The sequence below is a fragment of the Trachurus trachurus genome (assembly GCF_905171665.1).
Source record: "Trachurus trachurus genome assembly, chromosome: 10".
NCBI classification, from domain to species: Eukaryota; Metazoa; Chordata; class Actinopteri; order Carangiformes; family Carangidae; genus Trachurus; species Trachurus trachurus.
The window spans coordinates 8,955,242-9,027,330 of NC_139894.1; the positions used below are offsets into that span (position 1 = coordinate 8,955,242).

At 42.0% G+C, this 72,089-nt stretch overlaps 2 protein-coding genes across 2 annotated transcripts; both read left to right on the forward strand.

Annotated features, from left to right (window-relative positions):
• Positions 1-34,684: 34,684 nt before the first annotated feature.
• On the forward strand, positions 34,685-37,357 carry LOC310992961 (cathepsin Z-like; the record flags this gene model as incomplete). The annotated part of the gene is made up of 6 exons (XM_083981189.1): positions 34,685-34,806; positions 35,301-35,464; positions 36,352-36,531; positions 36,605-36,755; positions 36,895-37,057; positions 37,232-37,357. 6 exons carry the CDS (start codon positions 34,685-34,687, stop codon positions 37,355-37,357), a joined length of 906 nt encoding a protein of 301 aa, XP_083837315.1.
• A 6,626-nt stretch (positions 37,358-43,983) lies between these two features.
• Positions 43,984-46,660, forward strand: nanos1 (nanos homolog 1). The gene has a single exon (XM_083980388.1). It carries the CDS (start codon positions 44,115-44,117, stop codon positions 44,820-44,822), a length of 708 nt encoding a protein of 235 aa, XP_083836514.1. The 5' UTR covers positions 43,984-44,114; the 3' UTR covers positions 44,823-46,660.
• The last annotated feature ends 25,429 nt before the right edge of the window (positions 46,661-72,089 follow it).

Here is a 72,089-nt window from a genome sequence, read left to right on the forward strand (position 1 = left end):
GTCACCAAGCAGGAGAAAGACCTTTACTGTAGTCACAAATATAATAGATGAGTGAATAAATCTGAAAGTCCACAGCTGACAAAAGAAAAAGAAAAAGAAAAACTAACTCTGAAACATTTCAATAGAATTCAAAACAATTCAGTTAAATTCATTTCGAGAAACTTTATTTGTACCTAAGAGACTATTTAAAGGGCACATAGATGTAAAAACAAAAACCCCACTCAAAAACAAGAACACACAGTGCAAAACAAACTGTACATGTTCAGAAAAAAACAAGACCGTGTCATCAAGAAACTTAAAAAAAAAAGCAATTATGCAAAACAAACAGACATGTTATTAGTGCAAATAAATAACTGCACATGTAAAAGCATGCATGAGAGGAAACTTTAGTGGAATTAATAAATAAATAAACTTGTGCATATGCAGAATAAGAGACCCTCCTCTACTTCTTTAACTTTACTGTGGAGAGTTATTTGAATTGTAGAGAAAAGAAAGTTGAGAGGCATCATCTGCATCTGTAAGTACATTTAATTAATTTCTAAACTCTGCTCCAGTTGATAAAAGGTCAAGTGATTTTAACCATATTCACTAGAAATACAATATTTTTATGTGTCTGATTGTTTGTTTTCTTTGCAAACACTTTATTCTGCTTTTACACTTTGGTTGCAAAAAAAGGAGTAGCTACACACTGGATGTGTGACAAATTATTTCTGTAAAGGGTTTTGATCTTGATCTGTGGTGTTTTGTGGGGTAAGATTTGGTGGGTAGAAATACATCAAACTTAAGATGTGAATAAAGGAAAAGGGCAAAAACTGGGAATGTTATTAGTTAAATATTCAGTGGGGGAAAAAAATACAAAAAGTAAATTATGTCATGTCGAGTGGGAGTTCTGTGGTTGAGACTTTATGTGAATTATTATTCTGAGAGCTCATTCATTTTTGCTACAGTCTCGCTGAGAAATGTCAAAAGAAGTCATTGCTCCTGACAGCAGAAATATTAACAGCAAGTGGTGTGGAAGTCACAAACTATGAATAAAACATTACGTGTCGTGTTTGACAATTCCATCACTGCTAATAAAACCATGGGCGTGCTGGGCTTTTGCCAATCATCATACTGACAACATTAATTGAAATGGCGACATAATTAAAAATCCAATTAATCATTCAACTTTAACGGACAGAAAATGTAAAAAAAGAAAAAAAACTGTAGGTTGACCTTCAAAATTGAATGTGATCTCTGCCCATTCACATCAAGGGGAAAGAAAATCCATACATAAATATTTTGGCCCTTTCAAATTAATTAGAGAGGGACATTGTTTGTGCCCAGAGACAATTGTGCAAACATTAATTTGGGGTTGAATGGTTTGTGACCGACCAGCCAATTTAATTATGAACAGTCATTTGCAGATAAGGCAATTACTGGCAGTTACTGTAATTTGATGCAGGTGATTGCAAAAGAGCCGGAGGATAAATATTGAGCAAATCCTAAAAATAGCCTCGAAATAACAAGCAAAAACAAATTAGACAAATTGCTTCATGTAACATCTACGGTGTCTTTGAAGGCCAAAATCTGTCAAACAAAAACATCAAAGTCAAGTTTAAACTGAATCCATCCCTCAAAGAACATGTGAACCTTTCATTTCGTTCAAAAACATTTGCTTTTTATCCCTGGCAGCAGGAGCTTGGGCATCGTGTCGATCCATGTGATCGATCGCTGGAGGTCTGGGTATAAGTCTAATCCCATCTCCACCCCCCTCCCCTTCCGACATCCACCTCAGGGCCCTGTCGCGATCCTGTTTCCAGGACGAGCCCCGACTCCTGTGCCACTGACACACAAACCATTTGAGCTCAGCACACATCCCAGGATAAACTCATCCGGACACATTCAGCCACAATAGTGTCACGCTCGGAGCGCTGTCATGGCCTGTTGAGCACGAAGAGGGGTTTTGGGTGGCAAGGGCTGTGAAATAACAGTGTGGGGGAAGGGCTGAAATACTCTGGAGTGTATTGACTGTCTTTTGCTGTTTGCTCATACGCACAGATGTCCGTGCCCAAAGAGTCAGATCTGGAGATTGTGTTTCCTTAGTTCAGGTTGAGCAGTGTTTTGTTGACAGCACATCTAAGATGGCAGGCAAATCTTATTGTGCAATTTTCCAGACATTTTCATTTACAATATTGTAATTTTGTATATGTAGGTTTTGCTGTTGCTATGTAGCAAACATCAGCATTAGCAGCTGTTTTTTTTTTTTTTTTTTTTAACTTGTCTTGTTTTAGTCTCTGGAGGTGAGTATGCACTTTCTGATAGCAACATATTCTAGCCTCCAATCTGCCATGAAGATGTTATGCTCCTAAGAGGAAGTATAAAAACCTCTTGATGGTGAAACTGTTGCCACAATAGTCTTTTTTTATTAGATTTTATTGTGGCTTTGTTGTTTTACCTGTCATCATTGTACAGCAGTGTTGTTTTGTCTCTTTATCTCTTCCTCTCTCTTTCCTTAGTGTCTGTTGTGTCTTTAAATGTCAAGCACCAACACTATTTGCCTGTTTCGGGACAATAAAGATTTACTTTACTTTTTGCATTATGTAGGTTTTGCTGTTGCTACGTAGCCAACATTAGCGTTAGTCTACATTGTCTCTATTAGCTGTGTCCCAATGCTGGGGCTGCATCCTTTGGACAACCCATCCCATGCGGTCTACAGAGGCAATGTGTCAGTCGTTTGTAAATGGGATGGTCTAGCCCTCGGAGCATTTCCTGATTTCCTGAAAGTGGAGGCTTTTTCACACTTCAAACAGCTCCTTAGCCCCTTGCATTGGGCTATGGCCTGTAGAACCCTGTGCAGCGGTAGACCAAGCCTCAAGCCAGTCACAAAGTGTGGCTATCGGGGCTACAGTGCAGGGAAACCTCAACATTTCGATAGCTAGCATGCTAGGTGGCTAATAATAACCAGCGCACAAAGAATCTTGGGATACGGGAGGCCACAAAGGATAGGTGCGGTGCGTCCTCCTAGAGCAGGTGAGGGAAGGTCGGATTTGGAGGAGCCTTGAATTGGGACAGGCCTTGTTGCGACGCTGTGATGTAATTGGCGTTCAAATGCTGTTTCCGAAGAATGCAGCCGCATTAGGACACAGCTTATTGGGTATTTTTCTGTAGAAGTTAGCATGCTATGTCAGCATGCACTATCCGATAGCAACTCATTGTGGCCTCTGATCTGTCCTGAAGATGTAGGTGTAGCCGATGTCGATCTGTGGCTCTCTGCGTTGTGTTTCTCACGGCCTGCCCTAGGTGGGGTTCGATCCCACGACCTCCCGCACCGGAGGCGACGATGCTAACCTCTTCGCCAAGAGGTTGACAACCGCTTGGCAGGTTGGTCAGCACGTCCTTTATGGGTGGAGTGAGTGCACATCCGTTACACTCACCCCCGCTGAACTCACTCCACCCAGGGCATCCGGGTCACGGCACCACTGTAGCCGATGTCGATCTGTGGCTCTCTGCGTTGTGTTTCTCACGGCCTGCCCTAGGTGGGGTTCGATCCCACGACCTCCCGCACCGGAGGCGACGATGCTAACCTCTTCGCCAAGAGGTTGACAACCGCTTGGCAGGTTGGTTAGCACGTCCTTTATGGGTGGAGTGAGTGCACATCCGTTACATAGGCTAGCACTGCACAGAGGACATTTGCATTATGAAGACAATGGCCGAAGCTCTAGTTGAGTGACAATGACCACCACCACCTGCTGAAAGGAACCACATTCAGCAGCAGAAAGAAGAACTGACAGGCAGCCCCTGTATGCACAAATAACATGACTTTAACATCCTCACAGAAAAAAAAAGACAAATCAACACATACAAGAGATTTTTTCTATTATGCTGATTTCACCAGGGCTTTTATGTAAGGAAAACAGGTCTGTATGTAGATGAATTCAGGCCTGCAGAGCATGTGAAAGCATTTGTGCACTCTAATATGACCCAGTGTGCCGTGTGCGATAAGCAGCTGTGATCAACAATACTTCTAATCAAAGCCACAATGAAAGGGGATGACATTTGTCGTCACTCTGCGGATCTCAACACCGATTTTATGTATCACTTTGCTCGGTGATTGCTCCATTGTCTACGTCCCTGTGCAGACGCGAGATGAAGGCTGTAGTCAAACGCTGAGGCCGAATCACCGTGCATGTCTGCTGAACTCAAGAATCATCCCTTTTATGTCAAAAAAACGCCGACCGCCTCCTTATCCAGCAGACACTTCAGAAAAGCAAACAATCGGGTCTAGGAATAGCAGAGGTATTGTTGCGTCCCCACGTTTCTCATAAGGCCCCCCTCCCTTCTCCTCTTCTCCCTCCTGAGTTTCAATCCAAACCTGAATGAGGCCCAGACAAAGAGGAGCTGTCAGTGGTCTGCTAGACGTGGTGGATTAAGCAGAGAAATGAAGACCTGTCGTAGACTTTAGCCAAATAGACTCCCTGTATCTAAGAGGCAGTGGCAAGGAGCCACATTTCTTTCATGACAGGCTTTTAATGAGCTCTAATTAAATATCCATGGGCTCAGCAATTGTCCAGGGGTAAGAGGTGGATCGCTGGCCACCTAAGACCAGAATAACAAGAAACAGGAGAGATAAACTCTGCTGCACCCTCGCTGCCTTTCATTCGTGTCCTATCAACAGCGGTGTCAAGGCAAATGGAAATATTGTCACTAAAATATCAGTACTTTATGGTTTATATAAACCAAACAAGATTAAGAGTTGAGCCCATAACAACTCTAACAGGCTGGGGGGCTGTAATGGTCATTAAAGGAAAGGGAAAAACTGTTGTAAAAGACTTCGATAGACTGTGAATGTCTTCCCCTTTTTATGTGTTTCATAAAGCACTTTGAATTTCTTCATTGTCGAGAGGTGCTACACAAATAAACTTGCTTCTTGCTTCATCAAATTACTTGGCAATTTGTCCAAACAATCATTAAACCACAACTATAACCCTGCCTGTGGCATCTGGAGATCACTAATGTCTTTACAGTTAATCCTCTGGGAACCATGAATGTCTACACCAATCTATCAAGTAGATGTATGTTGAAACTTCATCCTGCTGGTGGTGCTACAGATACCAGGGGTGATCACAAGTCATTAAGGACACAATTTACTGTTTGTATTAAAAATTCATGGTGAACCACACAAATGTTGAGATATTCCACAAAGATCCAAAATATCCCAGTGACCTTGGTTGGCATAAAGGGATCACAGAAGTCATCTGAACTATGATCTACACAAACTTCATAACAATTAGGCTTTTTTTTAAAAGATATTTCAGTCTGAATCAAAGTGGTGAACTGACCTGCTGACTAATGGTGCCATCCCAACATAAACATAGGTTAAAAATATATTCACGAAAGCACAACTTACATACTTCTTCTTGTAAGTGTTGAAAATCCCTTCCAAAAAAACAAAAAACAACTAAAGTAGTTTGTTTTCAGTCTGCATCATCAGTTGTGCTAAACATTTACCAACCGCCATATTTCAGAAACTTCCTCACTCCCTTGCAGATCTCATTTCACCTTTCTGGTAACCATGTTAATTAGGACTGACACCAAAAGCCACAGACGAACATGTCCTGAGTCAATTTTCCTATCCTTATAAAGAAAGAAGAGCGTTACTCAAGTTTAGCTGGCTCCCAAAATCTCAACTAAACCCTCGTAACTTTAAGGTAACCGTGAAGAAGTCATATTTTTCCTTTTTCCACCACTTCACTATAACTTTCATGGCTGCTCTTTTTATTGTTTTTACACCGACAATCAAATGTCAACAGGTGGAACTTATTAACTTAGAGTCCTATGGCAGACCCCGCCAATGCTTTGCCAGTATGGACCAATGTTGTTGTTGGTAGATCCAGGCCGCCCTGGGCCCAGATCCTGCAGTAAGCCGAGCAAATAAAACCACATTTGGACGGAACGACCTGGCTCTGCTGGTCTTTTGCTAGTAGAGATTTTTTATACTGATGTGGCCATTTTTGTACTCTTCATCATGCAATGATATAGACACAAAAATACCACATTGGGATGAGATTAGAAGCTTTGGTTGCGTTTAAGTTGATAACCAATGCTTGATTTGGGATTTCCTAGGACATACAGAAGGACATGTCATAATTTACTGGTTCAATAACACCGTGCTGACCTCATGATTGCTTTGATAATGTGTAGCTAAAGTCTTATGTTCACAAACTGCAGTGGCTGTACAACAGTCTGAAACACTGAGACTGACGGTTCATCCATTGCCTTCCTGCTAGTTTGACACTCAACCACACACACACACGTGCACACACACCCTTGGACACATATACTGGCACACAACAGCTGTCGAGTCGTACTGTGCTACTGTTGCCTGAATGTGCGTACGCAAGTTCAGTTACACTTAAATCACACTCACACACACACAGACACACACCCTGTTGACTCAGCCCATCTGCTCATGATTCTGTCACCTGCAGTTATTTTAAGTTGAACATGCTGTTGCCAATAGCAACCACTATGACTGACATTGTTACATCCTCCATTTTGTCAAATCTGTGATCAAGCATTGATGAGCATCTCTCAGTTCAGCCCCTTGTGGGTTTTTAAAGGCCAGCTCTTGTTTAGCTGGCTACAGGTGGCTTGTGTATCTGTTAGCAAGGTTGATGTGAATTGTAAATTGATATTTACAAGTTTCACATTAAAAAAAAAACTTCCTGTGAATAAAAATGTTTGATTAACTAATCTAACAATGTCCTGAACCAGTAGCTTAGAGTTGATCCGTTAGATTAAAGTGTGAAACTGGAAACGTGGGGTTGGGTGTCTCGTTTCTTTGCAGGTTGAACCAAGGGATGGATCAAGATGTCCATCATGTGCTTACAGAATAACAGGAAAACAAAGGCCACCTGTAATGTCTTCATCTCCTCTTTCTCTGCGATAACTCATTCTCCTTCTCAGTATTGTTGGAGGAAGAGTTTTTTGCATTACAGTGAAAGTGAAGGCCTTGAAAAAGCCTCGACGTGGAGCTTCCGATTCATCACTTTGTGTCACATTCCTGTGCACGATCCGTGTGAACACCTTCCAGCAAGTGTAATTCCTTCCGCCTGACTGTGTTTTATTCATGGGTGCCTCTCTCTGCTCCATTAAGCAGCCGAGGTGCCTCCGCTCCGAGAGGACGCATAGCATGTGGTACAATTAGAAAAGAGGTGATGCGGTACTATCTGTGGAATAATCATTTTTAAAGAATTGAAACTGCTTGAACAGCTAAATTATGTAGCTTATTATTGCACTTATTTAAATCTCAGAGGAAGTTGATAGCACCATCATAGTTCCATACTAATGTCTGTTTCTGACAATATTAAGACCAATAGACAACTGAGCTGGTGTAAAATTAAAGCTGCAGGATATTAACACAAGTTAGCTCAGTTCACATTAGGGATCACCAATCCGTCAAGGTTAGGGAAGCTTTGTAATCGTAGCTAAAACGATAAATAGACAAGTTTAAGGGACAATCTAGATCATGGTTTTTACATAACAAATAACTGTGAATTTTACATGAGAAACAAAAGGTGTTCTTCAGTGTTTAAGTTATATGCCCGCAAAAAACAAAGCCAATATAGAAGTGCTAAAAATTGCAGTTCCTTAAGTGGCCACTGGGGGGTTGATCTAAACGTGAGTTAATATCCATAGACTCTTATGTTAAAGTGTTTTTTTGTTAATGTTTTTATTTAGTTTGGCACAATTGGGGTTGTGTCACTTTGACTGACAGGTGGATGTAGGTTCCACCTCTTTTTTGGGCGGCGGGGATTGGCTAAGGTTTAGCCAAAATCAAGTGCTGCCAAGATGGCGACAGCTGAGCAGCCCACTCTGAGCTCCAGTTACTCCTTTTCAGAAACCTGTGGAGCAGGAGCTATTCACCCCATCCATCAACCACAACGTCCTCTCCTCTCCAAGATCTCTAACTCTAAAACATGACATCCTTTGCTCACCAGATTTCTGTTTTCTACAAAAGTTGTCATTTGAGCATAAAAGTATGTCCTCTTTTTTCAAAAGGACTGGTGCTGTCACTTCTCCTGGGAAGTCTTTCCTTTCATTCTTTAATCTGTCTCACTCAAAAAAGGGAATCTGCCATCAAAAGCAGCTGGGAATATGTAAAACCATAACTCCACCTACATGTCATAACACCGCTCTCTCCTTCTATTACACCGTGCCTTTTCCACAGAGCTGCAATCTAAAACTACTTATCCTCACAAAAAGCTCTCTGAGTTCAGCCACTGAAGTAAATCAGCCAATGAGATTATTTCTGCCTCAGCAGCTGAGAAATGTTCCTAATTCTGAACTTCACCAAATATGCATTTGGCTAAGACGCCGTGGCCGCTAACCCGCTGCTTTTTCCCATGAATCTCTCTCTCCCCTCCCTCTCTCTCTCTCTCTCTCTCTCTCTCTCTCTCTCTCTCTCTCTCTCTCTCTCTCTCTCTCTCTCTCAGTGCTTGTGTAAGTAAGAGTTATATTTCTATTAATGGTTTGCCACGCTTTTAAATCAAATTGTTTATGGATTGTTTTGATTCCTGCAGTTGATATGAGAAGGACGGAGAGGGGGAGAGAGGAGGCAAGGAAAGAATGTGTAGTGAAAGAGATAGAGAGAGAAAATAGAAGAAGGACACAAGAGAGAGAGAGAGAGACACACAAAGAGAAAAAGACGCCTGCACACTTGTCTGAACTGAAGATCTGTCTCATGACTTAAACATTCAGGGGGATAAAATATGCCCCCACTGCAGGGATTCTTTTCCCACTTAAACCTGCAGCTTCAGCAGTGTGAGCGGCATCAATGGAGTATTGTATCAGTGTGTTGTGATCATATTGTGCTGTCTCATGGCTGGCTGCTGGTTGCTGGAGCTGCAGCGATCACACTGTGGAGGGGGAAAGAAAGTGGTAAAATAATACTTTTATGCATCTGCAGACAGAGCATAGTAATGGGTGTATAATGAACCAACCTCAAACCACAGTAACATGCCATGTGATGAAAAGCCTTCGCAGGTCTCTCCTTTTATAGAAAGAGACAGCTCTGAGAGCGAGAATGGCATCTTATTATATAAATCCAGTGACTTCTTCTAGCAGGTGAAGACCTTATTGCATGTCCGATACTAACCCTATTTCCTGTCACTCTCTACATATTGCACACAGGAGACCATTGTTTACCCCTCTGGGAGAAGTATGCCAGATATGCCCGAGCTACTTGAATGTCCTTGAAAATACACAAATACAATCCTGGCTTTTAGATCCTATTGCCTCCAGAAATCCAAATATCAAAGATCAAAATGACCATACATCAAAGTTGCACATACAGATGGGTGATGAATTTATTACAATGATAAAATATTAAGTGTCTTATTAAGGTGTTGTGCTCTTTATGATAGATTCTCCAGACGCCTGAGGGATGAGCACCGTTCTCCTAAAACATATTCCTTCATTGGGTGTTTTGACGCTGATGATGGAGAGGGCTGATGATGATGGAGAGCGCTGTCTGAAGGTAAAGTCACATCACAATTACATCCTGCTTATGTCTAGCATCAGCTGCAGTTGTGGTCTGTAGTGTTGTGGTACTCAAGAAAGACCACGTTTCCAAGGTCTTGGTCTTGTCCCGTTTTCGGCCGAGCCTGACTCGGGCTTCTTTTTCTCAAGACCAGTCATGACCACAGCTGCAGTGACATCTTTTGTTTTGGCAAATGTCTCTCTCTGTCACTCGCTCACTTTGGTTTATGTAATGTAATTCAATAACTTTAAGAAAATTAAAATAGTTCTACAAAAGTATGTGCTTGTGTAACCATCTGAAAAAACAAAAGTGGGAGACTTTAGCAGGTTCTGTGCTGTTATTCTGTTCAAGCTAAATTATGTAGCTTATTATTGCACTTATTTAAATCTCAGAGGAAGTTGATAGTACCATCATAGTTACTAATACTAATGTCCAGTGGCGGCTGGTGGTCAAATTAGTTGGGTGGGCTAATAAATAAATTATACCCATTAAATGGTTAACACAGCTAAAAGTTAGGGTTATCCCATCAACAAAAAGTATAGCAACTAAGTAGGCCTACACACTGCATTAAGTAGAAGGGTCTAGTCCAAATAAAAAAAAAACTTCACCTGGTTATCTCACACATACACACAGTCTCTCTCTCTCTCTCTCTCTCTCTCTCACGCACGCACACGCACACACACACACACACACACACACACGCACGCACGCACACACACACACACACACACACACGTACGCACACACACACAAACACCTACACACACACACGCACACACACACCCGACGATATTGCTCAATTAAAAAAAAAAAAAAAAGACGATATATGCAGCTCATATCGACGGCCTTTCTGGTCTGTTATCGCCATGTCATGGTGCTCCCAGTGAGTTTAGAAACTAGATTCTCCACTTCGTTCATGTTAGCAAAGACAGTTTAGAGCAGTAAAGTATGTTAATGCTACCTGTGATGCTAGCGCCTAGCGCCGCTGTTTCTGTCTTCTCCCTCCTACAACAACACAACTTTTCCTCCGGTTCCTGTCATTGGTCTGAAAACAGCGGTGTTGGGCTAAATGAAATTAGCCCCAATGACAAGTGAACCAAGGGGGCGGGACATGACGCCTGTCAATCATTGACCCTGCGTCAGCCCGCTGCTGATTGGTCAGAACCGATCGGCCTGTGGGCTGAATGAAATTAGCCCCAACAGTCGGTCAATGGCGAGGGCGGGACCTGGCACCTGTCAATCATCCACAGTCGGAAAATGAATGAGAGCAGACTCGGTGAGCTGGGGCTGATTAAAATTAGCCCATTTAGAGATATCCTGTGTTTTTCTTGAAACTATTTAATATTGTTGCCAGTTCCGATTTTACTAAGACTTAAAACAATCTTTTGTATGTTATTAGGAGAATATAATATAGGCTATATATAATATTTTTTCCTCATCTTTTGTTGTGTAATGCAGGGAGGGCTTAGCCCCACTAGCCCATTGATACCAGCCGTCACTGCTAATGTCTGTTTCTGACAATATTAAGACCCATAGACAACTGAGCTGGTGTAAAATTAAAGCTGCAGGATATTAACACAAGTTAGCTCAGTTCACATTAGGGATCACCACTCCGTCAAGGTTAGGGAAGCTTTGTAATCGTAGCTAAAACGATAAATAGACAAGTTTAAGGGACAATCTAGATCAGTTCCTTAAGTGGCCACTGGGGGGTGGATCTAAACGTGAGTTAATATCCATAGACTCTTATGTTAAAGTGTTTTTTTGTTATTGTTTTTATTTAGTTTGGCACAATTGGGGTTGTGTCACTTTGACTGACAGGTGGATGTAGGTTCCTCCTCTTTTTTGGGCGGCGGGGATTGGCTAAGGTTTAGCCAAAATCAAGTGCTGCCAAGATGGCGACAGCTGAGCAGCCCACTCTGAGCTCCAGTTACTCCTTTTCAGAAACCTGTGGAGCAGGAGCTATTCACCCCATCCATCAACGTCCTTTGTTTCAATTAAATATGATACAGATTTTTTATATAAGATTATCTTTTATCTCTTTTAGCTGAGGAATAATGTAAATATCAAGCCACATGATTATTATGAGTACTGACACTGAATAAAGTAATGGTCTTGAAAATGGTTTGGTCTCAGCCTTGGACTTGGTCTTGGTCTTGACTTGGTCTGGGGTTAGGTGGTCTTGACCACAACACTATTGTGGAGGATGCATTCAAGTAGACTAGACATCTATTGACTTACAGGTCAGAGTTCAGCTTTGTTCAGCTTTGACTGTGACACTGTGCACGGTTTTGACTCATGCACTTGTCTGCAGTTGTTTTGATCTGTATCTGTGCACACACTCTTTTAGTTTGTAGATTTCACGGTCTTGACAAACTGCTTAGGCTCAGCTTTGGAGAATTTTTTTCCCCAATAATCTAAAATCAGCTGCAGGCTTTACTTTACATGTGCAGCCCCTGTGGGTAATAAACAGCACAGGAACTTAATGAATTCTGGTGAGATGGCAAAACAATACGATTATAAATGCAATCAGCTCTTTTCAGTTGTAGAGCTGAGGACCTGCAACGTGGCCAACAGGGAGGCACATACACACCAAACAGCAGGAGAGCAGCAGCACTGTTAATAGTTTCTGTTTGGGCTTGTGGGCTGTAAAAAAAAAATCATGTGTAATTTCAAATTCTGTCCAAACAGACAATATTAAAATCAACACTGCTTGGCCTCACATGAGCTTGATGGACTGAAAACAGTCAGGCATGACCATGAACTCCACAAACTCTGTCATGACTTCATGCTCAGTAAACAGTTGTGACCTCTCTTGTCAACCGTGCGAGTCTAGATGTAGTTTATTAATGATTTTTCCAGGAGTTTAACTGTTCGTTCACACATTTTCAGACATGAATTTGCCCCAAAAAACAGAAGTGGTGTGACTGTAATGAGTCAGAGAGAGAGGATCTCAGGAGCATTGCTGCTGTTGCTAACACTCAACAAGATGTGGAATGCAGTGAAGGTCAGATTCCATTAGAGCCGTGTTATACAACCCAGGGTGGGTGGGAGGGCACAGAGGAGGGCTTTCACTCGCTTGCCTTGCTGACTTCAGAAGCACCACAAATTCCTCAGGGGTATTTATCTGTAGCCAGGTGATTTCCAGGCCTGACCATCCTCTGATACTCAAGGGAGCCACAAGGGAGGGAGGGGTAGGGCCAGAAAGAAAGGAAGGAAGGAGGAAAAAAGAAGGGAAAGCCCTGGAGGAAAGACGAGAGTTTATCTGCGCCCAGGTGATTCTCAGCTTCTTCTTTAAAAAAAAAAAAAAAAAAAGAGTTTCAGGAGGGTGAAAGTTCATGTTTATTGTACCTGCATCGCTTGTGTGACTCACAGGTGAGTTAGAGGTGAAGGAAAGAAGGAAAATGGAAAAATAATGAACAATTTGTGTGTAAGACAATATATATACTGAATGAATGCTTTTTAACATTTTGACACAGAGTTCTCAGACGACCAGAGTTTCTGTCCAAACTAACACACTTGAAAGTAAATTAGCAGTCGCTTAAAGAGGAACTAAGCAGGATTTCTCCCGTGGCTATGCTACATTTTTACCTTAATTAAAAAGCTGTGGACTAATTGTGATAGTGAAATGATATTTACCTGCGTCTCATGGCTGAAAACCAACCTTGCAACATCAGTGTAGTTACTCGGTCACCGCCCCGGTGTCCCAGCTCTCGTCTCTGCGGCACTGCGACACAAATGCGCTCCGTAACCCACAATCTTTTGTTTATGATGGTTAAAACTACACAAATACACACGTCATAACATCGTATATGTTATATAACGTTATCCACCGTTCCATGTATTGATTTTTCACCAGCTTCATTGTAAACAAATGCACATGGTCGAGAGGAGCGTTATCAAAACAGTGAAAAAGCGACCAGACTTGCATAGTTCCCCTTTAAAGGAAAACAGGAAGTAGATCATCCACTCTGCAGTTTATTTAAATATCAGAAACAAGAAGCAATAAAGACAGCTGCTGCAGTGTTAAACTACATTTAATTTGTATTTCATTATCTATGATGCTTTGAGCACTTTTTAATCAAGGTAGATGCAGTAAGGTCCAATCAGAGAGGGACATAAGATGTCATTGTCTCCAATGGTCTCACCCATGTTCTCACCCATCCTGTAAATACTGTAAATACATACATATGAGCATTGAGCGTCTACGTCATTGTTCCCAGTGATGTCATCAGGACTACAGCTACTACAAACTAAAACGAGGCCAGCAGCGTTTACAACATCTCTGTTTCTGGTGCCCAAAAAGTCCTGAGGATGCAGAATCGTAGTAAGAGATTCATTTCAAAACAAAAGCATAATAGTGTCTCTTACACTCTCTCTCACACACACACACACAGAGACTCACACACAGGCAGTATATCACACATCTCTGCTGCCCTTGTGACAAAGGCTACAGTGCTATCTCTGATGCCTAATCCACAGCAGCATGGGGATACTCGGAGGCTCATGACACAAATTGAACATTTCAACATGGCGAGCAGGAGTGCAAGGACCAGACTTACCCTATCAGAAATCTAAATGACACGTCCTTTGTGCCAATTCCAGTGTACGCTCAGGAAATGGAACATGGGATTGTGGGAGACATCTGTTTTATGTCCTAAACCCCTCAATACGACTCTCACTTCTTTTATCCCACCCCCCCACCCACCCCCCCATCATCACTCCCACCTCTGTGATAACAAAGGAGCTCCAGTGTTTGTCGAGCCGGCCGCGCCTTCAGTTTGATACACTGAGACATTAGCATTTAGATAACCCCACTGAACGCAGGACGTGAGGGAATTGAAAACAGGAACCGAATAAATACTGTGAATAATCAGAAGCTACATTTGGAATTAACATAAGTTTGTCTTTAATCTTTTAAAATAAGAAAAGACCAACAACTGGAACATCTGGTTGGTTTCGCTCGCACGGAGCTCTGCTCTCGGTGAAAGTGAGTTCACCTTCATCGTAATCAAGTCACAGATGGTTTTTAGTCTTTTTTTCTCCTTATTCACAGAAATAAAGTCCATTAAAATAGAATTAATATTACTAAAGCTAAGAAACCTCCGATTATGAAATGAATCATATCCATACATTTAAGTCTACACTATATGTTTTTATCATCATAATAATGAAATCTTCATATTGAACCTGCTCATAAACTGTTAACTGCATTTATTCTGCTCTTTATTAAACTTAGGAAAACATTCACATTCAATCAAGTATTAAATAAGTCAGTATATAACCAGTTAAACTCAGTCTTAATTTCCCATCTGGTCCAAAAAGTTAGCTTGACTCAACATCATCTGTGGTTTTAAAGTCTTCTGTCTTGTAGGCCAAACCATCCGCCTTAATCTACACTCAATATCACACTGCCTGGACTGGAAACAAACAAACAAAACAACACTGCAAGTCAAGAAGAATTTCCTACAAAACATTTTTAGCCAAACACGTCAACAGTAGCAGCAGACGACAGTTTGTAGTTTAACAGCAGCACAAGATGACGTCGTAAAGTTACTAAACTGATTAGTTATATCCGTCGATATCAGATGTTTGTGAACATTCGTCGACTTAATCAAATCAAGTGTTGATGTATTTTAATGATAATGAGGTTAGACTTTTAATTATAGGATAAAGAATGTACATCCGATCCATCCATTAAAAAATGTGTCATCCCATCAAAACAAAGTGTTGTGCGTAGGAATATGGAAGTTCGGTGGTTTAGAAAAAAGTAGTACCAAATGAAACTTCTGTTCTGAAGATAACATGCTGATATAATGTTATAATCTTCTACATGCAGTGAACATGATATTTTATCGTTTCTGTGGGTGTCTTTTAAACACTGATTCATATCTGACTGTGCATGACCAACTCACACAACCTCATATCAAATACCCTGAACTGTCCCTTTAAGTTAGGTCAAATAGTTTTGTCTTAATTGTTTCATCAACTGAACACCAAGCATTGTCAGATGAAGTAGATTATTCCAAACTTTGGTCTCCATTTCAAAGCTCATAGTGAACTTTTAGTCCAGTTACTCTCTAAATCTGTGTCACCTCTGTCCCATTCAAATTGCCAATTTAAAGCAATCAAAGATGAAATAAAAGCTAATGGTCATCAAATCAGGCAGCAGCTCTGTCTAAAAAAACGTTCCCTCATGGGCGTCAAAACGTGCCGTAAAACTGGATAATATGCAAACCAGTTGTGTGCAGGGATCTCGTGGGCTTTATGAGATCTGCCCTGATTCATCACTCGTGATTCTTCCCCTGAGCTTGTACATTATTTTCACATCGAGTCCCCTTTTTTATTTGATTTGAGTCACCAATCAGATTGTGATGAAAATGGCTGGAACCTGACTGAGATCGATCTGAGCTTCATGCTGAGAAAGACACAGCAAAAAAAAAATCTCTTAAAGGGGCACGACGCTCATGTCGACTACTCTGTAGTCATTTTAAACATGTTCCCAAAGGGTCTGATTTTCATTTTCACTACTATAAGAAGAAGAGAGAAAAAAAGGCGAATCCCTGGATTTATTCTTAATTAAAACTGAAACAAATCAGAGCGAAGTGAAATCCCTGTTTCTTGATCTACTTCTGCACTTTTTAAAATATAAATATATATATATAAATTTCACATTTCATCCGAGCTGCACAGGGAAACAGGGAAGTGTTTGGCGCTTCACAGAGACCATGAGGCAATCTGTATTCCAGTCACCTGCTGAACAACATTAGGAGCATGCTAGTAGTCTGTGGACAAAGACAAACCCAACACACAGTCCAGACCAGTGCATATGGAGCCATGTGCACACACACACATACATACATAAACACAATCAACCACACACATGCTTTCAAAAAAAAAAGAAAAAAAAAGCCTCATTGAAATAAATTGCAGCCTCTCCAGCAAGCTGCACCTACAGCAGTTTCTTGGCTTCAGGAGGAGGAGGAGGAGGAGGAGGAGGGGGAGGAAGAGGGAGAGGTTTGAGGGGGGTGAGAGGCAGCAACAGATGATTAAAGCCTGACAAAAGGTTAGCAGACGTGACAACAAGGCTGCAAGTCAATCAGCGGGGCGCAATATGAGCACCTTGACCAGCTTCCAAGTAATGGAGAGAGAGGAGAGGAGAGGAGAGGAGAGGAGTGGAGAGAAGAGGAGAGGGGATAGGAGGAAGAATGGGAGGAGGAGGGGGAGGAGGAGGAGGAGGAGGAGGAGGATGGGAGGGATAATGGGAGTAACGTGGCACAACACGATCAACTTTCAACATCCCTTTGAAGTCCAGAGTCAAAATTTGCTCCCCCAGCTAAAGAAAAGAAGAAAAAAAAAGAAAAGAAAAGAAAACGACAGCATTTCCACTGGACAACATTAGTGATTAACAGGTATTAGAGGGGTTTTTTCTCTCTCCCCCTCCAGCTCTTTGAATAACAACAGGTCAGATCAAGCATTCGCAACGAGGAAAACCTGTCTGCGCTTTAAAAAAAAAAAAAAAAAAAAAAAAAAGTCCCCGAGGTTTGGTTTGGACAGGCCTGTAGTAGTGATGGCAGGTGGTAGTTAACATTTCAAAGTATAAGCCCACTGGATTCCTATGATAATTTTTTTTAAAGGTGGTGGTGGGGGTGGAGGAGGAGGAGGAGGAGGAGGAGGAGGAGGAGGAGGAGGAGGAGGAGGAGGAGAATGGGGAAAATAAACAAAAGAAGAGGGGACCACAGGTAGACAAAGACTCAACCTGAACTGAAGGTGTTGTCGTCGTCGTGGTGATGGAGGGAGGAGGAGGAGGAGGAAGAAGAGGAGGAGGGGCTTGGGAGGATCGAGGAAGAATTTCCGAGCTGTCACATGCTGCTATGTTAGGGTGCAAAAACAGCTCACTGTGTTATCACAAGGGCATATTGTCATTGACGCATCCGCTGCCGCCGCTAGATTTATGGCGGGTGAGTCGAGAGTGAGCTATTACCATTGGTAATTGATGGCCTGTAGGTGTGTGTGTGCAAATGGGATGGCGAATATATGTATATGTGTGTGTGTGTGTGTGTGTGTGTGTGTGTCAGCGTGCGCTCTGCCTCCACCCAAAAACACCCTCCCTCAGTGCCAACAGCCACCACCACCGTCACTGCTACCCCTCCACACACACACACACACACACACACACACACACACACACACACACACACACACACACACACACACACCCCACCCCCCCCTCCAGCCTGTCAATGGTATGGGCCTCCTGATTGGGGGCCCTGGGCTCAGTCGCCACGGAAACTGCACCAAAGCAAACAAAGGGGTGGAACGGAGCCGAGGGAATACGGTGACACAAAGGGGGGCTACCTAGCGCACAGTGGAAGATTTCAGGAACACACAAAGACACACACACACATGCACACATGCACACACATGCACATGCACGGCGAGCCTTGGGTTGACGTCGTTGTTGCTGTTGTTGTTGTTGTTGTGCCTCTCATTAACACGACGCCACTTCTTAACACTCAGCGCTGGAAATCTGCTGCTGCTGTTGCACAAGCCTCCAGATTTCAAATTAATTCCCTCCCTCCCTCTGTTTCTCTTCCTCTCTCTCTCTCTTTCCATCCCTCCCTCTATCCCTCCCCTTCCATTGGAGCTGCTTTATTAACATATGCAAATGACAACGTTGGAGTCGTGATTAGTTAAAATTGCACGAATTTCCCTGTGATTTGCCCGTGCCTGTATTTGTGCGCGCGTGAATGGAGTCGGTCCAAAGTCGCTCCAAAATTCACCCTCTGCTTATCTCTGCGCCTTTTGTCAATCAAATTGCAGTGGCTGACTGTAAACCGATAAAGCTTTGATACCACTCTAAATCCCATTGAAGCCGCGGTATAAAGCAGCATTAACACCCCGAAGACGGATTCACACCAGACATAACAATAACAACAAAACAATAAGGTTATTAAGATTAGCTATTGTTAATACACATTAACCCGATTAGAGCAAATTAAATTCCAGAGCCCTAAATTCATATAAAAGTGATTAATAAGCCTGAGATGGAGGGATTTAAAAATGTAACGTGTCAATCAAATTATTTAATATTTCCTCCTCCAGCACAGGCCCCAGAATATAGGAAATAGTAAGAATAGGACATAAAAGCAGACATGGGGACATACAGGAAGTCATTGTGCTGAAGCAGGGGATTACATTTTGTCAGGGGCCTGTGGTTGGTCCAGTCCGCTGAGACTCATTAAGAATGGCCTTGACATTAAGGGCTCTCTCTCTTTCAACCTGTTTGCGGCCATGATGCTGAGATCAAACGGAGTGCTATAGGTGAGGGCACTCTCAATGGCCTAAAGCTGGTCATTCATCCTTTTTAAAGACAGGAAATCAGGCTAAATGGAGCCTCGGCTCCTCCTCCTCGCCGCTAAAGAGGCTTCTGAAGCTGCAGAGTTTTTGCTAGTAAAGAATTTCAAGTGGTCATAGGCCTTTGAGGAGGGGGGGTGGTGCAGAACCAATAAAACCTAGGATTACTTGTGTCAAAGAAACACACCTGCATTTCATACATTGTCGGGGTGCTTTCCTAATCACTAACCCCAGGCAAGCTGAAATGAAATGCCGCTTCTTTTTCTTTCTTTTTTTTTTTTGGTTCAAGGGGAAATTTAACCCAAAACAGCTAAGTTTTAGAATATTTTTCATGTGTTTTTACTTGTCTCGTATGCATTTTCTAGTGTTTATGCGTGTGCGGTTCAAATACCACAGGGGAAATAAAGGCCTTTTGTTTGACTGAGCTGACACTTCTTTGACTTTTCAGCCTAGAAGTCGGCGTGTTGTGGTTTTTCATCCCGTGCGGCTGCTCATGCTGGCACATGAAGGAAATATTACCTCAGTGCATTACAGCTCCGGTTTACTCCTATACCTCTTGATCAGTAACATTTCTCTCGGTTTTGCCATAAGTTACATGAAAAGGTCAGCTGAATGTATAGAAAACAGTAGATTCAGTGTCCAACATGAGAAACTGATACCAGTGCAGATATTCTCTGAATAAATTTGATTTTAAAGGTCCTAATGTATCCATGTGTTATTTGATTATAACGCAGCTCTAGGTTTAAGTATCAACACCCAAGTCCACAGAAAAGGACACACAGCCTGTGTTCAGAAACTGAGCCTTAAAATGAGCTGTCAGCACTTCTGTAACTTTGTGATGTCACAACAGCTATGCCCCAAGCCCCGCCCACTCAGACTTACCATCCAACATCGCAGGAGTTGGTTTTGTCTGCTTGTTTTCTATTCAATCACTCAGAAAACTGTCTCAGTGAGAGCCTTTCTCTTTTCTGAGATGGTCTTTGGTTATTAAAACCACAAATATATCTTCTATATATCTATGTATCAATATCAATATCAGAAATGGTTAAATTTGTGACCTTTAAGCTGTGTAAAGAGGAGTATCATGCTAATCAAACTGTGTGACACCAGTTATAATAATCTTTTACAGAAACAAAGGAAAACAAATAAAACTGAAAGAAAAAATGACTTGAGTTAGGGATAGGCTACATATGTTTTAAGGTCAGTTTGAGCCACTGTGCACAAGTCAACTAGCTAACTATAGCCACAAAACTGACTGTGGTCAAATCTGTGCTCCTTAACGATAAGGCAGTGCTTTCAGCTGCAGTTTAGTTCAGTAGAAACCTGTCACAAAAAATCCCCAGAAACATCAAGTAGACCATTAAAAGTGCAGAACATGGTGATGCTCTCCAAGCTGATATCTCTGCAGTGGAAAGTTTCCAAAGATGACAAATATGCTTCAGGGAAATGTGTTTTAAATGATGCAATAGGCATCAAAAACATTTCCATGTGATTTAATTGTGCAGCCATAAAAATAAAAAAAATCAAGCATTTGTAAAAACATTATATAGCTTCGTTTTAAAGACCTGGAACAAATTGATCCAGATGATGAATAAACCTTAAAATGGGCTTAAGCAGAAATGGGGGAAATTGGATGGTAACCATAGTTAGATATGCTGTCACATGCCAGTGTGGAAGTAAAATGAATTCTGGTTAAAGACAAACATTAATCCGATTTAGACTAATGAACCTATTCGTCCTGTGGATCGAGGTCCAGCTCTGTGCGGTGAATTATCAGCATCTTGTATCTGGCCTCAGGACTCGACTCTCCACTTCAGCCTCTCTCTCTCCCCCCGGACTCTGTTTCTACCTCGCTCTCTGTCCGTGACAGATGTGTGATTGATACCCACGGTGCTGGGTGATGTGCTGTTTCTAATTTTAGCCCCACGCTCACTTGGGAACCCTCCGCAGCAACAGGTAAATTGGACCCGCGCCGAAGCCACAGTCCATTTGTACAGTAAATAGGCACTGACAAATTATTTTCCATGACAGCCACAGCCCGAGATATAAATGATGTTGCATGTTGCCGCTCACACAGGGGGCACAAACACAATCTAACAATGTGTATTTACGTAGCCCGAGTCAGCGCTTTCACTCGTGCGCACGCTAACGTTCAACATTCATTACCTGTGTTGTAGCAAATCCCATCTATGAATCAAGATTTGAATGAATGAATGAATGAATGAAGGTCGTTCCCCCTGTGACATTTAGATGTTCTTGTGTAATGAGAGGAACCAGGTGAAGATAATATTCCTAGCAGCGATTAGTGGAGAATGAAATATCTGCCCCTGGAAGTAGAAACGACCCTGAATGAGGCTCGTAACATGAGCCTGATGTCCAAATAACATTAGCCCTGAATCTGATGCTCAGTGCAGCCGAAAAGCAAAGCTACGATGACCAGACCTGCGGCTCTTTTCTGCCAACTCAGAAAATACAACATTGTCTGAATTATTATGTATTTTCGTCTGCAGCTGTGCCCCAATTCATGGGAACTGTGCCTGTGTGATTACCAGGTGTGCTCAGCTCCTGTGGCCTTTGCAACCTTGACAACATGCAACTATTATTTACTAAACCTTGAGGTTTTAAGGCCCTGGGGCTTTGTTGTGCCGTTGGTGTTAACACTAAAGCATTGGTGTTGTTTTCCACCGTATTAGTTTCATATTTGGCATGCAACGAATGCCATCAAAAGAAGAAAAAAAAAGCTCTTTAACACAGATGCTACAGTACGTACTATAAACAAAACATCAACATAGCAGCATGAACTAAGAAACGTGAGGAGATCAGTGTCTCTTCAATCCTGGAAGTGGCTCTGGAGCAAACCACTGTCCATTGTAACGTTTGCCATTTCATTTCATTTCGATTTATTCCATTCATAGTTTACATACTTAAAGCAGATATCAGCTTCACGGCCGTTTCGGCTAATGCTGCGTTCAAGGCAGGCTTTTGAAACCGTAAGTTACAGCTTCAAGTCACAACTACGACTTGGTAGCGTTCCAGGTAACCCGTAGCTCGTGTTTTTACCATCCTGTTGTCTGTGAAAGTTCCCTATAACGGCCACTCGTAACTTCCGACCCGTGAACTCGTACCAGATCGAACTGGTATGACTTCACAGGAAGGAAAAACACAAAGTACGAGTTTCTTTGAACGCACCATGAGTTAGCAGCCCCCGCCCTTGTCAGGCATCAATTGGTCCTCGTGCTACGTCACCACATTCACGCGCATCCCTTGGCTGCACACACAGCCCTTCATGCCGTTCTCTCTCCTCATTGGATAACACTTGTATCCCACAAGGAAAATTTTCTCCTCGGGTTACTGCAGAGCAGAGTGACGGAGAGACTCGTGTTTAGGCTGAAATACTTCATGTAAGTGATTGCTGACGGAAAATAGGACTATTTAGGACTTATATTAACAAAAACATTCCACTGATATCTGCTTTAACATGATTGCATATTTACGTGATGTACACGTTTGCCAAAAGCCTGTAGCGACTCTGCAGATGGCTGTAAAACTCCTGCTAACAGCTACAGTAACATTAGTGTTTTCATTCCCCATAGTGTCCTGTACGAGAATAACAACCAAAACAGTACAAATGTGCTGGTGTTTCACATCAGCAAAAGATTTGACCTCATGTATCGTGAAAAGCCTGAGTTGATCAACAGGTTGAACACAGTCAAGCCCACAGTTACTGAACCTTCAATTTACTTGAATAATTCTTTGTCTCGTTTGTTTTGAATGGGAAAAAAGTACTTTTTGTTTTAGGCCATATCGCTCTAGTACGTGCAGTATAAGGTGATTGGACAACCTGTCTAATGGATGTTTACACATCTCTTCAGGTTTAATCCACAGATGTGCTCAAATTACGCTTCAGTATCTCACCTGTAACTCCAGCAGTGAGGCTGTTTCCTCCTCCACTGCTGCTCAGGCATCAGCCCAGTGAACCAGAAGCTACAATTTTATTTTTTGTCCATGTTTAATGAATGAAGAATCAGGTCACAGCCTCGCCGCTCGATGACACCGGCTCAACAGTGAATCACACTCATAACAACAACAGCAGCCACACAGCACAACAGAGTCAATGCTGCCTTGGAGCTTTTAGTGCCTGCACTGATGTAATCAATTATTTTTGCAGAGTGTTTAATCGACTTGTGTTTTCTTAAAGAGCTTAGTATGAGGGAAACATGATGAGAAAAAACAGCTTTCTGTAACATGCAATATTGATATGTGTAAAACATCGCCCGCAGAGAGCGACAACCTCGAAAACACAAACAGAAACCTTCTTACTCTCTTTCACACCATCCAAATATGTAATTCGCTGTTTTGAGAATAGACTTTCCTTTTCTTTTCTTTTTTGAATCACACCGTCACAGAGCCAGCAGGAGGAAACTGGGTCATTTTAATCATTTGAATCTCATAAAGTAACCAGGCCAGCAATCTTAGCAGGTACATGTAGGTCAGAGTCCATCTTGGCTCCCGTGTGGTTTGTGACCGCAGCTTTCCCCTCGACTGTCACTCGTGATTAATCTGCTAATGTCTGCATGCAAATTCTCCAAATGGGCCTCCTCCGTGTGACTGTACAACTAATGGGTGTCAGCGGAGACTGTTTAGCCATGCCATGCATATGTATGAGCTTGTATATTTAGCAGCCAAGTTGCTTTTGATCACCGTGGAGCAGAATGAGCGGGGCTCAGATGAATTGCGGTCCAAAGCCGAGGCACATTAGCAGCTGACCACCTGCCTTTCACTCCGAGCAGAAATAACAGATGCAGCAGAAACAACGTCACCACCGCACTGTGAAAACTGCAACTTGTGTTCTTTTACATAAATAACAATTAGAGGTTATTAAGCCCTTAGAAACTTAATTATCAGCATTTAAAGTAAAAACAGTCTCAGTCTCAATCAGCGATTCAGTACAGAGACAATTAACTCTGCTAACTTGTATTTAGTTGTTTTATCATCACTTTTTTTTTGCAAGCCATTGATCTAAGTTATTAGAAACATTATTATATTAGTCGCAGAGTTCTCAGCATGCACAGCATTAGAGTTACAGCTCTTCTGCTTCTTTCTCATGTGAGGCTCCTGAGACATGGGTGACACTGAATAACAATGTTCCCTGGGCTTATTAGGACCAGTTTTAGTTACTGGGACGACTGGCATTGCTGCAGAAAACTCTCATGAGGGAATAAAGATTTGAGATTTACAGATGTGAGTCTGTTAGATAAAAGAAGAAAAAGAAAATCTGAGTGGAATAAAATCAAAACCCAAATTTGAGAAGTTAGGTTCAATTTCTTGAGTAAAATTTTGAGTTTTCTAAACTTTTTTCTTTTTTACAGAGCACAGTGTAACACAGAGGTGCACAGTAATAGGCTTGTGTTTCTTTAAGTGAACGGACAGACACTACACAGCGTGACGTTCGCTGTTATAAATGTATTTGACAGTAAAATTAAGCATCAGTTTTTTCACTCATTTCATTGACATGTCAAACTGGGTCACGTAATGCTACAGAAGCGTTGTCATTTGTGGTACCTGTGATTTTCCTGCTATTACAAGTCAAAATGTCTGACCTGAAAATTGCCTCTGATAATACAGTAGCCTATCTATATTATTATTCTCAAGTGCAACTGGAAATTTAAAATGCACAGTATAGCATCATAATCCTTTTGTTCTAACAGTGAATATGTCATATTATTAGTGTAAAATCTGGGAGTAGGATATGATTAAACCTCCTAGTAATCATTCTAGATATGATTTTTTTTTATGAAATCAGAGAACCATGTTAAATCTGAATGCCTCATTCATTTAATATCAAACTTAAAAATTCAGCACATACTCTCCACGCTTCCCTGCAAGTCTCCAAACACAAATAAGCTGCTGGAGTGTTTCTGGACAGACACTGGGACACATCTGGTGCTGCTGCTGCAAGCCCCTGTCTGGTATTTAGTAGATATGAAGAAATCTTTCGATTAGAACTGGGAAATTGCTTCTGTCAAGACCACTCAACGGGGGCAGATAGCTCTTGCTTGAGTTGGGTCTCAATTTGGGAAAAAAAAGAGGAGTAATCTAACGTGGCATCTCTAACGTTCATCATGGAAAAAGATGGAAAGGAGCGGATATGTCTGGTGTCAGAAGACTGTGGGTTTTGTATTTTTCTTATGCTTATTATGAGAACAGACATGTCCCTGATGTGTTTAGGTGTGTTTAAAGCTGTCAAACTACCTTTTTATACTTTCACTCTTCTTGATCAAAGGAACGTGAGATTGTCTCGACTGTAGCTGAGGATCATTCAGATTTACAAAATAAAATCAAAGCCTCCTCAGCTGCACAGAGAGAAAAAAAATAGTCATTATCACAGCACTGCGGATGTAGCCTGCACATGCTCCAATTAGACTCTTTAAATGTTTAATAAGCACAATCAATGTGCAGAATGAAATCTGCCACACGGGGCTTCAAACTGAGTTGTAGGAACTGTAACTCACTCTGTGGGTTACCTTTACCTTATGGGTGGAAGAAAAAAAAAAGTCCTTTGTAAAGTACTCAGGCATTCCTTTTGTAACCACTTTAATGGCCAATGCCTCCTGGTCAAGAGGTGGTCGCTGAATAGACTAATTCTGCGGGATTAGTCCTCTGTAGTGGTGATCTAGCCAGCCAAACAAATGTGACCTTACGGTGCAGAATCTGTGCATGCACAACTATACACTGACTCCATAGGAGGGGGCAGTTCAGTCAAGGGATTAGTGGGAATCAGCCACTGAGGCATACCCTGCCGTTTTCAGATTCTCTTTCTTGACTTTGAAAGACTTGTTTAACAAAAATCACATCACAGAAAGCAGGGGGAGAAAAGGTGGGAGAGGGGGTGAGAAGGGAGAGGAGGGATGGTGGCAGTACTATAGCGAAATACCAGCCGAATGAAAGAAGAAGGAAAAAAAAGAGGAGACTCAGGGTGTAAGGTAAACCTATAGACAGGAGAGCTGAGCAAACTCATAACATCCACAGTTTGTGCTCCGGGGATGTGTTTTTAGTCTCCAAGGGGCCTAAGAGGAGAGTGGTTGGGGGGATAAAAGCACAGAGAGGTGGACATGCTAGAGCTGCAGTACACAAAACACAGGCTTCATGTGTGTCAGGTGACCTTTTGTTCCCGGCCCGGGCTCAGTTCTGCAGGACTGCACAGCCAAATAAACAGTAAATGTTCCAGAGGGTAGTTTTTTTTTGCTCTACGAGCTTAAGTAGCATCTGACAGACGATACTGGGAAGGAAAGATAATGAAAACACAACTTTCCTGCTCTGTGTCACTAATGAATACAAGAGAACGATTCCCCCTGTGTGTCCAGTTTCTAAAAGCTTTTACATTTGCTTTTGTTAACACTCCAAAAAATCCTCTGGCAAACAGGAAGTGGAGCCTCGTTTTACATTTCTTGTAATATGCTATTTCTAGGTGATGGAGTGGAAAAGATGGAGGTGGTAGGGGGTGAATGATTGGAGAGAATGAAACAACATTGATTTTGACATCTCTCACCCGGTGTAGCATGGGTGCACATTGAATTTCCCCTCCTCGTACAGCTGAGCAGTGCACACCGTGATTTCCCCCTCCAAGCAGCGAGCATGGGAAAAAGAAAAAAAAGGAAAAGAAAAGAAAGTGTTTAAACATAAACAAACCAATCAACCAATCAATAAACACAGCGAGCCCCGAGGTGCTGCTGAGAGACTAATAAACAGAACCAGAATGAGGGAGATGGCACGAACAGGAAAAGAGCTCCACAGACAGAAGCTCAAACATCATTAGCCGAAAATCCACAGGAAGACGTCACAGCGCTGTGATGGATAACTTCACTCTGCAGCTGAGGGCGACACAGAGTTACCACCTCAAGAGGAAATAACAATCCACACAAGAGTTTAACCAGGGACATATAACAAGTTGCTGAACTCTTATAACCATTTGAACTTGATAAGCTGCTGTAGCGCCACCAAAGGAAGTGGACAACTCACCATCTGTGAGATTTGATTTGAAATTGTGAAGCACCTGGACACAGAAAAAAACAAGTTTTGCTTTTAGAAAAATGAAATTGCAAACGCTCTGTGTCAATCAAATGAAGCTGCACTCTCTCATCTCTCTCTCTCGCGATATTATTATTCCAATTAAACATGACAAGGGATTTCCAGCCGTCTGCCTCTCCTCGGTCGGAGCTGGCTCCATGGGGCATGAGGTGGCAGACGCCATGACTTGAATGCAAAAAAGGCACTTCTGTTTCAATTTTGCTAAAAAAAATTGGGCAAAACCCCCTCCTCATGCCAGCAAATAAATTACATTGTGCAACATCCAAGAGGAATTTCAAATTGCGCATTAAGCAGGTTCATGGAAATGCACCTTAGCAGCGATTTCTAAGAACAATGTGTAAAATTGCAATATGCTACAATCCTACAATATGATTTCTTTGCTCCACAGTTCAGTGTCTGTGCTTCGTTAATTACTGAGACCTGTCTAGTGTTCAGATGGATGAAGTATATGCCTCCTTCCTATCTGCTTAACCTCTGTTATCCCCCTCACATCTCCTGAACCACAGGAGCCGTCAGCATCATCGGCTTTATGACATGACTGGTAAAGATCACTGGGATTCCTCTGATCCCGACCTGACCCCCCCCCCAACTCCACTCCCATTCCTCAGGTCTAATTCCTCTGACCATATTCTAATGCTCTATTAAAAACCATTTATGACTGAAATGTACTTAACAAGTCTGTCATCGCTGCAGCTTTGTTACCGGCCGTTGAGCCGATCGAATGTGAAATGGCTCGCTGGGTGACGAAGGCCCCCCGACGGTGAACTTTGAGGCCGAGTCTGGGGGTGGGGGGTGTGGGGGGGGTTGCATTTGGTTTGTGGTGGTGGTGGCTGGACAGGTGGCTCCACTCGGGGAGGCAGGAGCTCGGTACGGAGCCTTTGAAAACTCCTCGAGTGGAAAATGCGGCCGAGACGACGAAAGAACCCACAATACAGATGATGATGATGATGATAAAGTCATTAAATGTGGTGAACACTCTTAAAAAGCTGCACTGTTTTTGTAGAACAAGTGGTGAAACATTGTGCAACATTAATGAAATCAATTCCCCTGATTCTAAATTAATCAGACAGTTCAATTAAATTAGGCTATATTGTCTGCTTTAAGACAATGTCACCTTGGAGAAGGGTAAAATTCACAGAGGCGACTGAGAGGAAGGAGTTGCACACATCTTGCACAACACTTATTTAAATTTGCTTACATTTCAGTCCCAGTCGACGGCGCCCACAGCGGTGCCAGCTTCCCTCCCTCCTCTCTGTTGGGACGTTTATTGTAAAGCAAATGAATAAAAATAAAATCTTCTAATGTAAGTTTACATCTTTAAACAACAGTAATATGATTCATGGAGGTTTACACTTGATTCCACATGATGTGCTCACTCTTGTTGTGATGGTTTTCCTCCTCCATGGTGCGAAATACATCCAACAGTGAAATTCAAGTTCAGTAAGAGCTGCCTGTGAGGCTGCAGTGGGCATTTGCAAGTGTTTTAACCAGTTTTCCTCCATGTTTTTTTGTGTGCTTTTTTTCTGTTCTGTTGGCTGCAACATGCATTCTTGACCATTAACTTGCTGTTCTGGGGCTTTAACATCACATCACATGACCTTCATCAGCAGACAGAGATCATCAATAGTCATGGATTTCTAGATGTTTCAATGCATTTCATGGAGTTAAAGGGACAACGAGGAGTTTCGGAAAAGCGAAGCGTTTTCACACTACATTTATGAGCCTCCGCGCGCACCGTACATTTCGTTGACCGGGCGCAAGACGGACTCGTGTTTTCATTCATCAATAATTAAAGTCAGAGGTTCAAAGAGGTTCACATACCACCGTAGTTCCGACCATAAACGGCGATGCGGCTGCGTTATTCTCATGATTCGCCACGAAGGAAACGCTGGTCGGCTCGACCAGCATTTCCGCCACCACTAATAATAACAAAATAACGATAGAGACAGAACGATGTATTTATCGAAAATGGGCCCATTAACAAGTGTGGGTAGCGGAGATTCATCCACATTAACGTGAGACTTTTTTATAACCGAATAGAAACTCCTCGTTGTCCCTTTAACACAGAGGAAACATTATAAAGTTCAATAAAAACTGTTTATTTTCACCATATTTCCTTTCATAGATAATATAATGACAGCATGTGTGACTATTTTGGTCTTAGGGTACAAAACTTTTCCTGTCTTATAAAATATTAAAGCAAAAAAACCTTTCAGATTGGGGTTCATATGTTCTTTAGTTTGAGTCCTTGATGTGAAACAGTTAATGAACCACTGCTGGAATAATCCAAAAATCTTGTGGATGCAGACTGAGTGTAGTTTTCCATGAGCTAATACACACAGGATAAAGCCGTACAGTCACAGAGTCATGTCAGAGTCAGGGCATTGATCACGAATGAGCAGCAAATGTCAAAATCTGACTTTTGACCTTGCGGCGAACCGTCCAGACGATATTGAATATTGGAAATGCAGCTGCTTCTCGAGGACGTGAGTCAAGAACGTGACACTGTAACATGATGCAGCTTCGTCCATGGACGTCTGGAGGTGAGATCAAAGTGTGAGGTAACCAACAATGATTTAAAGTGTAGTACACTAGATGTCTTTTAAGCTTTTAATCTCACCTGCACTCTGCTTCTACACTTTATCGATACAGGATCAATACAGTATAAAGGGATGGAGTGGAGCTGCCTGTATGAACCTGTCTCTCACCGTCCAGTTATCTGATGTTATCTGCTTCACCAGAGTCGACAGGTGAGTGGAGAACACGCAGCACTGAGGAAATGCCAGAGAAACTCGACTGACCTCTACGTTTCATACGGATCAGTGAACACGGATATTATCTGCTCCACATGCACACACACACACACACATACACACTCGGCAACAGTCGTGTATTCATGTGCCCACACACACACACACACACATATACATACATAGCACGCTCACTTATCAATCACCTGGCTTGCGAGCATGCTAATGACGTTGTTGACATTAATGAGGGAGGGGACACGCTCGTGGAGGCAGCTAACGATGCCAATCATGGAGATATCACACCGATGCCCCGGTGACAGGCCGTTGTGTCAGGGAGGGAGTCATTGATAAACTCAGATCTGAAACCCTTTTTTCGTGTGCACATGTGGAGCACGCTATGATTCACGTCGAGTGAGAATTAAGGCATACAGAAACAACATCTGGAACATCTAGAGTATGGGTATCAAACTCATTTAAAGCGATCCGGTCGTTTTGGCTAACTTCTTGTCAGCCGATGGAGTTAGCAGTCCCCGCCCTCGTCCGTACGTCACCACATTCACGCGCATCCCTTGGCTGCACACACAGAGAGGACTGTCCCTTTATGCTGTTCTCTCTCCTCATTGGATAAAGGTTGTAGGATACAAGAAAAGTTTTCTCCTCGGCTTACAGCAGAGCAGAGTGACTGACAGACCCGTGTTTCAGACCAAACACTCTATATACAGTAAGTGATTGCTGTCGGAAGATACTATTTAAGACTTATATTAACACAAACATTCCACTTACTTCTGCTTTAAGTTCAGGGGCCACAAACAGCACAATTTGATCGCAGGTGGGCACCAGTAAAATGATAGCATACAGTAATAACCTATAAATAAATAGACTTTGAACTTTTCCCTTTGTTTTAGTACATTATTAAGATGTGTACAGTTAACAACCTGAAATTTCTTGATAAAAATATGTGCAATTTCAACAATATTATGCCTTTAATGTCTTTTCACACTTGGCAAATTCCTCCTGAGGGCCGGATTGGACCCTCTACCGGGACAGTTTTGACCTGCAGGCTACACGTTTGACACCACTGATCTAGAGAGACTCAAGGATTGTGTTAATGCATAGATATAGCCTACATGTTGTATAGATACCACATCAGACACATACAGTATAGATATATAATTCCTAATCCCATCTGACATAGAGGGCAGGGTACATCCTGGACAGGTCACCAGTCTATTACAGGGCTGATATGAAGAGACAAAGAACCTCACACACTCACATCCACAACTGCAGAAAATTCAGAGTCATCAATCCACTCAGGCACAAGGAGAACATGCTCGACACTCCACACAGATCTCAAACACGCGAGACCTTCACTCTCCGAGGCGACAATGCAAACCACTTCACCACAGTTGTACACCTCTTACAGTATTTAGTGTAAAGCTGAAGCCAGGAAATTATTATATACGTTCATAAAAACAGCTGCAAACAGTGGGGAAACAGCTAGCCACCCCAAAGCAAGTTGTCTTTGCAGCTAAATGTAGCTTGTCGTTGTCTTTATTACAGTATGTTCATCTTCAGGGCAGATTGGAGGGTACAGTGAGCCTGTATAGGAAAGTGATAAGACTAGCTGGTGTAGCGTGCACACTTCAGTTGAACAAGAAACATCGTAGAGACATGAGTCAACACTGGTGTAGCTTTCCAAACCAGGAGACAGATCTTGAAGGAACCCAAAGTGGCCTTTCCAAAATGATCAGTTCCTGCTAATGTTGACTATGTAAAACTTCATCATACAACCTCCTCAAACTGAACTTTAAAACATGAAAACCATCTGTGCTTTCTAATCTCACTGATGCATCTGCAGAACGACAGTCTCCACGACCTAAAGAACCAGCACGGCTCAACATGACACTAATATGTAATTGTTGAGAATCTTATTCCCAACCCCTTCGACCAATATAATCTGCTGTTTCCAACGTCCTCCACTCAAAGGCCTTTTTTTCCCCTCAGGACGTTTGATCCTTGTTTCCAGGGATTTGCTCCCATTCAGCCACGAGAGCATTAGTGAGATCCAGCACTGATGCTGTTGGCTGATAAGATCCAGCTCAGAGTCACCGTTCCAGTTCAGACGGGGTGGAGGTCAGGGCACCGTGCAAGCCACACAATTTCTTCCGCAACAAACTGGAGAGAAACTATTTCTCCATGGGCTTTTTTTTCTTTCTTTCTCATACTGCAAAAAGAAAATGACCTTCTCCAAGCTGCTGCTGCCACAAAGTTGAAAGAACGCTATTGTATAAAACACATTGTCCAAAATAGGCGAGGGTTTCGCAGTATCAGACGTCAGATTTAATGATAACAGAGAGGCTAAATATATATTTCAGAGAGGAAAGAAAAACACAGAGAAAGACAAAATTTGACAAACATGGTACAAGAAGAAAAGAAAAATGTTAATTGGAGCAGAGTCAAACTTATTTGCATAGCAGCCCTTTGGCTTCCGGCTCGCTGGAACCCTTAAATATCATTTACCATCCTCCAGCTGATTGCAAATCTGGGATCTGGTTTCCTTTCTATATCTAAATATTAATAGTCTCCATTACACGAAAATTACTTTCATCTCCGACTCACATGGAGGGATTAGATTTTAATCAGCGCATTAAATATGACTTTCTGTTCCTGCAGATGGGAGAGGATGGCAGGCAGGCAGTCAATTAGTATCGTGCTCTGTTTGCAGTCTCACAGTGAAGCCTGATAAAGTCTTTGTTATCGCAGAGCGGCTGTAAAATAAGAGCGTATAACAACAAAACGACAAAGTGACATGTTGGGGAATGAAGCGACATAATGATGAGCTTCTGTCAAGGATCAACGCGTCAATCTAACCTATAAAACTCTGAGAGATTTTGATTTTGTTTTTTAATGAATACACTCAGATTCAGAGCCCAAAGTTACATCATGCTGTGTTTGTATTCTCCAGCTCACACTGATAAATATTCAAACTGGCAACACGACTTCATTTCTATTCTCAATCAGCTGCTCCACAGTATCAATATCCTCAGTCCGTTGTAAGTTTGGCTGGTGATCGGTCATTATATAAAAGGATTCTCTGTGAAGCATTTTGGCCAAGAAATTTAAAAGCCTAAGCCTCCTTTTCTGAAAATACATCAGTGAATGGAGTGTTTGTTTTTATATATACTGTATATAGAAATATGTTTATTGTTCTTCAAAGTATAAAGGACATAGGGAAAAGAAAAGTCACATAACACACAGAACATAGCACATCTTTGTTTGCAGCAGTATCCATGGTCATACTTGAATAATAAGACGAATACCGTCAAGAAAAACAAAAGGAAAACATTTAAGAGTGGAAAAAAGCAATCAGACTAATTTACCCATACGCACAATGAGGCTTTATACAACAGCCAAAGTCTGTCAGCCTTCACCTTTAAGGTAATTCCATACAGGGTCAAATACATCTCCTCTATCTTCATCATATAATATTTCAGTCTCTTCAAATGTAAAGTTTTAGACATTTCTCCCAGCCACAGATTATATGTACGAAGGCAAAGAGTCAGTTCAAGAGTCAAATCAATTCTTTCTGCAGTCACCATCCTGAATTGAACAGTTTTCTTCTCCTGTTTGTTGACACTTTCATCTACAAGAGGGCTGTGCAACAAACTTGTGTTGTTCCCAATATGAATGGATTTTACTGCATGACCAAGTGTTGTGGTCAAGACCACCTGACCCCGAGATCTAGTCAACACCAAGACCAAGACAAGAGCAAGACTTTGAGGGCCTCAAGACCAAACCGATGCAAGACCATTTTCAAGACCATTACTGTATTCACTACCAGTACTCATAATAATCAAGTGGCTTGATATTTACGTTATTCCTCAGCTAAAAAGAAAAGATGATTTTATATCAAATCTGAACCTAAACCCATATTTAGTTGAAACCTAATTTGGATTGAACAGAATAACACAGCAGCACACGACCTGCTGAAGTCTCCTCCCACTGTCGACTCTGGTGCAAGTTTTTTAGATGGTTACACAAGCAGATACTTTTGTAGAATAATTAATTAATTTAATTTTCTTAAAGTTATTGAATTACATCACATAAACCAAAGTGAACGAGTGACAGAGAGACATTTGCTGTTGAAAAAAAAAGATGTCAGTGCAGCTGTGGTGTTGACTGGTCAAAATTTCAAATCAAGGAGCACCGAGTGGCGCAGTTGGTCGAGCAGGCAGGCGCCCCATATGCAGTCGGCCCTGGTTCGAATCCTGCATCAGGCGGCCCTTTACTGTATGTCTTTCCCCCTCTCTCTGCCTCCCCATTTCCTGTCTCTCCAAACCACACAATCTAATAAAGGCATAAAAAGCCCATAAATATACTTAAAAAAAAATCCAAGTCAAGACCGAATAAAAATGTAGTCGATTCCGAGACAAGAATAAGACCTTGAACACAACACCAGCGTGACCAAAAGAAGTGAGCTAGATCACCTGTTGTGGATTTACATCGATACATCGGAACATGGACTGTGTTTATACAGCGCTTCTCCAGTCTGAAGAGCCACAGCTACATTTCTAAATAAAAAAAACTCCACCACAGATCTGGCAACTTGTTAAACCTCTTGAGATAGAGCTGTTTTTTTAAAACTAATTTTCCATTTAGTTTATTTTATATCTTATATTGTTTCACTACATTTCTCTCTAACTGTGCTTCAGTGACGTTACACTCGAGGAGCTAAGTGTCAGATGAGAATTACAGTCACAGTTTGACGTGTTGTGCAGATAATCAGATCTTAACTGAATGTGTTTTCTCTCCTCTGACCTGCCTCCGTGTCTGTGGCTCCCAGGTGAGATCAATGAAGCCAATCAGGGCTTATTGATCTCACCTGGCGCAGCAGCTGTCCTCTCTCTGTCAGTATTTAGACTGACTTGTTTATTCCAGGCCTCAGTGGTTTGTTGCTGTGCAGTGCAACATGGCTCTCCCAGTCATTTTCAGCTTCCTGCTCATGACTCTCTCTGTTTCAGGGAGACACTATTTCAGCGAGAGGCCGAGTTGCTACCGGCCGGCGCCCAGGAAGCCGAACTTTGGGGTGAAGTGAGTTGACTGTCGGTTTCATCTTGAGCGCTGTGAGCTTGTGTTTATTCTAATTATGACGGGGCTAGCTGCTCAAACTGAACCAATTTAGTGTATGAAGCTCGAGTGGAGTGTAATTGAATTTAACATTTTGAGCACCAGAGAGCCTCCTCTGTAACCCGAGGATATTTTTGCACATATCCGAAAGTAGGAGCTGCTCTGATGAGAATAATCCAACTTGCTGTAAATACTTATTCTTAAAATTTGATTTTCAAGTTCCCGTCCTCATTCAATTTTCAGCTTAGGTGAGGTGGTTTGTCCGTTGGGTCACTGATGGTGCTCGGCAAAGTCCTGTCATTTCCAACTTGCTGTAATGCCCTTCATGCCGTAGTTAGCTGGGATTAATTCGAGACTTGGCTGAAAAGTGCATACTTGTCTGAATACCTCAGCCGCTGCTTATTCTGTGATGAGGCCTCTCAGAGCTGCTCTGTGCTGTGACTTCTTCTCTGCTTCAGAACCACGGCCCGTCCTCATGAACTCCTGAACCTGGTTCAGCTGCCAAAGTCCTGGGACTGGAGGAACGTAAATGGCGTCAACTATGCCAGTACGACCCGTAACCAGCACATCCCTCAGTACTGCGGCTCCTGCTGGGCTCATGGCACCACTAGTGCAATGGCAGGTCAGACTTTGTTTTTTTCTTCCCATCTGTTAATTTTTTTTATGTGCAAAACTTTAAAGAGATCGTCTCAGATCTCTGCCACAGTCTGAAGAAATTGAGCTGAATAGGATTTAATTTGTGCTGACATCATTAAAGCATCTGTTCCTCTGGGTAATCCTGGAGATGCTGTCTGCTGTTATGGCCCGACTTCTTCCAGCATTTGCAATTAAACCTGCTCATTGCAAAATATCTGCAGAATCCAGAGTGTTCACAATTCCTTCTAGGGGGGGAAAAGGGACGATTATTTAGTTATAATATAATTAAAGTTATATCTTAAATTAAGTTTTGACTAGTCTGTAGATATCTCAAACTTAAATTTAACGAATTTTAGATCAAGTTATAGATATCTTGAACTGAATATCTGAAATTGGATACATCTGTAACTTTCATTCTGCCTATTAATTCAGGTAATGGGGATCCCCAAATAAACAAATAAACAAATATCTTGAATAAGAGTTTGACTAGGCGAAATTATGTTGCAGATTAAGGACAAAGACTTGTCATAATGACGTTTGAGATACCTTTTAACTTTCATTCAGCCTAGTCAAAACAGAATTACAGATGTATGCAATTGTCTGTCATTTAAGATGTGCGACGAGTTGAATTATGTTTTCAGTGACGTCATTGCAGATATCTGTAATTCAGTTCTACCTATTCAAAACTGAAATACAGATATCTCTATATGTCGTTTCGACAGTCACAATTACATTACAGATATCTTGAATGAAAAATCCAACTATTCAAAATGTAGTTGTGATTAGTCAGAAAGATGTTGATATCTACAATGTCAATTCCGGGTAGTCAAACTTGGCTTATAGATGTTAACTCCGCTTGCCATATTCTCTTAGATCGTATCAACATCAAGCGGAAAGCAGTGTGGCCGTCTGCTTATCTGTCTGTGCAACACGTGGTCGACTGCTCCAAGGCTGGAAGCTGTTACGGAGGTGACCACGCCGGTGTGTGGGAGTACGCCCACCATCATGGCGTCCCCGACGAGACCTGCAACAACTACCAGGCCATTGACCAGAGTAAGTAACTGAAACATTACAGAACCGTCTACTCCATGCATTAGATGATCTGTTTTCTCTGTTTTCTCTGCAGAGTGTAAACCGTTCAGTGCATGTGGCACCTGCACAACTTTTGGGAAATGCAGACAAGTGCACAACTACACCTTGTGGAAAGTGGGCGACTATGGCACCGTTAGTGGACGGGAAGATATGAAGGCAGAGATCTTCACTGGAGGACCAATCAGGTTTATAAAGCTGAATCTTTGTTTTTGTTTTTAATGTTCTGAGTTTCAATTTCCCTCCACTCTGAACCTGGATAATCGTGTCACAAATCACTTTTTTGTTTTGTTTTTTGTTTCCTTACATTTGAACTGAATGCCTCAGCTGTGGGATCATGGCCACAGACAAACTGGATGCGTACACGGGGGGTCTGTACTCGGAGTATGTCGAGACTCCTGGCATCAACCACATCGTGTCGGTGGCGGGCTGGGGAGTAGAAAATGGCACTGAATACTGGATTGTGCGCAACTCCTGGGGAGAGCCATGGGTGAGTCATCTTAACGGCCCAAGATTTTTTTTTTTTTCATGGTTCAGAAGCTTTTTAAACTTGGCATTTTAAAAATTGGATGTGAGACTTTAATGCAGTGGGTGCACTTGATTTATAATCCAAGTGACCTTGAGATTTTTTTATTTATTTTTCTTTTCCCTTCCCTCCCTGTAGGGTGAGAAGGGCTGGCTCAGGATTGTGACAAGTGCCTACAAAGGAGGGAGTGGAAACCAATACAATCTCGCTCTGGAGAAGGACTGCTTGTATGGAGATGTGATCCTACCTGCCACGTACCAATAAGAGGTCAAGGACTATGAACTGTAATAAACTGTCCTTGAATCCTATTTTGAGTTTGTTTTTTTTAAGTTCATGAACTAAGAGGAGCCTTAAACCCTCCTATGTCTTACTGTAGACCTAACCTGCTCCAATTGGTTAGATTAATGTAAATTTCCATGGTTGGATTCGTCAAATTGGCTAGAAACTCCACTTTTGACCTGTGAAATGATGCTGTTTTTCACAGGAGCAGCACAACCTTAAAATTGCACAAAGAAAAGGTTTTCAAGTGACTCATTGTTCTCTGGTAGGATAAAGCTGGGATACAAAAGACTCTGGCTTCTTGTGCAGTTGAGTAGTGTCTTGTAACTGAAGCTGCAACAAAATCATCTGTCACAGTGAGAGGAATTTGAAGTAGCTGACTCACAATGGTCATCTGATTTGTCTTTATCTTCAAGTATAATGTTCCCCTTTGATTATATCTTCACTTCCTCTGTATCATGCAGCAATGGATCCTTCACTGCCGTCACACGAGGTGTCAGTTTCCATATTGCAAGTCAATATAACAGACATGAACAGCCTTGAACCTCCATATCTCCTCAAATACCAACTTGGCATGACTCAGTGTTGGTGCTGTCTGTCCCATTTGTGAGGTCATGTCTTAAATACCTTGACATTAATTTTAAATTTGACACACTGGGACTCAAGGATATGCTGTATAGATTTAAGGATTTTGGTCAAGGGTTTGCATTGTGAATAATGATGTGCAATAACAGCTGGAGTGGATTTTTTTAAAATTGGGTTTTAAATATTCACCTGGATTCAAGGACAAACTGATTAGGAGTTGTTGGTTAAAGGTTGCAGTGACTTCTTAGTCTTTACAGTTGATTTTATACTCTAAGCATCAGGACCCAAACGGTTATTTATTCTAACTCATCAAACAGAAAACATGCAGCTGTCTCACAAGCCAAGTGCTTGTTATAAGTTATCCTAATTTGGGTAAAGTCATCAAGATGCCCTGAGAACAATTTGAGGGGGGTGAGGAGGGGAGTGAGAGAGGCTGAGACTGAACCAAATGAGGTCGCTCCCAGTGTTAATACCAAGTGGGAGGTCGGTTCAAGTGTGTGTGTTCGATCACGCCTGCTACAGTTTGGGGTGCTTGAGGCTCGGTACACCTGAGAACCATTGCCCCACAAAACTGCATTTTAAGTTCCTGCTCTCTGCTCATAAGGACAGACACTATCTGCAAAAAGATATAAAGTTGTGAAATTAACTTCACATCTCTGGGGGAAACTTGCACAAATTTGCTCTGAAGGTGCTTCACTGCTGCACTGATTCATAAGTATCTGGTTTCTCTCTCTCTCTCTCTGTGTGCAGCTCTTGGCAGGAAACCTCTTTACATGCAGCCTCATTTGCATGTGCCTAGATGTGCATGTGCATTGGTACAACAAGGCCGATTTGTAAGTGGGTGTAAATAAAGTGTCAGGGCTTCAGAGCGCCACACTGACAGTTATTGTTTCTCCGAGCCGGCGCATGAACGACAGGGAACAACCCCTCTTGTCTTTACCTTGAAATCTGAGGCAGGTCACATGAAGACCAGGCAGGGCCCGAGTCGAGTCTCTCTCTTTTCAACAGCTGACTGACATTTGTTTGTTCTACATCTGTGAGCTTGATAAACAGACCCACCTCCCTTATTGACTGACATGCTTTATTAGTTTCAGTTCTGTCATGCTTCTGGAGTAACGTTCAGTTTAATCACCAGTTATCTACAGTGGCACACACAACGGCACAATAGCATCCTCCGAGTTTATGTGCAATTATGAGAAAAAAAAGAAGAGGCCCATTTTCTTTGCTGTTCAGCTGTGGGAACAAAAGAAAACTGAGCACTTAGATATTTGGTCAGGGGATGCAACAATAATAAAAATGCATAAACACAAGCTGCAGCGCTTCAGCTGCTGATATGGAAATGCTTCCCATTAACTGCAGTTTCCAATTCAGCATCTCTGGGGAGAACAAAGGATAATCAAACCTTATGCAGCACTGTTAACTTCAAGCCTCCAAAACCAAGGCGAACCTTAAGCCTATAAAGCTGTGGCGTGTCCAAGTGGAGACCCACTGTGAAAAACAAATATTAAACATAATTTGGTTGCTCAATATTGTGCGATCAAGCCCCCCGCACCCCCCCGCCCTTGAGCAATCTTTCACGTGAAATTAAATTTGCGCTTTGATTAAATTTCCTGCATGTTTTCTCATTTGCATAATCACAAACAGAGCTGTAATGGCTGCGAATGAAAACACATGGTAATCTGTGAGTCTGAGGCACAAAATGAGAAGAAGAAGAGGAAGAAGCAGTCATAAAAAAAAAAGTCAGCTTTAAAAAAAAAATGCAGGTTGCAAAATGCACATGAGCCATTTTCATACTGAGTGATTCAGCATTCATCTTCATTACAGCAATTGATATGGCAAAAATGGATTTTTCAGCAATTCCTGCAAACCCATTATGCATTGTTTCAGTGATCAATATGTTGCTCTGAAAACATGGAGATAGGACGGCGAGGAGGTGGTGTGTGTGTGTGTGTGTGTGTGTGTGTGTGGGGGGGGGGGTTGTATGAAAAGAGTGTTTCTTTGGCCCTTTTGGTGCTGAGGTCTGGATTATCAGCTTTAAATACAGTTGGAGGGAGTATCCACTCCTAAAGTATCATTGAGCAAAAGCATTGTAATGATTTATCCATGGCAGCTGCCTCTAGCAGCAGTGTAATAATATGCAGAAAGCTTCCCTGAGTGTGTGTGTGTGTGTCTGCTCCTGTGTAATCCTTCCTCTTCGCATTCACTTTTCCAAGGCCGCGGCTGAAGCTCGTCTCCTCCTCCTCCTCCTCCTCCTCCACCACCTCCACCTCCACAGGCAACAGAAAACGAAGGATAACCAGAAGAGTTCCCTGTTTGAGCCCGAATCATGTGTTTACATTATCACCAGCTATAAAGGAACGAAAGGAAGGGATCATTCCTGCAAAGCACCGACTCATTCCTTCTGTCAAATATGAATCGGGCTGATTCCTTCGCCCCCAGATGTGACCAATCTCACATCTGTTTGCTTAAATACACTGTGTTGATGGCTGTAATCATGACGTACGATGCACCAGTGCAACACAAACTCTTTACAAATCGCACATTACTCTTTGCATGCAGTAACTTCAGCTGATTTGCATTGCATAACAACAGATCTGTATAGCACAAACAGCAGAATATAGATGTAAGTCTTGTATTGCTAAAGTGTCCTGCTCAGCCAGCCACCACTTTTCATCATGATCTGCCTCCACCCCCACCTCTGTCAAGCACAAGAAAAAAAAAAACACTTACACAACAATCACTTAGTCAGTGTGATTCCTAAATCGATTTACAGCCATAGCCACCCCGCTGATGTTATGCATCATTCCACTGCTAATCTCGCTTCCTTGTCCGATACGTACCCGTGCAACCTCGAGGCGGCTGCAGAATTAGCTTTAGTTAATGGACGAGTATTAATCCCTCTTAGTCACAACAAAATTAAGGAATAATGTGGCCATGAATATTTCAGCTACACCGCAGCTACACAGGAATCTGCTCACACAATCTGCCCAGGCTTGCAAAAAAAGAAAAGAAAAAAGAATTGGCGATTGCATACATTATTAATGCTCCATCATAAAATTCATATTTTGCACCAGCTTGAATGGGAGCTGCGGAGTGGAAATCCAATGAGCGAGTCAATACTGTTTTAAACTAACTTGCTGAACACACAGAACAGAGAGAAATGGCCTCTGAAACACCAGAGGTCACTGAGCCGTGCTTTTGTTCTGCTTTTTATCACTCTGTCTGAGGGTAAGTGCATTCTTATTAGATCCCTTAAAAATAGATGCAAAGCTTCCAAGTCAGTGAGTTTGCGCAGCCTCCCCCTGGAAGTTTTAATTAGAGCACCAGTCACTCGTGTTATCGTTGTTTCAAGAGGGCCTGCTTCCACATTCCTGAACTGCCTGCTTCATCACAGGATCAGAGGCTCCGCGCTGAAGTGGACCGTTTAGGACGGCTGCCTCATATTCCCCCTGGATTTTTACCTCAAGAAATCAAAACATGGATCGCTGCTGGAGCTGACAGAGAGCCAGAGCGCTGTAATTTCACTGACAGGAGAGGTGTGTGTTGTAAATTTAAAGACACATAGAAGAGGGGAGGGGGTTCGTAATGAAAACAAATGGTGCACAGACGATCCAGGGATCAGCAGATTGTACCTATCAGTGCACATGTAACGACGAGCTCTCCAGATATGATGTGCTTGTAACACAAAAGGGAGACAGAGTCCTAACTACGGTGGCCCAGAGAGCTCAATGCAGTAAGAAAACACATGTCATAAAACAGCTTCATCCATCTGACAACACATGGAAACACTCTCTCTGTCAAGAACCTGCTGGGACACACTTGTTCTTCAATGTTTTTAACTTTAAAAAGTCACAACTGTGCACTGAACAACAAGTCAACAAGCAGGTTCGTCACCTTTTAGAGCTCCCACTGGAAACACTTCTGTTGTGTTACAGGACTGAATTGTGCAGATGCAGGATGAAGATGTTTTCTAAATCTTCATGTGACCTGCCTCAGAGGTCAGTATGGTGATTAGCAGAGGTGCTATACAGTACTGTAGGTACAACATAAAAAGGTTTTTTGACCGTTTACGTTGCTTTACGATGTTACTGACGGATGTTGCAGTTGGAAGCATTATCTGACCGTTGTAAACCCAAAAGAAGATTGGAAGTGTACTAATGGAACGTCAAAATAAAACCCACAAAAGGACGACCTGACTCCGGTGTTTTGTGAGTGTGGAAGTAACGTACATGAGTCAAGCCAACTGAACCTTGCCTTCTGCTAAAATTTCGAGTGGCTTTAAAACTAAGGTCAGTCTAAAGTGTTTGCCACTACACCATGGATAACGTATATCATATATGTTTGTGTATGTATTGTATTGTATTTGTGTAGTCTTTCCTGTCATAAACAAGAAATTATGGATTACGGGGCTTGTTTGTGTCGTGGTGCCACCAAGACCAGATCTGGGACACCGGGTCGAAGGTGCTGATCTTGTAAGGTTGGTTTTTTGGCCAAGAGACGCTAGGTGGAAGGCAGAGAGCCTCTATTCTCCCTGTAACAAGTCACATTTACTCTGAAGCTGTTTAATTAAGTTAAAAATCTTGCACAGTTCCTCTTTAAACAACAATAATGAGGACACCTCCATCACTGTTTTCTCACTTCCTGGTGTGGGTCCAGCGCTCAGTGAGGAGATGTACAGTTTTAATTTGTGTGAAATGGCTCTTTAACAACAGTAACCTGCTGTATTGATTATTCTTAATGTCCTCTGTTGTGTGGCTTCACATTGGTTGTACAGAACAGACTCCCTTCAGGTTCAAATCCATGTAGTTTTGTGGTTTTGTCTCCAAATGGTTTCAGTGGCATCGTTCAGGATATTGTAATGCAACATCTGTCACGTCTCACTTTCATCTTCCAGTCAGTGACCGTCATCATTGCTGTGGAGCCTTTTTCTGGAGCTTTTCTGAGCCCCCTCTCCTTCAGCGAGAGCAAAGAGGGGAGAGGAGAAAGGAGGCAGGGGGTCTGTGTGTTGAAATGAACTGACCTGTAACTGCACTATGCTGCCCCCTGTTGAACAGCTGCTCTGCATCTCATGTTTACATCATGATTACGTGGATGCATGAGATGTTTTATCTGGATTTTTATGAGGGTTTTTCATGGACGACATAATCTAAACACTGTAGCTTTATTGCACACTGAGATGAAATCCCATGTTTGTTTATATCTCTGGAAGCAAACAAACATGTGATTGCATATTCCTGCTGTATAATTTCTTCATATAGTCATAGTTTTTAACAGTAAAACAGGACAGATGGGACATTTACAGTCTGTATTCATGAAGAAATAAACACTTTATTTTGAAAAAAAAAATGGAACAAAACTGTTTTATAATCAGCCTTTGAACAATAGAGCCATGGGGAACCTTTAGGTTTTGTTTCTTCATGTTGATTCAGTTGTAAAATAACATGATGCATCAGTACAGATCATTTCTCCCGGGACAGCGAGAGGGTGACTGGCTGACTGCTGCTGCTGCTGCTGGGAACAAAGGCCCTCTGCTCTTGGCACACAAAGGGTTAAAGTGCGTGTGTGTGTGTGTTCTGGCGTTGATGTTGATGTTCACGCACAATGATTAACGATATTAATTCACAAAACACGCGGAACTGTAATGTTTTAGTGTCATGAGGATGAAGGATGAGGAGGAGGAGGGACAAAGATCCGACTTATCCTCCTCCACTGACTGGTACCAGCGCTCAAACAATGTCATCAACACTGAGGATTTGTGCGCAAAAAAATAAATAAATATATATATTCTACGCACAAATCTGTAACAACTTTTGCGGGATGCTGATGCAGCCTGTTGTGGACAAAAAAAAGAAAAGGAGAAGCTCCTCCTGCCCACAGGAAAACAAACGTGTCTGAATGTGGCTTTGAAGAAAGGCAGGCTGCTTTCAACCTGATCACAAACTTGGTTTTGAAGGGAGAGCGCCCCGCCCTCCTGGTCCTTATAACCAGAAAGCCTGTTTGCAGGACGCTCAAACATAACAGGAACACAGGAGACCTGCATCGCTGTACATGAACCGCTCCTGGAGACGTACAAAGACTTTACGGATTACCCGGGTTGTTGCAGCTTTTCTCGGCGAGCGAACGACCAGCAGCAGCAGAAAGTAGAAGAAGTGGAAACATGGATTTTCTCAACCACAACTATTTGAACGCGCGCAGCCCATATGACTACACTTTCAATTTCTGGAACGACTATCTGGGACTGACGACGCTGGTCACGAAGAACAACAAGCTGAGCATGCCCCAGAACCCCAACTCTATCACCGAGTCCCTGAAGGCGACCCTGGGCTTGGACGATTCCCCGGCGTGTCCGTGCGTAATCGCGGGCGGCGTCGTTGGAGGAGAGAGCGGACACCTGGACTGCTGCTGCCCGTCCGCGAGCCCCCCGCCGGCCTCCATCCTGGACCTGAAGGAGCGTTTCTCGATACTGAGCCCCTTCCACCAGAGCCAGCTCGGCGTCCAGCTGCCGACGGAGCGGGAGGTGGCGGTGGCGGGCTTTGGTGGGAGCTTCGCGGGGTTTGATCTGTTCGGCATGGAGAGGAAGATGCGCAGCAACAAGCCCGCGTCCAGGAACAAGCAGGAGCCCAAAATCTGCGTCTTCTGCCGAAATAACGGAGCGCCAGAGGAGGTGTACGGCTCCCACGTCCTGAAGACCCCGGACGGCAGGGTGGTGTGCCCGATTCTGAGGGCTTATACCTGCCCCCTGTGCAGTGCCAACGGGGACAATGCCCACACGATAAAATACTGTCCACTGTCAAAAGACCAGCCATCCCAGCGACCATTAAAGGGGGGGAGGGCAGTGGGTGGTAAGAGGATGAAAATATTCTAACCAGACAAGACTATAAAGTAAATTGAATTGCACTGAACAATTTCCAGATGACTGTTTTGATTTCGGCTGTAGCCTTTATCCCAGTTTCATAAACATATTGATTTTTATCTTTTATCGTTTTGTTTTTCCTCTAAGATCTCTTATATTTTTATAGTTCCTTTATCCACATAGAATAATTTTATGCTTTATACATTGGATTTATTTTTCTTTCTAGTTTGTAGTCATTTTGAGCGTGTGCATATAAAATACACATATGTATCAATAATCACAAAGTGTGAATACATTAAAAGAGAAAAAAAAAAGTATTTTGGTGACGTAGGGAAACACACTGACATTGGCAAAAGGGGATGAATGTCATATTTCTACCAAGTATTTTTGTACAGTGAGCTGTGAGCTCGCTCCGACTCTTTTTTCCTTTTCTTCGTCTTAGAAAACCAAAGTTATGTTTTGCCATTAAAAGAAGCTGAAGAATGTGTCATTAATGAGTAGTTGTGTGCGTCTGACTGGAGAAAGAGGAGGAAGAGGAGGAGTAGGAGGAACTCTTTGATCCCATCTGCCTACCTAAAAAGCTCCACAGCTCCATATTTTTTCCCAACTTGCTTTAAAAAGTTGACATTCAATCTGTGAGGCAGGAAGAGAAAAAAAAAAGAAAAACGACAAGACAATGTGGCCTCTGTGTGCAGGGCTCCTATTCTCTGGGGAACATTATAATCAGTTGTTGCAAAGCCAAACCTCTTCTCCAATCCTATGTGATGAGAATCTGTCTCCATGCAGACAGAAATGAGAGATACTAGCCTTCATTTTGTTTTGTTTTTTAAATGTTTACATTCCCAAATAAGGGCGACACACTGGATTTCCTTTCTCTGGTCAGGTCTCTCCTTTTCTCTCTGGCTTTTTCTTTTTTGTTTGGTTTTGTTTCGATTTGCCCTGACATTGTATTCACTAGAAAGTCTCATGGGCAGTGTCTGCTGCAATACCAAACAGCTGTAGCTCTGAGTGGTGGTGGTGTTGGTGTTATGAATGTCAGCAAACCGAGACAACATGTTTTTATCCCATCATTTGTTTTCTGAAGAATCCAAAAACACCTACAACAACAACAACAAGGAGAGAGAAAAAAAAAGATGCAAAAATGTTGTGAATGTATGATTGAAAGTGTCACTTGCAGGACTGCACATTTCTGACAGTTTTGTTTACCAAAGGAAAAAAAATTAACAATTGCATTGAAGAAAGAGGAGAGAGAGAGAGATTTGCTGTATTGTATATAAAGTGATGTTTATTCAGTATTTTAACATTACAAGTGACTTCAGAGGGCGCTACCTCAACAGGATTTTGTACTTAACATGTAAAAAAAAAAAGAAAAAAGAAAAAAAAATGTCAACAGCAGTTTATTGATATAGTGCTGCCATTTATAATAAGGGTTTTTGATAGTATTTTTGATCTTTGTATAACATAATTGTATTTTCATTTTGTTGCATTTTAACATAATGGAAGTGAATTTCCATGAAGCTATAAGCATTGCTCACCAAAAGGTGATTGTCTGTAAATAATGATTATACCCATACTTTTTAAAGTTTAGCTGTTCAATGTTACATTTCTTGAAAGAGAGCGAGAGCGAGAGTGTGTTGTGAAAGAGAGTGGACGTGGATGGAGAGAGGCTGATGATGACAAATTTTGCCACTTTTAACAGAGGATTTTGTTTTTGTTTTGTTTTTGTTTTTGGGAGGAGATTAAATGAATAAGAGAAAAAGAAAAACACTGTTGAACTTTGTTATTTATATTTTACCACGATTTCCTGTATGCTGCTGTGCAGAATAACAACATATGAATTCACTAGAGAAATAAAAACTTATCAAATATTTGGAGCTATAACGTTGTGCTGCTTTGTTGTGTGAAGTGGTGCGAGCGTCCTCAGATGACAGTTTAGTGTCACCGGTGCAGCGATTAGCAGATGGGCTGATTCACTGGAGTAAAACAAACACAAAACAACACAAGAAAACTCATTTACAGCAGTGGCTGACTTGTCCTGACTGGATGTGGATCAAGTGCTGAGGCTGAGGCCTCCTCTCACACACAAAACTGTAGAACTTCACTTTCATTTCCAAAAGTTTCTCTTTAACCTCTGCAGCCTGCATGTGGACAAACTTCCCAACCCCATGTGCTGCTCTCGTATCTTTACAGATTTGTCTCTGAAGGACAAACTACAGTGGCACGGTTGTTCCAGGCCTGTTTAGGGAGGTCTGCCCACACACAAGAATGTCTTGGCTTATGCTTCGCCATTCAAACAGATCATGTTTGCACTGAAGTGGATTGAATAGCTGGCCCTCCCGGCCCTCTCTCTCTCTCGCTCTCTCCGCCTGCCATCTGTGGAATGGCTGCTGCAGACTTATACACATTAAGGGGGCTCAAAAAAAAAAAAAAAAAAAAAACAGTCAGGAAGCTTTTCTTGTTTTTTGGAGGGGGGAAAAAGTCAGAGCTGTGCATGCATGTTCATCATGCAGCTGGGAGGGCTTAGGACTTACTGCAGCAGGGAAGGGGAAACAATAAATAGAGTGAAACCATGATGAGTTCATGAATGGCTTTACTGTCTGCGCCGGTGAAACAGCCTCCTCAGACGTTCATAATTGCTGCTGACGCTGCTGCGCATACAGCACAAAAAAACACATCAAGACGACTGTACATACATTAGCCTGAAGCATCCGGCTGGTGTCATCCACACCTTTTGCTGTTCCCCCTCTTCTCTTCTCCCCTCATCACCCCTCCCTCCCTCCCTCCCTCCCTCCCTTCTTCTGTCTTCATGTATCTCTCCAGCTGAGGCTGTGGCATTAAAAATGGATGACTACTAAGTGCAACAGGGATTTGTCTCTGTGAGAGCAGTGGTGAAAAGGCCTGGCGGGCTAGCATTTCAGGCAAACACAGTCAGCTAACAGGTCCTATTCCCTCTACGCCACAGCTTCCATTAGCCGCGCTGCAGCCAGGGCCCGTATAATCTAGTTAGTTGCCCCATTTATGTGATATGTATCTGCCATGATCATATAATATGTCTTAGCTGGGCTGTTTCTTTTTTAAAGCTACACACAATTTGTGTGCACAACAAAATCTCTCTGCAGAGCACCACAAGCCACATGAGGCAGCAGCAAAGTTGTGCAAAGAACTGAACTGAGAAAGTAAAAACAGGACGAGAGTGAGTGAGTGAGTGAGTGAAATGTTTTAATTAAAGGGCAGCGTTATCGGTCAGGTGTTGGCTCCGAGTAGTTATCACCAGGAACGAGGCGACTGGATCCCCTCTGGCAGGTGATTAAGATTTAGCTAATGCCCTGCAGCAGTAGTTAGTCTTTGCTGTTAATGTGATTTAGAGGATTCATTAATTCACACCATGGGGGCGGCAGAGAATGTTTCCTGGTTAAATCGCTGTAGTTACTGTACAGTTAATTTATGGTTCTCGAGCTCTGTCCAAGTCCACTGTGCCGCCGTCAGATGAGCTCATGCCATGCTAGATGGGATGTCGTGAGTAAACACACTGGGCTACGTCGGATTTGTCATCGTGAGATTTTTGTCTTTTTGTTTCGGCAAGTTTCAGCCACTCTTCAGAGGTCGTTTCAGTGTCTTGTTTCAGTGTTTTGATGCAACTCTCAGCTATCGCATAGGTTTTTTGTTATTATAAATACTCTATCAGCGATTTGTCAGCACATATCACTGTAATATTTGAAGTTTCAGACCACAGTTTCTGCTTTTGCACCTCAGCTGAGGCAGCACCATGATCTTTCCCTCCCTCCCCCCCTGGAGCTGTGACTACAGAGGCCTCCTGTGGAGAACACCAGCCTCTGGTTGGGGATCAATGCTGCAGGATTATAAGATGACTTTTTCACTTTGTGATTTTTCTTCTCTTGACCTTTTTTTCTTGAGGTGTCAAATTTCAGATCTGAGAGTTAAAACGTTCACATTTCTCTCTCTCTCTCTCTGTCGGCCTGGTGAAATGTTGTTGCTGACAGTATGAACCTGCATTGAAAATGACTAAATGAAACAAGAGCGAGGCGGCTTCTCTCTTCTCCTTCGACCCGTGCAATAAGTTGGAGATCTGGAGAATCCATTTATCGGTGCTGTCAGTTCCCACAATGCACTTGGAAATAACGATGCACAGCTCTGTTAACTGAAATATAGATTTTTAAATGTTCTTGAATTAGTTGCATATCAGTATAAAACCCTATTAGTTGACAGAGGACACACACACACTCCTGTCTCTCTGTCTCTCCCCTGTTGTGACGGAGCCGAACCCCTTCAGGACAAAAGCAAATAATGACACGACTCTGCTCGATGACCTAATGGGCTATTTGCATAACATCCCTTTCCTCTTTCATTGACTCGTGTGACACCGAGTGTGTGAGGCTGATGATAAGTTACAGATCTGCGACTTCATTTGTGGTCCCATCACTTCCCCGAGAATACACTTGTAATAAGGAAGCTCCTGTTGCCTAGCAACTCCTGGAGCTAAAATTGGACAGCAAGCTGAGCATGAAAGTCATTCCAGGGAGCAAGGTAAAGAGGATGCCGTCGTCGTCTTTAGCCCTCATGTTTAGACGTCTTACTGGTGATTCGGCCTGAGTATGATTTTTTTTTTTTTTTTTTTTTCAGAAAAGGTTTTGAAATCGTTGGTGTCATTTTTTTCTTCTTCTTTTCAACACGTTACTGCCCCGTGTGGTGATAAACGGTATTACAAAAACACAGCTACCTGCTCTGTGACACCTCTCCTCCAGAGTCTGTGTTATGGGCTCTTTGCACAGCTCCACTACTTCCTGAAATAAGCCAGCTCCTTTATTTCCTGTCTCACATTATTGGACAAACTGATTAATCCAGGTGTGTCTGACCATTGTGACTACTCAGACACACCTGGATTAATCAGTTTGTCCAATAATGTAAGACAGGACATAAAGGAGCTGCCTTAAGGTCAGGAAGTAGTGCATAGAGCCCATTCAAAGCCGCCGGTGTGGAAGGAATCGTGATGACGAGTATGGCGTTATTGAACTTTCTGTCGACATGGCCGCCACACTGACCACTCGCCCGGGTTTTTTCCCCCAACAACAGCCTATGTCCCTCCGAGGGCAGATCACAGCTTTGATGCCGTAATTGAAATTTCACAAAGGATTTATTTGAAACCAAAACTCGCCGGCGTTTAAGTGAGGCAGACAGGTTATTAAGTTTCTTTCACAGCATGATCAGCTTATTTCTCAGGGGCCGTTTCACCGGGGGCAGATGTACTGTCAGCTGAAATAATCCTCCAAGTCACCGGTGCATATCCCGGTGAGGATAAGCGACATTAAGCAATGTTAACATTTATTTAGTGAGTATCAGGAATATGTTAGAGAGTGACTTTGCTTAAATAGGATGACCTGTAGCCGCTCTCAGCTCCTCCATCATCATCACTAGCATCTTTTTAGACACTCAGAAATAAAACAGGACAGCAGGGGGCTTATTTACTCCTCATATCTGTGCCTCTTTGTATTTATAAATAGTTTCTAGAAGAACCAGGAATTCAATTTCCTCCAGAGGCCGTCCTCCAAAACAAAACAACGGCGTTTTATGTGCTTTTTTCTACCGCCTGTGATGATGATGATGATGAGTCCAGCTGAAAGGACACAACAGGAAACATTATTAAATCCACTAAGAGCATCTTTACTTTAAAAGATAGATGCTCTTTGTCAACACACACGGCTGCGTTTCAAAGTGCGTCACCACCACAGCAGCAGCAGTTACGTTTGGATACATCCCACTGAGCCGTCTATCAGCAGAGATAATCACGGCAGCTTAACATAACAGGAGACAGCAGCCATGTTGCCTCATCCTCGTCAATAAAGTAGCCGATCGCAACAGCATGCACTGCAATCTCAGACCATGGAAACAATTGCTTTTTTTAAATACTTTGTAACAAAACCAAAACATAAAAGAAAGAAAATATTTGTTTATTCTGAGATTTTATAGAAAGCTTTTGCACTTTACCACCTCAGCAGGATTCACTGGTGAGTTTTTAGAGCCACTTTAAACGTGAAAATGCACAGCGATCATTCACTAGAGTCGCATAATGCATATACATAATATATTAGTTTTGTTTTGTTTATTTATTCTATTGATCCCCGAGCCCTGCCTCTTGTCTAGACAAGTAATAAAGCAAAAATGTATTAGCTCTCATTCTTTACAAACGCACCTTCTTTTCAACCGACGTCTGTAAACATTGTAAAAATTTACAGCACCTCAGTCTTCAGAGCTCGATGAGTGGAGCGAGCAGTGCCAGGTAAAACCCTGCCATCCATCACACCTCCAGTGTTTTCTTAATGGAAAGAAAAGATGAGGGAGAAGGAGGAGAAAAAAAAGATGATTTAATTAAAGGGCAGCGTTATCAGTCAGGTGTTGACTCTGAGTAGTTATCTCTAAGAACGCGGCGACTGGATCCCCCCCCTCTGGCAGGTGATAAAGACGAAGCTGACGCTCTGCAGCAGCAACAGTTAATCTTTGCAGTTAATGTGACTTAGAGGATTCATTCATTTACTCAGCACTGTGTCGAGGCTGCTGCATGAAAACGCTCTGATTAAACTGCTGCTGAAGTGACGCCTGTGGTTTTCTTCGCTTGACCTTTTTTTTTTTACCGACCCTTGGTGTCAATTTGAAAAAAGAAAAGTCCCTTTTCTCTTCCTGTCCACTCACTGTCCTCCCTATATATACACTAAAACAACATATTTACACAGCAGCTTGCCTTTTTCATTGACCCATGTGATGACAATGTGTCGAAATCAAGATAATAAGTTACAGAACTGGAGATTTCATTTATTGGCGCCACATTTCCCAGAATACAGTTGCAACGAGGATGAGGTCCTGTCGCCTAGCAACTCCTGGAGATAAAATTGGACAGCAGCCAAGCATGAAAGTCAGTCCATAGAGCGAGGTAAAGAGGATACCAATCTTGGCCTATAGTGGTGATTTGGTGCCACTTATCTGCTCAGAGATTTGAAAGGAAAAGAAAAAGTTGATGTGCAGGTAAATGTGACTTAGACACTGACAATGAAGATATGATTTCTTAAAGGGCTGATGATGGGACGGTATGAAAGAGATGAGTTGTTTCTGTTGAAATAAACAGAACTAACTCAGCATGTAGTGAAAGATTATGAATAAAAACATGACAAAATGTCACATTATGCAACAACATGTTCACTAAACCTTCGATATTAAATCATATTTGTCATTTTTCCACATAAAACCCGTTATACTTCTAATAATCTCATTGATCTGTTCGGCTATGTGGGTGATGTTTACTGCATCAAAGTGCCGACAGTCTGTTTTTACCCACACATGTGTTTTCTGTTACTGTGGCTCTGGAGACCTCAGCACCATGTGGCATAAACACACCACACACTGACTGGGCTAACATTGCAGCTTAAATTGTTGGTTTTATTTTGCAGAGTATCGTTAGGGGCTACAACCAAAACTAAGTGGAAGCATGTTTCCAGTATTATATTTATTTTTTTGGATTGGAAAAGTTAATACATCCTTTATAAAGTCAATACAGCTGAAAAACAAACAAACACTAAATCCAGTTTGATAAATGCTAAATCATTGATGCACAGGTTATGTAATCTTGTTCACTAACTGTTAAAGGTCCAGTGTGTAAAATGGGCGGAAAACCGTGATATCTAGCGTTCAGATCCGAGTTTGCAGCGCTCACTCGCGCTCACCCATCCCGTGGGCAAAGTGACGGTGGCCTCTGAGGACAAAAAACTTGTTTGCCACGACTGGGACGACTGGGAGTGTTTCAGGAGCAAGGAGCGATGAGGTGAAGATTAAACCATTTTACGATTCTTTCCTTCCGCCTTCTTTGTCATTGGTTTACTTATAAACGCGAAACCAAACGCGCTCTCTGGCTGACAAACATGGCGGCACAAGATGGCGACACTCTCTAAAGCCAGACCCTTGCTATATGTATATATAAAAGAATAATTACAAGGCTACGAAAACCAAACAAATTTTATTTTATAGCGATTATACACTTAAAGCAGAAGTAAGCGATCCGGTCGTTTTGGCTAACTTCTTGTCAGCCGATGGAGTTAGCAGTCTCCGCCCTCGTCCCTACGTCACCACATTCACGCGCATCCCTTGGCTGCACACACGGAGAGGACTGCCCCTTCATGCCGTTCTCTCTCGGATAAAGGTTGTAGGATACAGAGTGACTGACAGACCCGTGTTTCGGACCAAACACTCTATATAAGTGATTGCTGATATAACTATTTAAGACTTATATTAACACAAACATTCCGCTTACTTCTGCTTTAAACAAATATTCATGGATAGTATATTCAGATTTTGCCGATAAACCTTGTCAATTTTTACACACTGGACCTTTAACACAAAGTGCTTTAGGTAATGTCAGTATACATACATGCTTGATATATGTGTGCTGTTGAAATACATGTATTAAAATATAGTATTTAAAGGAAACTGCGTAAAAATAACATGAGTGAGAGTGAGGCAGATTAAGAAATTTAAAAAAGTAAATTTAAAGTCAAGTTAAAGTAAAGAGTTGATACTAGATTTGTATTTATGTGCATCATTTCCTCTGCTTGCAAACATCTGTATCATGACTTCCGACATCATCGCGTTCACGCTACAGGTGAACTTGAAAGGGGAAAAAACATGGCTGCCCGAAAGAAGTTTGGCATATTCTGGCTGATTACTGAACATGAAAAATACATGCAGCAGCAATTTATAATTATTTTGGAAGCAGATGAAGATGAAGATGCGTGAAAACATTGACAAATAACTTTTGTTACAAATCTATTCTTACCATTAACGATGAGTGCCGCCATGTTTCGTTGCTGTCACTGACATCAAGTCGGAAAATCGGAGCTCTGAGATGATCCCCCGAATTTCTGACCTGTATTTTCCAAGTTTGATGCTGTTCAGTTCATTTTTCATATGCATCATATATTATGTGCTATAACTGCAAAAAAAAGTACCTATACAACAATAGATATACAGCCTCCTTTGTGCATTAGTATATCATCTATGTAACATCTAGCACATTGACACGACTGGTGTGGACCTGGGAGTCGGGCCGTGACCTCCCGGAGCAGATCGTCTCTCAGGGGTCAGACATTTTGACTCGTCATCACAGCTGAAACCAGTTTGGTTAACGACGCCTCGGCGCCGCCGCAGAAGGACCCATGTCATCACTTTCACCTGTCTGCTCTGAAGAAGAAGAAGGTGTTTTATACTCCACCCAGTTTCAACCCGAGCACCAACTTTGACAACACAGGATGTGGGAAAAGTTTCAGCTCCTTGTAAATCACAGAAAAAAGCACTTTTCCTTTCTGTTGCTTTACTTTGCAGAAACACATCGTAGATCTTTACATCCCATCCAACGCTTTGTAAATACATCTTGCTCCTCTCTTTGTCTGTTGGTGCTCGTTCATGTTTGGGGAAACAACAACAGATTTATTTTATGCACCATGATTTGTCTTCATTCATCCCGTCGTCATTCCAGGAGACAAAAATGTTCATTAAAAATGGCCCACGGTTATTTTTTGAGCTCATGTTGCTCACCGTCCAAGTGGCAAATTGATCTGTTTTCTATCTCCTCTTTATTTAATAATGCAGTAGATTAAAACTGCCGGAGGGAGGTCTTTCCCTCTCACTGGAGATTGTTTCTGGTGGAAATACTACTACAGGTTTATTTCTGTGTAGGTGGGGGCAGCAGCAGCAGCAGCTCTCATCACAAATCAGTGTAATGTGTAATTGGATCAGTTTCCATCTCTGAATTTGAGCTCAGACCATCAAGGACTTTTAAATGTTTAATGAGGAATCAGGCAAAGTCTGGTAGATTGTTCAAACATGAGAAGCTGAAGGGAGAAGCCAGGGACAGTCTCTGGAAATAAAATAAAATAAAAAAAATACTCTGCAAAACATTCACATCTAATGTAAGGTAACAGTAGACGGACAGATTTCAACAAACACTGTACTTCATTTGTTCCTGCAAACGTCCCGACAGGTGCTGCTAAGAAGAGGCTCATTCATGGAGGGGATCACAGCCACAGCTCGGCCCTGTGATCCCGTCCATCCGTCAGTGTTTGTGTGTGTGTGTGTGTGTGTGTGTGTGTGTGCAGCTCTACACAGTTAATGTGTTTTTGTCAGTGGGAAAATTCCAGCGCTGCACCGGGTCCCATGTGGTTGTGGTTTGGGTGAGAGGCACAGTAATGCGTTTGTGACGCAAGAGGGAGGAAATTGCAGAAGCTTCCTGCACAACTGTGCTTTTGTACCACTTCCAGGTGGATACCGGGCCCAGTCTGCAGGCAAACAAGACCTCAGCGCGTTGGGGCAGGAGAGCTGGAAGGAGGTGCAGCAGCGCAGTCTGGAGGCTGGTGGGGGTACTGCAACTGGGAAACCCCAAACTCCTCTCGACCTCCAATCGGCCTATTACTAACAGGAATTAATTTTGAAGTGAGAATAACACAGGTACAGTGCATATGGAAAGTTTTCAGACCCTACTTCAAGTTTCCACCATTTGTTATGTTGAAGCTTTATAAAAAAAAAAGTGTAAATTGATTAAAAAAAGAAAAAACTGATATTTCAGTTTTCCAAATATTTCTGTTTTTCTTTTTTAATTAATTTGCAGACATTTCTATAATTCTGGGTTTATGCTGTCATTATTGCATGTTGAGTTTAGATTGATGCTGCTCGTCAAAGTTAGTTTTCTGTAATGCAGGCGATGTCGATGCAGGCATTGACCGAGGTGCAGAGAACATGCAGCTCACGTCAAAACCTTCAACTTAAAATTCTTCTCACATTTTGTGATACAGATGATTTTACTTCAGAGTGGATCAAGGTCACAGATACTAACATGACACCCCACATAACTGAATCAAAAATGTAGACCTTTGCTGTAAATGGAGCAGTGAATGATTTTTTTAGAGTTTTTAAACAATGTAATTTGAATATTTGATTGTGTTGCAGTGAATGGAGTTTACTTTACCTATATTTTATTATAAGTAACCCTCATATTTGACAGAAGCAGTCTTAGAGTCTTAGAAACCATGAAGAGATGGTGAACAAAGCTTGACTTAGTATTTGATCAGAGGATGATATAAGGTCTTTGAATGCTCAGAGAAAACTTCCTTAATTGAAGTTTATGTTGAACAGACTGGAGTCTCCTCTGAGATTTCTGAGTTTAGACAAGATAAAGGAAGTTATAGCCTACATTTTATCCCCAACCCACAAATACTTTCATCATGTTTGTGAAGTTTCTCGGTCATCCAGGTCGTTTAGTCATCCAAGAAAAGTTGAATCAGGGGCACAACAGGATGTGGTTGTCAGACAAAAGGCTTCTTCAGAACCAAGTCCAGTTGTTGTTGATTAAACTGTTCTTAAATTTCATTATTTCATGTGTCCAAAGTAAAGTCAGTTTGCATTTGTGAGTATGAAACAAAGTTCATCAGTGTGTCAAACCGCAGCAGCACTATTGATTTGCCCAAACTACAGGAGACAGAAAATAAAAACAAACTTTTTCCTTTTCACTCCATTTGGCCGTAATCGCAGGGGAGTTTTTTCTTACGGGAATAATACATAGATCCTCACAGTCGACCATCTGCCCTCATACTTTAATCTGTACTGTACTATTTCTTCATAATTAACACACAAAATTTCCCATCTGGCACAATTGTGACAAACGTTTCCCATCTGCTACAATATCATTTTATAGTATTTGTTCTTTTCTTCTAATATCTTCCCCCGAAAAACCTTGTTGGCCTCGGTTCAGGCACTTTCTTTTCTTTTCTTTCTTTCTTTTTTCTTTTTTAAATCTGTCGCAGTTAAAGCCTCGTTCAGGATGTGAAAATATTAGAGACTCTGCTGCATCATAACACATCATTTCTTCATATTTACATAGATGATTATCATTAGCAAAACACCTGTTGTGATCTATGACTGTGTTACACCTGTGTTTACTGACAATAAGTCTTTGTGAATCGACACTGTCACTTCCATTAAACTGTGATTTCTCCACAGGGGGAATTAACACTTTATATGATGCATTTAACAAAATACTCAATCAACACTGTGCAAATGTTGCAGTCAAAGAAACATTAGTATGCAAATATATAATCACAACAAATCGGTGACGTTAGTTTATCAGAGAGTGATTCGTTTACTTTGTGTATAGGTGTGTGTTGTTAACTGTGGATGCACTATAACACTATGTTCTATGTCTCATGTACTCTATGTATATTTTGAGCCTCTAGCACCACCTGGTGTTTGAAAGTGAAAATGAAGAAAATGTGTTTTTTCTCAATGGAGGAAATTTTATGTTTTTTTTTTTTATACTGTGTGAATGAGATCCAAAAACTATTAATAACTACTGACTATTAACAGCTGTTTGAATGATAAAAAATGTTTTACAATTGTTCAAGAGGCAGTGATGAGATGAAGTTGTGACCTTCCATTGCAGTTTTAACAACTTTGGGTCTATAAATATTTGATTAATTCATTATTTTTAGACTTGTACCATCAGTTGTCTTATGTTATTTTTTTTTAGGATGTTTACACCTTTAATGTGATAAAAAAAAAAAAAAACTATATCATCTGATTTTTGCTTTCACACTAACTTTCTGTTCAATTTGACCATTTTTTCAAGCTCTTGTTGCATTTCCAGTCATATCCAGAGAGAGGGTCTTATTTTTAGGAGGTCCTGCAACTACTCAAAACACGAGTTAATATAAAACTATGCATGCTGGGAAACCAGTTTTTTATTCAGCATTGGTGAAATGAGATGACAGACTAGTTATAGGAGCCTTTGTTGCTTTGAGTCATGGTGCTGATGAGCGTCTGATTCAACAGAGAAGCTGTTTGTAAGTTTTGCTAATGCCTCATAGCCAATGTTAGTTTACATTACAGTACAAAAGATTATAATACAGCCTCTGCATGGAGCTACAGGACAGGCCAGCTAACTGGTTAGCATGCTACCTTCAGTAGAAATAAGGAAGTAATTTAATTAGAATAAAAAAAGACTCAACACTGGTGTTTCTTTCCTCTGTTGGAGACAGCTTTTGGCAGAGGAATGAAGTCTGATGCTAAACCTGCAACATTTCTTCTAGACTGGCAATTATACAGCTGTTAATGTTAATGCTAATGTTAACTAGCTGGCCGTGATAAAACTTACAGATGTGGCCCCTTTAAATCCCAGGAATGGCTGTTGAAAATGAGAATGGATGAAAGGTAATAAAAATCGTGAGAAACCTGAACAAGTCACTGAATGTCCGTCTGCTTGCAGTGTGAACGTTAAACTGAGAGATGATGGCAAACAAAACACTCAGTTGATGAGTCGAGTTTAAAACATGTCTGAAGTGTGTAACGTGCAATTACGCTCTGAAGGGCAGTTAATTAAAACCATCAGCAGTGATGGTCTGAAGTTTAACAGCTGTCTGAAACACACACAGGAAGAAAGTCAGACTTTCTTTTGTTTTCCCAGCCAGATTGTGACATCTGAAGGCAGCAGGCAAAAACCTTCACCGATTAAGAAACGTATGTGTGTGTGCATTAATGTATACGTGTGTGTGTTTTCTGTTCAGGGTGACTGTTGAGTATCAGTAATGTCTTGTTACTGTGACTTAAAGCAGAAGTAAGCGATCCGGTCGTTTTGGCTAACTTCTTGTCAGCCGATGTAGTTAGCAGTCCCCGCCCTCGTCATGGATCTATTGGTCCTCGTCCCTACGTCACCACATTCACACGCATCCCTTGGCTGCACACACAGCCCTTCATGCCGTTCGCTCTCCTCATTGGATAAAGGTTGTAGGATACAAGGAAGTATACAAGAAGTTTTCTCCTCGGCTTACAGCAGAGCAGAGTGACTGACAGACCCGTGTTTCGGACCAAACACTCTATGTATGTGCCAAAAGGAAGGGTGCTCTTGCGCTTCAGCCGGGTAGATCGGTGCTCTCAGACAGGACCAGCAGGTAGGAAGGTGTACTTGGGTCACTTCACAATACAATACAGGTGCACAACACCTAACGTTTCGACGCAATGCGTCTTCACCTCTGATGAAGACGCATTGCGTCGAAACGTTAGGTGTTGTGCACCTGTATTGTTATTAAAGTGAAGTGACCCAAGTACACCTTCCTACTCTATGTAAGTGATTGCCGTCGGAAGATATAACTATTTAAGATTTATATTAACACAAACATTCCGCTTACTTCTGCTTTAACAGTGATGGTTAAATATGCCCCTTGACATAGGAACATCCTGATATGTTTGTTCTGTTTGTGTTTATTCCAGCTTGTTGACCTGGACATATTTTCCAATTACAGCCTCCAAACACATTTTTTTTTTCTATTGTCATTACTTTGATTTCCTACATCTCCATCACTGAGTGACTCATCACCTTCAGTGTTGTCGGTCTGTTTCAGCTTTATCCACCTCAGAAGTCTTTTTAAAGTCTCCAGCACTGTGACCTGTAACATCACCGCCTGCCACAAGGTGTCAGTGTCCCACAACCATCAGGAGTGAAGGGGAATCTTTGCTCAGGACAAAAATGATGATGGTGGAAAAAGTGGAGTATTACAGAGAGGGAAGTGGGACATACAACTGTGAAACTGAAACAATGAACAGAGAGAGAGAAAGAGAGAAAAAAAGAAACATTTCCGGTTACCTGCCTCCCTGTAACCATGACAACTGTCTATTTAACTTGAATTGTAATTGGTAGCCTACATCATTATTAGCCTATTATTTTCTTCCTTTGATTTCAAAAACTAAAGTAAAATATTGATATTTATCTTAAAATTGGAAAATAATCAACGTACTGATCTCAAAGCTTAAATTAAAAAAACAAACAAACAAACAAAAAAACGTGAACAATTCATGAACTCTTCCCAAAAATGATATATGTATATACTAATGTTAACAGAGACACATGAAAATAAGCCATGTCCATGTCTGTCCACGTGTTCAAATATTAAGTATATTCAGTATATTTCTGTTGCCATGACAACAAGATCATTTTGGTCATTTTATCACAGATAAACAGAAATTTAACTGTGTCTCTTGAAATTTAAAGCAGCCACATTGGATTTATTGACCATATTTATCTACATTTATTGATCATAGTTTGATTTGGTATTGAGCAGGATGTTTATTATTGAAACAGTTGTTCATTAGAGAACTTTTAAATTTTATTGTAAAATATTTAATATTTATTATTATTACAATATTATAATATTTTTTATTACACAGTTTTTTTAAACACAAACCAAGGACAGCAAACATTTTCTGCATAAACAAGTTAAAACTCAAACTCCTGTCATCAGAGACACACATGATACTCTCTCAGCTGCTGCTCTGAGTGTTTTGTGAATATGTTTTTTTTTTCAATAATTAGTGATTATTAGAGTGAGATAAGATTTGTAGAAATGCTTAAACTCATCCACTCTCTGTACTCTCTGCCACATCGAGGGATCTGTGGATTAGATTTCTCATAATAAAAAAACTGAGACACCTCTGAGTAAATAAGCTTGAATTTTTCTTTTTCAGTTTTGTGTGGTGTCTGAATTTTATTCTTATCTATGTTTTGAAATAAAACCTGAATATTAATCATATTTCTTTTGCAGATGAGTCATGTTAAAATAATCCACATTTGTGTTTTTGTTTCTGTCTCTAAAATGTTGGATAATCTTGAACTAAAATGCGTCTGCTCCTCAGCGGCTGAATCCTCAGACCGAACCATCTGTTCCCTTCTGTTTTATTCCTCCCTTAACTTGCTTGACTTAACTCGCCACAGTCAAGAGGATCCATATCATTTCCAAAGGAATTTAACCATTCACAGCCTCTAAAAACTCCACCTACCTCTAAATAATAGCACACAGCTTTTTTTATAGCCTCACACACACACAAAGATACACGCACACACACACACACACACACACACACACACACACACACACACACACACACACACACACACACACACACCCTTCAATGAATGTTAATGCAATATGGCCGCAGCCTGGCCAGGGGTGGGGATTGACTTGTTTCCAAACACTTAATTCAATTTGTCATCGCCATTCAGGGAGGCTCAAGTGGTCTAATTTGTGTTAATGAGGGGTAATAAAGTCATAGCCCCCTATATTACTGCCAGGGGGGTGTAAGTGAGTATGTGTGTGTGTGTTAAGGGGTGGGTGGGTGTGTGTGTGTGCAGGGATGGGGGCTGTAGGTAGGTGCTGTTGACTTGCTTTGGTCTCCGGCGGCCTGCCTGCATGGCTGTTCTTCTTCATCCGTCTATCAGGAGAAGACCACACCTCCTCCTCCTCCTCCTCCTCTTCTCCCTTTCTCCCCATTGTAGCCCTAATTAGATCGCCTTTGTTGGGCTAATGCTGCTGCCATCTGGTTGGCCGTCCGAGGGTGTCAGCCCCAGGGTTGAGGTGGGAGACCCAGAAGGAGAGGAAGGGTCCTCTGTGGCAGAGAGGCCCATCTCCTCCTCCCATCCTCCTCCTCCTCCTCCTCCTCCTCTCATGTCCTCCCCTCATTCAATACCTCCATCCAGCACCATCTTCTCCTCTTCCCCTCCCCTCCCTCCTTTGGCTGACACCACGAGGACCCTTTCACACTTGAAGGAATTAGTGAAAGATTGATGTGTCCCTCTCCCTCTGTCAGTGCGAGAGGGCGTACAGCGACACAGCGGTGAGACTTTCCCCCAGCAGCCGTCGTCGTATTGCCCCCACCCCCCACCCCCCTCCCTCCCTCCCTCGTCCTCCTCAAGCCTAGAGTGCAGGAGTGCAGGTTTCAGCAGGCAGATAAAATATCAGTCTGAGAGGTTACAGCTCCACAGATTTCACTATGAACGGTTGTAAAACTGCCCAAAGTGTAAGACCGAGCGTGGTCATAATAACGTTGTATCAGCCAGGTGTCTTACTGTAGGTGACTGAATGTGTTGCAGGTGCTGCTGTTGGAAAAAAAATATATATAAAAAAAAAGTTGGAGGAGTGAACATCTTTATTGACCTGGAGATAAACGACACGAAACGCAGACACAGAAAACAGATACTGAAAAAAAAAAAAAAAAAAAAAACCTCTCTGCCTCTGGTCTCTGTGGTTCAGGAGGAGCCGGTGACCCCTGCACAGGACGAGCAGCTTTACAGTAGATAAAGGATGGATGGACTTAGACCTCCGTCCTCCTCCATCACTGTAAACGGCAGAAAAATGTGAAGGGGAAGCGTTGTTTGGGGAAAAATGTAGAATCCAGAAGTTTTAAAACATCTTCCCTCCACTCCTGCACTGGTTGATTGATTATGATACTTTTCTATTGATTTAAATTAAAGGGATAGTTCAAAATTTTGGCAAATTGGCCCATTGCCATAATCCCTATAGTCATAGCAGTAGTTTCGTTACTTTTAATTGTCGGTGCAAGCTATTTTTAGAACGGCGTAGCAGAGCTGCGAGCTGCTCAGAGCTACGCTACAGAGGCTCATGGGATTTCTTGGTTTCCCTCATCAAACTTATCAAACACACAATCCAAAAACTCTGAAACGCTCTCGTGGACAAGTTGTGTCCTGCACATTCACCACGCTATGAGATAATAACAGAACGTTACGAGACAAAGTTTGTTTTGGTAAATACAGAGACTGCTTGCTGAAAAAACGCCCCTGAAGGCAACGTGCATCAGCGGTTTTGCATGAATTTACCTCTGAAACAACTCTGTCTGGTAACGGTCCGTTATTATCTCATAGCGTGGTGAATGTGCAGGTCACAACTTGTCCACCAGAGCGTTTTGGAGTTGTTGGATTGTGTATTTGATGAGTTTGATGAGGGAAACCAAGAAATCCCATTAGCCTCCGTAGTGTAGCTGCAGTGAGCAGCTCGCGGCTCTGCTCCGGCGTTCTAAAAATAGCTTGCACCGACAAATAAAGGTAACGAACCTACTGCTATGAAGGAATTATGGCAATGAGCCAATTTGCCAAATTGTTGAACTATCCCTTTAAACGACCTGAATAGGAAGTGTTGCATGGTTCTCCCAGTGTCACTTGACTTGTCTTGTTAATCAGTGTGTTTGTTTTGTTAATAATGTTTGTGTTAGTGACTGTGCATGTGTGTGTGTGTGTGTGTGTGATGATGATGATGAGGAGGAGGGGTTGTTAAGATTGTTATTAGTGTCTTGAAGTTGCCCCCCCCCCCCCTCTCTCTCTCTTCTTCTACTTCTCTCTCTGTCAAGCGGAGAGCAACAACCCTTACGTGACCCTGAGCAGTTGGCTGACTGTGGCTCCTTCACGCCTCTTTCATCCCACCCAGAACAACATCGTCCATCTGCCCCCTCCTCCTACCCCACCCCACCAGGGTCGGGACACTGTCCACCCCCCCTCTCCATGACACATGCCACAGATAGAAAGCCTGACGTTTAGTTTAGAGGCACATATACAGGAGGTTTCAGTGTCTTAACAGAAAACGTTTCACTGTTAGACCTGCTGCTGCTGATTGATCATCGTCCTGATCACAGGACCACATCATTGTGCAACTTCATTGGGGGAATTTGGAGGCATGATGCGTTTGAGGAATGTTAGAAATAAACAGAAGTAGTGAGTCACCGTGGGGGGAACGGAGAAAGGGAAACAACAGCACCACCTACAGAAACTTAAACCGCACACTGATTGACAAGTGAAGGGAAAAGTGAGGGATTCAGAGGAGGGGGAAAGAATGACAGAGAGGAGGGGGTTATTTATTTTGACAATTGGACCAAATGCAAATGAGCAATTAGTCTTTCCTATCACATGTATCCCCTTATATACATATGGCAGTTTCAGTGACATGACATCTCATTATTACTTTTCCATATTTTGTTGTTTTTGTTTTAGTCTTTTGGAAAAAAATCAGCTTCAGTGGAAATTTCAGTGTTTTATCATCAGTGAAAAAACTATGATTAATAGGCTGGTTTACAGATTAATCTTCATATCTTAAAACAGCTCCTTGCACAATGTTAATGATCTTATTCTGACTGTATTTAGGCCCGTGCATGGAAAACAGTACATTCCTCGCATGCTTCCAGCTTCATTCCTGCCATTTTTTTTCTCCCCTTCACACCAGCAACACGTCCTGTCGAAATTCACACAACACAGCAGAGCGAGCGTCCAACAGCGAGCAGCTTTGAAATGTATTATTTTAGCTGTGAAAGTTTTTCTTGGAATTATAAACTGTGCATAACTTCAGAGCAACTTGGGCCTAAATTCCCTAATCCTGAGAGTCAAACTTCATTAAAGCGTTTGATTTATCTTCCAATGTTCGCTCAAGTTTTTTTTTTTCTTTTCTTTTCTTTGTGTGTGTGTGCTCAGCCACATGTTGAGCACACCCTTCGTGTAATGGTCTTATTAAGAGGGAGTTGGTTTCCAAGCAAACTGGCCCGTGTCTCCAATAGCAAAATTAGGCTTGAATGAAATCAGATACAATTAAGGAACTTATTAGTTCTTGTCATGTTCTTGTGGGTTATACAATAAACATGGCCCTCAAATAATCACAACCATCAGGGCTGCAATCATAATAACAACTGAACTCCCCTCAACGAGTGGGTCCACATTATCTTCACTTTGATTCAGTGCTGTTATTATAAGGCTGTATACAGTCTGCACTCATTGATCCAAAGGTGTTCAGCCACTCTGTATAAACTGTAAAAACATTTTCATAGCCCCGGTGCACGAAGCATTTTAGTGTGTAAACATAATGTCACCACTGAGCTGGAAGTGTAAACGCATGCTAAATGTAAATAGCCACTGAAAAATGATCAACAACTCTTTTTTTTTATCAAGGTTTGTTGAGGATTCTTGTGTTGAAATGATGAAAGAGGCAAGCAAAACAACACATTAGTGCAACATCTGGACTGTATAATCTAATCTACAGTGAAACTAAAGTCCCACTTTTCCAATTTTATTTCAGATTTTACACATATTTATGTAATCACAGATATTAATACATTGCTCACTTTATAAATGGACCTGCATGAAATTCACAAGATAGAATATATTATTTTGTTTAAAGAACAAAACCTCAAATATACAACGGTACAATGGTATAAAAATAAGAATAAATCAAAAGCAAAAAGCAGCAGATTCAAACCACAGCCAGCAAATGTTTTGCATTTTTGCTTAATAGTGATAAACAGTCAATCAACACAAGTGATTAGGCAGCTAAATCATTTAACTAACTGTGCAATGAACTGATCGTTTCAGTATTTGATATCTTAACCTAATTCTTCGATAATGATCTTATACTCCAAGTCTGCAAAGTAGCTCCTAACTATACACAGTAGTTTTTTTTTTTGACTGTAAACACTTTAAAGGAAGAAAGTCTTGCTTAAGTATTTTCTTTTCATGTAAGAGTAAAAGTTTTACTCTTGCATGAATAAAAGAACACACTCATAAAAGATACAGTCATTGTGACGTACAACATGTCCAGTGCAATTAAAGACCCTAAAAACAATAAACACAGGTCAAAACAATCACTTTAAAAACAGCAGAGGTATTTGTGGCATCAGACTGTGATTATATCACAAACGCCTCAGCCACCTATTACACCCCATGGTGGCGTGAACCACTACACCCCGAGATAAACGAGCAAGGACCTCAGAAAGAGACTTCACCCTTGAGCGGACACACACACACACACACACACACACACAGACACTCTATCTCCAGGCCTTTACGCTCCTGCGACGCTCGCAGGGTTAAAATAAACGTTACTGCTGAACCATATTGTGCCCTCCCTCCTCTCTCCATATCCTTTATTCACAGGCGCGTAATTGGTAGTCAATTTGAGCTCCCCCTTTGCCTATTGTGGGCACATTTTGCTCTGACAGAGTGCGGAAGATTAATGGCTACGAGCAGCCAAGGGAGGCTCGCCTCAGCAAGCATGAGTGCCCTAAATTCATTACACCAATTTCCCCCTGTCCTGCGCTCCCCTATACTCGCACCCACTAGACAGAAGAAAGGGGGGAAAAACAAGAATGAAAAGGGATAAAAGCAAAATAGTCAGATGGCGCCGGTGTGAAAGAGAGGCAGAAAGAGGTGAAGAAACAAAGGATTAAAGAGGTGGCTGCACGTTAGTGGTGTTTCTGAGGTTGCACACACAGCTTGGCGCTGAAAGAAGGAGCTCTTTATTTCTATTATCAGTATAAATTATACATGTGTCTTTTTTTTTGTTTGGGGCTGAGTGTGGTCTGTTTAAAAATCCGTTTGTGTTGACCGCTGAAGTATAGTTACAGGGACTGGCAATACACAGACACATATATTTTTCTGAAGCTGTAAAAATCAAACAAGGCTCAGCAGAAAATCAATAAATCAGTGACAGAAAATAGAAATTTAGGCCAGAATTTCACCACAAAATATCGTCTTCCAGTCCTACAACACTGCTGCCATATCGATATCTAGTCAACATCACAATGCCTGCTGGGATGTGAAGAAGCAGCGCTCTCTGCTCGTGCCAAAACCTTTCACAAGGATCCAGGGCACATTTAGATCTCTGTCATTGGCCGTGGCTCTGTTGGCAACCGGGCCTGTCTGGCTCAGATGAGCAGGAAACACCTTGAACTTGGGAATGATAAGGGTGACCTGTCCCCATTTACTTGGGCCGGCCCATAATTGCAATGATTTATTTCTCCTGTCAAAGCCAAAGGGAATGCCCCCAACCACCCCTCTGCGTTTAGTCTCTCTCTGTTTTTCCCCCCTTTTACTCACTCTGACAGACGTTTCTCTCTTGGCTGAAATCGCCCCAACTCTGCTCTTACAAATACAAAATGTGGGAATTTCTATGTGTGCATGCAAAATCTGTGCTTAATGTGCACATGAAAAATTTTGCCGTGCATGTGCTTGTAAATGCTCCCGTATGCCTGCGTGCGTGCGTGCAGCTCTCTGCTCTCAACAGCGTGTCAGCACAGCTGTGTGTTTGACTCTTCAGATGCTCCGTGGCCCCCGGCGATGGCACCGGGCCCCCGAGGACGTGCACAGGCCCGCTGGAAGAGGGGGCCGTCTTCTGCTGGGGCGGGGTCCATTGTCCTGCAGTGACAGTGCGCGTGGTGTGGACGGTGCCGTGAGGGACGCCACCGGGAGCCCAGCTTATAGGCCCGGCTCCTACAGCTCCACAATGAACCTGTCTGTCATACGTCACCTCCCCCCGGCGGTGCTGCCACACCACCGCCAAGAACTGCCCCCCCCCCCAACCCCCTTATGTTTCTGACACCTCATGTCTGGTGTTCAGGCGACAAAAAAAGATGGAAGTTCTGGCTTTCAAGGTGCAACACATGGACCTTACAGCAGCCATGTTGGATGTCCTAAACTATCCAAGAAGAACTGACTGCAGATTCTGTTGTGTTTCAATAAGGAGCTAATTGCAAAATGATACATGAGTTAGCTTGTGAAACACTGGTTGGCTCCTAACTTTACTGCACACGTGACGTACATAAAAAGTTAAAGAAATATTTTTGGGAATGTATTTTCTATGTTTAGAGGGATTAGACAACTGATTCAACTTTTTTCAGGGGGCAGTTAGCCAAGCAACAACAGGTTATCCATCCTAATAACCCAATGATAGACACTGGGTTTGTCATTAGCTGCACTCATTAAACATGAAACATTTAACAAGGGTGTTTGTCAGTTTTCTCTGACACTGAATGCAGTTTCTTGCCAGGAACAATTCATGGTGATTGTTGCTTGATGAGAGCTTCACTAGCTTAGCTGCTATATTCAGCTACAAGAGGTTATAATACACCTTCTGTGCAGCACTAAAGGCTACAGACTGGAGAGTCTGTATGTAAAGTAATAAGATAATAAGATGCAACAGGCTGGAGCGAAGAAAAGATGTGATAGAAACATGAGTTAAAACTTGAGACAGCTCAGTGTTGGTATAGCTAAGTTACATGTTAATGCTAATGTTTGAGTGGTCCATGAATTGAACAACTTGACAGTAAACAACATAATTAGTCTTTTTGAAATTTTACAACAGGAAATAGATTGAACCCACTGAAATTATGAATTAGCATGTAGCAATCATTTCACACGAAACAAGACAGAACATGTTTTTCTGTGGTTTTAAATGAGCAGTAATCGAAACCTCAGTCTTCCTTTAATCTTGACCAAACTTCATCAAATGTAATTTTTGTCATTTTCAAAGAAATTGGCTAGCTGAGAAAAAAAATTCTTTTGGATTAGATTTATTTTTACATGACACTTCTGCACTGTAAATGTTCCATAGAGCGGAGATGGCTGAGTCTTCTTCTGAATATTTATTATGTTGCATGTACTGTAACAACACAACAGCTGGTAAAGATCCAGTGATGATTTGCTGAGCGTGCATCCACCTCCACACTGAGCATTAACACTTTCAGTTCAGAGAGCTGCCCAATATAACCAGTGCATTGTGCAACACTCCTGGGCAAATAGTGGTTCTCTTGTTTTGATTCTGGTTTTAGTTCCTTACTCAAGGGTAACATAAAGATTTATTGATTATGGCCCTTGGAAAAACAACTCTGACTGACCAAAATGACTCTTTGTTGGGGGTGACAAAAACTAGAGGTGTTTAAATTCAGATTATACATGTAACATCTGCATAAAACTGTCTAAAAAGACTTTTGAGTGGTGTCATTATATTATCCCAAATGTTTCCAGCAATTCAAACCAACAGAAATCAATGTATTTTTCATTTTTTTCATCTGGTCATTTTTAATTATATCATGTGATGAAGGATTTGGGCTGTAGGACGCCCTCAGCTCTCAAGTTATCAGATCGGCTCTGGGCAACATTTTCTTACTATGAAACAGCTTTATTTATCAGTTGAGTTAGACTTTTTCTTTTTTTTGGCGGGGGAAGACGAATCAGACCCAGGTCATTCCAATATAGTGCCAAAACAACTGACTGAAGGAATCCGAACCAGGAAAAGGTTACGTCAGTGGTGGTGAGGACAACTCCCATTATCCCATGCTAGTTCATCAAAGCTGTCTTTTGTTATTGTTTTGATTGAGAGACCCTTTGCAGCATTATTTACATACTGTGTGTGTAATAATAAAATTGGATTATTTCTATTTTGGCTACGACATTTTCAGCATGATGTAGTTTCAGGTTGATTTTTATAGTTTGTTTATACGTTCACCTTTGTAGTTTTATTGTGGTCTCTCTCTACGATGATCTCTATAAGTCATGAAGACTCTCAGCTCTGCGGCGCGGTCAGAGTCGTAACCTTTGCTGGTGGCTGCTCGTATCTAAAAGGAAAAGTTTTTTTTTTTTTTTCTTCTTCTTCTTCTTCTTCCCGGGGTGACTTCACTTGTCCTGGCCTTCAAAGTTCTTGGCAGATTAACACAGCAACAGCGCTCTGTGATTTGGCTTGCCGTGTAATTTATGTACCTTCTCTGGCTCACGGTTTCCACTCTGCACCTGTTCAGAGGCTACAATAAGCACTGTTTCCATGCCAGGGCCGTCGCTTTCAGAGAGATCGTGGCAGCGGAGGTGGGTGTACAGGTCAGGGTTTCGAGCAAAAAAAAAAAAAAAAAAGGAAAGAAAAAAAAACTATGACACACCGTTCCCTTATTTTATTCCCCTTTGGACTTGTACAAGAAAGGGAGAACTTTAGGGGGTCGGAGGCTTTGGGGGGCACTTCCAGGCCAACTAATAAATCAGTGTAGGCGAGATAGATTCATTGATAGGAGAGCAACATAAAAGGCCTCTATTGTAGTAATGTAGACAAGGTGTGCAGGTTCCTTCCTCTGCTGCTCACGTCTCTCTCAAGATGGATACCGAGCACGTTCGCAAGGTTCCACTTAGCAGCGCCTTCAGCCCAGATCTGGGGATCGGAAGACAGTCCAAGTGTTTCGCATTAAGGGGTTGACCATCACTGGAGCTCCAGAGTCGGGATCCAGGGGTGAGTGGGGGGGTGGGGTGGGGTGAGGGGGGTGTGAGTTGTGGGTTTTCAGTGTGAGAGATACGGCTCCGAACGACGGTGCGGGTGCTGTGATGATGGCTAACAGCAAGTGTTCATAAAGATGTCACAGGAAAAACTTCAGGAGACACAAAGTCTCAATTTCAGACAAGGTGCTGCCAGCCAGATGTGGAGGCACCGGCAACTGGATCACAACCTGCCCGTCCTCCATGCCAAATCTGAAGCTAACAGGCAGAACTTCAGACCTCTTTTGAAGTAGGTGCCAGGAGGTGTCCAGACCCTTAACGACCTGTAATTTATTACAACACCGTCTAGCTGGGAGTGAGAGGTCGAAGTTTGTCCGGTGAAACGTCTCTTCATCCTATCCCCCCTTCTTTGCTTTTTTTTTTTCACAGCGCCTCCCTTCGCTCACTTTCATTCCTCCCACTCGCTTCTTTTTCCTGCACCTGTTTAACACCTTGACTTCATTTATGACCTTTGTCAAGCTGCTGTTAAGTGTTTCATGTTACTTTTGCCTTCGCAGGGTTGCAGCTGGCCGAGCAAACAAGGGTTGCATGTGATCTTGAGGCCCACTGGACCTTTTTTCTCTCTCCCAGAACACTTCCCTCCTAATAAACAGTGTCAGGATCAGACATTCATAGTGCAGAGCGAGAGCCAAACAACGTCTGAGAGCAGATAACAACACTGTGATATGGTAGTTAGCATAATCTGACAAGAATACAGATGTGGCGGAGGGTTTGAATTATTTTACTTATGTAAGCCAGACTTAAATCTATAGAGCAAAACCAGAGTGAGAGTAAATTAACTGTTGTTTTACAAAGCTAACAGCTAATATTTTAGTCCTTTAAAGACTTAAAAGTGTGGTGCACTCGCCTGTAGATTTATGGCTGGGACACATGTTATTGAAATGGAAGGTAAAAATGTATTTCTGTATCATTTAAAGGAGTGAAAAGACGGCTTATCCCAGTTGGAGACGTGATAACACATGGGATTATTAGCTTACGCATATCTGTTATCACACCGTTTTATATTTTGAAATGTTCCCTGCACTCCACGCCTCAAGGAGAAAGAAGAAGAAGAAAAAACTCCCTCTCTGCTAATGTTAAGTGAAAGTACTGTTTGACCTGGGAGTGACTCAGGCCAAGACCAGATGGCCTGGTAAATTAATAAAAAAAAGAAAGAAGCAAAGCCATGTGAAACAAAGCATATGGACTGGAAACAGCAAATTCCAAAGGGGATTCCCCCGCCTCTCACCGAGACAAGTGTGCGGCCGTCAACGTTTAACTGAAACAAAATGTGAGCAAATTTGTACCCGTAAACGTGAAATTACTTTTGCTCATTTTAACCCCCTGTCTCTTCGCCGCTGCCAAATAAGCCTTTGAGGCTTTACACAGTCGTGCGCAAAAGAAACAGAGTGATGAGGGAGGGGAGGGAGGGATGTGTGTGTGTGTGTGTTTGGGGTGGGGGGGGTGTAAGGGGGGTGGTGGAGAAAGAAATCAAAGAAAATATCTGGCAAGGAGATTTACAACTCTGGCGAAATGTTTCCAATGCTGCTCGAGCAGAAGCAGCGGCAGTAAGTGTTTTGAACCTGAGGTCTGACAGCACAGGAAGGGTGGCAGGGAGGAGGAGGAGGAGGAGGGGAGGAGGGAGGGGAGGAGGGAGGGGAAGGGGGGCTGGGAGGACACACCTGAAAATGGCTTTACGACTCTTGTTATCAGGTCTAAATAAATAAATAAATATGCCACTTGAGGAGCGAGGGGGTTGGTGGTGGTGGGGGGGTACAACGTATTTCATTCTTCAGCTGGTACCGATAACTGCGGGCCATTTGGCTCGCCTGGAGTTTTTATACTTTAAAAGTCACGATGCTTCAATTTGTATAGATATGCAGCTTGATGTGCTGCAGGTGTGGAGGTTTGATGTTTGAGGAGCATAAACCTGTGGTGTGAACCGCATGGAAAACCCCACGACCCCCTGTGGTAGCAGCGTTATTCATAAAGCAGCATCATTTTATGTGTGTGTGTTTTTTTAATTTTTGTTTTTTTATTTCTCCTTTCCAATCCATTTTATTTATAGAGCACATTTAAATAAATACAAAGCTTTCCAAAGTGCTGTACAGTAAAATAAAAGCCATAAAACATACTAAAAAGGCAAAAATACTAAAGATAAAAAACACAATAAAACATAATAAATAAATAAGTAGATTGTCCACCCCAGATAAAATATCTGTGCACATAAAATGTCTTTCTCCTTAGTTCATTTTTTGATGGAGACAGTGGAAGTGAAGTCTTGAACACACCTGACCAGGTGAGCAACCATGATGATTTAATCTGTTGCTTGAGCTGCAGTG

Bases quoted from the DNA above. Each gene is read 5' to 3' on its own strand.
- nanos1 (XM_083980388.1), top strand. From the start codon at position 44,115: ATGGATTTTCTCAACCACAACTATTTGAACGCGCGCAGCCCATATGAC.